The sequence below is a fragment of the Gymnogyps californianus genome, unplaced genomic scaffold, assembly GCF_018139145.2.
Source record: "Gymnogyps californianus isolate 813 unplaced genomic scaffold, ASM1813914v2 HiC_scaffold_218, whole genome shotgun sequence".
In the NCBI taxonomy this organism is placed as follows: domain Eukaryota; kingdom Metazoa; phylum Chordata; class Aves; order Accipitriformes; family Cathartidae; genus Gymnogyps; species Gymnogyps californianus.
Genome location: NW_026114099.1, coordinates 1 through 55,856, shown reverse-complemented (window position 1 = coordinate 55,856; position 55,856 = coordinate 1). Strand labels below are relative to the sequence as shown.

General features: G+C 40.4%; 1 protein-coding gene across 1 annotated transcript; it reads right to left on the bottom strand.

Annotated features, from left to right (window-relative positions):
* Window positions 1-25,922: 25,922 nt before the first annotated feature.
* LOC127028152 (solute carrier family 12 member 2-like) lies at window positions 25,923-52,890 on the bottom strand. The gene is given in 17 exon segments (XM_050913927.1): window positions 25,923-26,058; window positions 26,970-27,037; window positions 27,948-28,083; window positions 32,915-33,001; window positions 33,515-33,626; window positions 33,809-33,931; window positions 35,582-35,629; window positions 36,304-36,447; window positions 37,541-37,620; window positions 41,393-41,499; window positions 41,715-41,855; window positions 43,573-43,684; window positions 46,728-46,827; window positions 47,959-48,114; window positions 50,032-50,133; window positions 51,549-51,672; window positions 52,768-52,890. Coding segments are annotated over 17 exon segments (1,899 nt in total).
* Window positions 52,891-55,856: the final 2,966 nt, after the last annotated feature.

Here is a 55,856-nt window from a genome sequence, read left to right as displayed (position 1 = left end):
AAACAGCAGTGATAACACCAAGGTCAGAGAAGAAGGAGGGGGAGGAGGTGCTCCAGGTGCCGGAGCAGATATTCACACTGCAGTCTGTGCAAGACCCCACACTGGAGCAGTCTGATATTTCCTGAAGGACTGCAGCCCGTGGAGTCACCACACTGGCTCAGAGAAAAAGAGTGAGGAGGAAGGAGCGACAGAGAGGGACTGTTATGAACTGACCATAACCCCCCATTCCCCATCCCCCATTCCCCTCCCTGCCTCGGGGGGAGATAGAGGAGTCAGGAGTGAAGGAGTAAAATTGAGCCAGGGAAAAGGAGGTGTTGTTTTAATTTTTGTCTGTTTCTCATTACCCAAATCTATTTTAATTGGCAATAAATCCCCAACTACAAGAAGGGCTTAAAGGAGGATCCAGGAAATTATAGGCCCATCAGTCTTGCTTCAGTCCCTGGGAAAGTTATGGAACGAATCCTCCTGGGGGCTATCATCACAAGTCAAATGAAGCACATGATTGGGAAAAGCCAGCACGGATTCACCAAGGGCAAATCGTGCTTGACAAACCTGATCGCCTTCTACAACAAAGTAACCTGCTCGGTTGATGTGGGGCGAGCGGTAGACATTGTCTACCTGGATTTCTCCAAGGCTTTTGGTACGGTTTCCCACAGCCTCCTCCTAGAGAAACTGATGCGTTACCATCTAGACAAGTGGTCTGTGCGATGGGCGGGGAACTGGCTGACAGGCCGCACCCAGAGGGTGGTGGTAAATAGCTCCTTTTCAAACTGGCAGCCTGTCACAAGTGGGGTCCCCCAGGGATCGATATTGGGCCCAATGCTGTTTAATATCTTCATAAGTGATCTGGATGATGGGATCAAGCGTACCCTGATGAAGTTTGCCGATGATACCAAACTGAGTGGGGAAGTGGACGCTTCGGAAGGGAGAGCCACCCTGCAGGAAGACCTGGATAGGCTGGAAGAGTGGGCTAACAAGAACCTTATGAAGTTCAACAAAGACAGATAAATGTACAGTCTTGCACCTGGGAAAACATAATCCAGGAGTGCAGCACAGGCTGGGATCTACCCGGCTGGGGAGCAGCTCTGTGGAAAGGGACCTGGGGGTCCTGGTGGACAAGCAGCTCAATATGAGTGAACAGTGTGCTGCTGGGGCAAAGAAAGCCAACAGGATGCTGGGTTGCATCAACAAGGGCATCACCAGCAGAGATAAAGAAGTCATTATCCCACTCTACTCAGCGCTTGTCAGGCCACACCTGGAATACTGTGTTCAGTTTTGGTCCCTGCTATGCAAAAAAGATGTGGACAGGCTGGAGAGGGTCCAGAGAAGGGCCGCAAAGATGATCAAAGGACTGGGAGGCCTGCCATATGAGGAAAGGCTGAGAGAACTGGGTTTGTTCAGCCTTGAGAAAAGAAGGCTTAGGAGAGACCTTATCACCATGTTCCAGTATTTAAAGGGTGGCTACAAAGAAGATGGAGAGTCCCTTTTTACAAGGGTCACATGGAAAAGACAAGGGGTAATGGGTACAAGTTACTCCTGGGGACATTCCGATTGGACACAAGAGGAAAATTTTTCACAATGAGAACAATCAGCCATTGGAATAATCTCCCCAGGGAAGTGGTGGATTCCTCAACATTGGACACTTTTAAGATTTGGCTGGACAGGGTGCTGGGCCATCTTGTCTAGACCGTGCTTTTGCCAAGAAAGGTTGGACCAGATGATCCTTGAGGTCCCTTCCAACCTGGTATTCTATGATTCTATGATTCTATGAAATTAAATTAATTTTCCTCAAGTCAAGACTGATTTGCCCATGAAGGTAACTGGTAAGTGATCTCCCTGTCTTTATCTCGACCCACAAGTGGTGTTCCCCAGGGCTCAGTATCGGGGCCAGTTCTGTTTAATATCTTTATCAATGATCTGGATGAGGGGATCGAGTGCACCCTCAAGTAAGTTTGCAGACAACACCAAGTTGGGCGGGAGTGTTGATCTGCTTGAGGGAAGGAAGGCTTTTCAGAGGGATCTGGACAGGCTGGATCAATGGGCCGAGGCCAATTGTATGAGGTTCAACAAGGCTAAGTGCCGGGTCCTGCACTTGGGTCACAACAACCCCATGCAATGCTATAGGCTTGGGGAAGAGTGGCTGGAAAGCTGCCCGTGGAAAAGGACCTGGGGGTGTTGGTCCACAGCCAGCTGAATATGAGCCAGCAGTGTGCCCAGGTGGCCAAGAAGGCCAATGGCATCCTGGCTTGTATCAGAAATAGTGTGGCCAGCAGGACTAGGGAAGAGATTGTCCCTTTGTATTTGGCACTGGTGAGGCCGCACCTTGAATACTGTGTTCAGTTTTGGGCCCCTCACTACAAGAAAGACATTGAGGTGCTGGAGCATGTCCAAAGAAGGGCAATGAAGCTGGTGAAGGGTCTAGAGAACAAGTCCTATGAGGAGCGGCTGAGGGAACTGGGGTTGTTTAGCCTGGAGAAAAGGAGGCTCAGGGGAGACCTTATCGCTCTTATCTCCAACTACCTGAAAGGAGGTTGTAGCCAGGTGGGTGTCGGTCTCTTCTCCCAAGTAACAAGCAATAGGACAAGAGGAAATGGCCTCAAGTTGCACCAGGGGAGGTTTAGATGATTGGATCTTAGGAAAAATTTCTTCACCGAAAGGGTTGTCAAGCATTGGAACAGGCTGCCCAGGGAAGTGGTGGAGTCACCATCCCTGGAGGTATTTAAAAGACATGTAGATGTGGTGCTTAGGGACATGGTTTAGTGGTGGACTTGGTAGTGCTAGGTTAATGGTTGGACTCGATGATCTTAAGGGTCTTTTCCAACCTAAATGATTCTATGATTCTATATGAACTGTGTTATTGCACACTGTCTCTGACCACCATGAATTTTGAGAAAAAAAAGTCTAAGAAACAGCATAAATGGAGAGGTATACGGTATATTTTCCAAGCCTCTAACTCAGAAAGTTACAGATGGCCTGAGTCAAGAGAATGCATCCAGACACTGGGTTAGTAAGATAGCTGTCATAGAATCATAGAATGGTTTGGGTTGGAAGGGACCTTTAAAGATCATCTAGTCCCTCCCCCCTGCCACGGGCAGGCACATCTTTCATTTGATCAGGTTGCTCAAGCCCCAGCCAACCTGACCTTGAACACTTCCAGGGATGGGGCATCCACAACTATTTGGGGCAACCTCTTCCAGTGTCTCACCATCTTCATCATAAAGAATTTCTTCCTTATATGTAATCTAAATCTACCCTCTTTCAGTTTAAAACCGTTGCCCCTTGTCCTGTCACTGCAGGCCTTGGTAAAAAGTCACTCCATCTTTCTTATAAGCCAGTGTATTGGGGTTACGTGGCAAGTTTTTGGTAGCAGTGGGGGGGCTGCAGGGGTGGCTTCTGTGAGAAGACACCAGGAGCTGCCCCCATGTCAGACAGAGCCAGTTCCAGCCAGCTCCAAGATAGATCTGCCGCTGGCCAAAGCTGAGCCGATCAGCAACGTTGGTAACGCCTCTGTGATAACATATTTAAGAAGGGGGAAAAAACCTGCGCAACAGCAGCTGGGAGAGAGGAGTGAGAATATGTGAGAGAAAGAACTCTGCAGACACCAAGGTCAGGGAAGAAGGAGGGGGAGGAGGTGCTCCAGGCGCCGGAGCAGAGATTCCCCTGCAGCCTGTGGTGAAGCCCATGGTGAGGCAGGTTGTTCCCCTGCAGCCCATGGAGATCCACAGTGGAGCAGATATCCACTCTGCAGCCCGTGGAGGACCCCATGCCGGAGCAGGTGGATGTGCCCTGAAGGAAGCTGCAGCCTGTGGAGAGCCCACACTGGAGCAGGGTCCTGGCAGGAACTGCAGCCCATGGAGAGTAGTCCACACAGCAGCAGGTTTTCAGGCAGGCCTGTGACCCCATGGGGGACCCATGCTGGAGCAGTCCATTCCTGAAGGACTGCACCCCGTGGAAAGGACCCATGCTGGAGCAGTTCATGAAGAACTGCAACCCAATGGGAAGGACCCACATTGGAGAAGTTCATGAAGGACTGTATCCTGTGGGAGGGACCCCACACTGGAGCAGGGGAAGAGTGTAAGGAAGAAGGAGTGGCAGAGATGAAGAGTTATGAACTGACTGCAACCCCCATTCCCAATCCCCCTGCACCGCTTGGGGTGGGAGTCAGGAGTGAAGTTGAGCCTGGGAAGAAGGGAGGGGTGGGGTGAAGGTGTTTTTAGATTTGTTCTCATTTTGCATTATCCTACTCTGTTATTAATTGGCAATAAATTAAATTAATCTTCCCCAAGTCGAGTCTGTTTTGCCCATGACTGTAATTAGTGAGTGATCTTCCTTTCTCCTTGATGCTCTCCTCAAGCTCCAGAATATAAACTCCTACATGCAACTGAAAAACAGAAGACTACTGCTGTGTTAACCTGTAGAAAGCTTCCACTGTTTCCTTTTTTCTTACAGGGAGAACATCCTAAAATTAAGATGATATAACCACAAACTATATGTAAACTATTTGAACTGATCAGAATTTTTTAAATGCTGTTACAACTATAATAGAGAAGATACAATTCAAATACCATCATTTAAAACTAGCACAACATCTTATTTACATATTCTAATTCAGAAAACTTGCATCATGACACAATAATAACAATATTTTACCAAAAGATCAGAGTTAAGAGTAGCACCAAGAGATCACTGTTCTTTCCTGAGACCTCCCCTCAGATAATAGACTAAAAGGCAATGAAAGGAATTTCCCAAAATTGGAGACACTAATACAGTTTTTAAAAAGATAAATCATTGACAAACCATCCCCAAACAATTGATCACGAAGTGGTCAGACTTGGGAAATTTGAGATGAGCTGTGGCAAAGAACAACACTTCCTATATCTTCCAAACTGGCTTTTTATATCATATAACCTTCATATTTGTACTGAGTCTGGCTGGGATGGATTTAATTTTCTTCATAGGAGCCCATATGGTGCTGTGTTTTGTATTTCTGGCTAATACAGTGTTGATAACACACCATTGTTTTGGCTATTGCTGAACACCCCTTGTACAGCATCAAGGCTTTCTCTCTTTCCCACTCTGTTCTGCCCCTCACCCCCAAGGAAGTAGGCTGGGTCTGCACAAGAAGTTGGGAGGGGACACAGCCATGACAGCTGACCCCAACTGACCAAAGTAATATTCCATATGATATGATGTCATGATCAGCAATACAAGCTCAGGGAATGTAGGAAGAATGGGGGACGTTTGTGGTTATGGCGTTTGTCTTCCCAAGCAATCATTACGCATGATGAGGCCCTTCTTCCCAGGAAGTGGCTGGACATCTGCCTGCCAATGGGAAGTAGTGAATGATTCCTCTTTTTGCTTTGCTTGTGCGCACAGCTTTTGCTTTTTCTATTAAACTGTCATTATCTTGATTCACGAGTCTTCTCAATTTTGCCCCATCACAAAGTGAGTGATACATCACCACAGTGAGTGATAGTCTGGGTGGGTGTTTGGCTGTTGGCCAGGGTCAACCCACCATAGTATTATATACTTAAACTCTCAAAACCAAGAGTAAAATGTTATCACCAATCTCACTCTCAACCTTACTGACTGATGCTGCCTAATGCATACTCCCAGCCTGCTCATGCATCCTCAACGTGTTTCTGTACTTGTTTCCAGGTCTTAGTTCTATGGGCAACCACAGTCTTCAGCTTCAGAACTGAAGTTAACTCTGTAGTCCCATACCATCTGGCAGTCACAGAGTTCCTCTCTTTTCCTATCTCAATTGCTCATAAATTATGCAAATGCTAACCTAACAATTTTGGGGACATGTTTTTGGAGGCCATTATACTGTAAAATGGCTGCCACTGGTACAATATGACTGAATGCCTTAGCTTCAAGGCATTGACTTAAATAATACATAGTTGAAGAACCTAATATATTCATTCACAAGTCTGCTGTGGTCTTTATTTTTTTTCAGTATGTCTTCTCATCTTGGGACAATCCCTTTTTAAGATTGAGATAAAATCTCCAATAGATTAGGCCACTGCACACATTGAGATTACTTCTTTCAAGGAAGACTTTTTGTGAATAAAAAATTGTTCACCTGGATAGTCAAACTATGATAGCAAATCAACTAATAGATCTACAGGAAAATTCCAGCTCTATTAATAGCATCATCCTGACAACTTTATGTCAAATGCATGCTCATATAATCTTCAGTTAAATTATTGTGCTGGTTTTGGCTGGGGTAGAGTTAATTTTCTTCATAGTAGCCTGTATGGGGATAGGTTTTGGATTTGTGCTAGAAACAGTGTTGATAATACAGGGATGTTTTAGCTATTGCTGAGCAGTGCTTACACAGTCAAGGCCTTTTCTGCTTCTCACACCACCCCACCAGCGAGTAGGCTGGGGTTGCACAAGAAGTTGGGAGGGGACACAGCTGGGACAGCTGACCCCAGCTGACCAAAGGGATATTCCATACCATATGACATCATGCTCAACAATATAAAGCTGGGGGAAGAAGAAGGAAGGGGGGGATGTTTGTGGTTATGGCATTTGTCTTCCCAAGTAACTGTTATGCATGATGGAGCCCTGCTTTCCTGGAGATGGCTGATCACCTGCCTGCCGACAGGAAGTAGTGAATGAATTCCTTGTTTTGCTTTGCTTGCGTGTGCGGCTTTTGCTTTCCCTCTTAAACTGTCTTTATCTCAACCCATGAGTTTTCTCACTTGTACCCTTCTGATTCTCTCCCCCATCCCACTGGGTGGGGGGAATGAGCAAGCAGCTGTGTGGTGCTTAGTTGCCAGCTGGGGTTAAACCACAACAATTATTTGTGCCCATCTTCCTTGAAGATTTTTCTCTTTTTTAAATAAGCCTACAAAAGCCATGAAGTTTCCACTTCACAAAAAATGTGGGCACAGAGGCTAGACAAACTCTCAGCTGCCACAGAGCTTACAATATGTTCAACTGGACAAGCAGAAGCTTAGAAGAGGTTCTGGGGGCTTAGCACCACATGTCCTGTTTCAGTGTTGGGCTTAGTATTTGTGACTCAAAGGAAGAATACTTAACAACCCATGTGATGGTGAACCTAAAATATAGCTAATAACTTTAAACACTATGATTTTAATACCTTTCACGTTAACAACATTTTTGTCCATTTTACCACATTAACTGAATAAAACAATCATCTGCCCTATGACCCACATTTACTGTCTAGTGCAAAAGCCTTTTATAAAATCCCCCAGAAGTAGTGGAAGAAAGGAAAGGGGAAGTTAAAAATAAAATAAAAGAAATCACCTTCCCTTAGAACTTGCATTTTAGTAGATAGTTGCACTTCCCACAATGCTAGTTATTTCAGCTAATTGTTTCTACAATAACCTTAGGTACATTAGTATCATCAACCCTGTGTGCTGAGCTGTTCAACTTTTTTTTCTCTGTAAAAATCATTCATTCTGGCATCTGTTTTGAACTGGTTCCCTCTATGATTTCCGTGCATGTCCCTGTCTCTTAGTATTGTCTTTAGAATGAAAGTAATAACTAGGGTTTACGTCATCTATGATTACTTAAACTTATACAGTCATTCCCACATTGGAGGGGAGGGTTAATAAAGCTATTATTTTAAAATTTACCAGCTTGTATACATCACTCCTGGCATCAGCTTTTATTGCCTTTGTATCTTTATACAAGCAGTGATGAGAACAGAGCATAATTACAGTGGCGTCATTCCTACCACAATAATCAAGTCCCTGTCAACATTTCCCAAATAAAATCCTATACTCAGTCTTGTTACAAAGCTGTAATAATGCTCCAAAATGAGTGCATAAGACTGATGTGGAAGTCTATGTGTGTTTTCCCTTTTTTACTCCCAAAGGTATATTAGTTCATCAAATACCCATTGACTGCACCCATTGACTGCAAACAAAAGTAAATTAGTCTACTTAAGAATAACACATTCAGACACAGATCAATTTATAAAGAAACCAAACTAGATGATAACACAGTTAATCCAACTCCCTTTTTAAAGCAAGTTTTAGAAAAGGTATTTTTAAAATGGCCAGGAAGAATCTATTTCTGGATCAATGAACATTTTTCCAACTAATCTTCAAAAATAATTTTGGATACTGACCTAATGTAAATGCACAGCCATCTACAAAGTCAATAATGTATGATCCCACTAAAAGAATTTAATTAAATTGAAAAGGAATTGAATTCAACTTAGGTGTAAAACAACTTTTATTTTCTCTTATGAGAGACATGAGAAGATCTAAAACCTGAGAAGATCTGATGTTAGCTGTGAGACTGAAAATTCAGTTAAGGATCAAGATCCAGCTTGAAATACCTGTCATTAGATTTATCAATTGCAGCATAATCCACATAGTTTAGGCAAGACAAATTAAAAACAAAAATACAAACAAACAACTACAGTATTCTTAAGGATAAGCTCACTACCTTAGCTCTGTATCTTTCACTCTTGATCCGTAAGACTAACATCACCAGACAGTTTAGTCAAAATAGCCCCATCTCTGGAAAGCAGAATGTTTTGCTCAACAGGCCTCTGAACCTTGTAGGAAAGCACTTTTCTGAATCATCCACAGAATTCCAGCATGCATAATGTGTTTGATTTCCACATCCCTATAACTCTATGAAATGCTCACAATGTGTGCTATTGTTACACTGATCAAGTACACAGATAGTAATAAATAGATGCTCTTGAATTAGAGCTGAGCTTCCTTGGAATAGCTTCTAATGTAGCGCATATATTAGTATTACTCCATGGCAAATATCAAGTATACCAGACATCCTGTTAACAAAATGGATTAAAATTCCTTTGTCTGCTTACTATATGATGCAAAGAAATGCTATTTCTAAGTATCCCACAGAATAATAAGATTCATTCAATCTTAAACCAGATGTTTTTTGGCTAAACAGTAGCTGTCCTGGAATCCAGTTTTAAATTCAGGATGAAAGCAGAAGAGGAGCATTTGAAAGGAAATTTGATAGTTATAAGTCATTTTTCAACTGGTGAGAACACAGATGTAAATTTTATACATGTGCCTACTTCAAAATACAAGAATTTGGGGAATATGGAGCTAACCACAGATGACTTGTTTCCTTCTGAATGGAGTGAGTTACATCCACCACTCCCTCAGTCTAGCCACCTCTCCTAAGAAGGGAAGCAACACTTGCTTCATGGAACACTGAACAGAATATGATAGCATTACTCACAATCACATTATTGATGTGAATCCAACATGCTGTAAGGCACTTCATTGCCTTCCCTCCCTATCCCTTTCTTTTTAAATGGACTGAACTGGCTCTTGTGCATGTGTATTTCTATTTAATATCCTGTCTGTCTCTAGATGTTCTTCAAATTCTTTCAGTGAAAGGAAAACTAAGCTACTCTTCATCAGGATATATTCTCTTAAAGAAGGCACAGTCCAAGAAAAACCACAGTAACCAATGCTTGAATTGAGCACAAGCAAACCAAATAATTGAAAAGGTTTCATTCCCATAAACTTACATTAAAAATCCACCAAAACATTGCTGCTTGTGAGACAAAAAGCCAGTAAGAAAGAACATAAAATGGACTCCAAATATGTACATAATTTGGTGTGGTTAATAAAAAAAATAAAATAAAATAGAGCTGTGGGAAGCAGTATCTTTTTCTAAAATAATATTCTTGAAGTTTCAAGACTGACATCCACAGTATATTAGGTCATAACAATTTAGCCTCAGAACATGGAAAAATGTCAGTTACAGTGCCAGTTTTACCTTCCATATTGCTCCAACAATAATTCCCAAAACTAAACTAAAAGAAATGTCTTCTAGACATGAGAAGGAACCACTCTTAATTCTTTCAGTCCTTGATTTCTCCTCAGACTAACAAAACCATCAATTAATATAAGGTAAATTTTTGTGAAACAGCCATGAGCCTTTTAGGAAAGTGACTACTTAGTTTTGCTACCACAACCTAATTAACCATTCAGGTTTGCTTAGTATTTCATTTCTGTTATGTTTTCAGCCATCGAGTTTAAAAAAAAAAAAAAAAAGTCTCTCAGTTTCCTAGTGTCAGGACTTTTCCCATATTTTTCCCCATAATATCCAGAAGTTTCATCTCCAAAAGCATTCCATCCATCACCCAATTTCATAAATACATAGAGACTCTGCCAGATGCTACTATAGTAGCATATCAAAGAACTATGCACTCAGACGTAAAATGGACTCTACATCAAACAAGCATACATGGAGGAAAGCTGATAATGAAAGCAACCAAGAACAAATATTCTCAAGTGACCAAGCTTCTCATAACAAATAATATTTTCATTAAAAAGCAAGAGGAAGCATACTCCAGAATACAGTCCACATAATCTGTCAAAACCCACAACAGCACTTTCAGTGATGCAAGGAATGTCAAGTATTCCACAACTAAATGATCTATTATGAAGGAAAAAAAGATTAAAAACAGTAAGAAAAAATTAGCAAAATGCTATATGCCCTTCCCTAATGTAGTTGTGCTTTTTCAAAACATTTTAGCATGCACAGAGTGTGTTTGTACTCTCCACACACTAGGTCTGGTAGAAAAAGGGAAATAACAAGAAAAATCATTCAAAATGTCAGGCTGATAACCTCCACTATGAATTTTGTTCCTTCTGATGCACCTTCATTTTAATAAGATTCCACATCTATACTTCCAGATATTCTATAATCTTTGACTCCTCAAATGCCTTCTTATGTCCACTTATCTTTCCACACACAATCTTAATTTCTCTCTAAAGGGATGGGGGGGGGAAATTGACAAAATAGATGACAAAGGCATGGCCTTCCTCCTCTTCACAGGTGCAGAAGTTCCTAATTTCATCTGCACTATTCATCTATTTACCCCAATTCCATTCCATGTTCTATGAATCTTCTCAGTCTCTCCCTTGTTTTTTTTTCCTTAACCTCTGACTTCTCAATTTTCTTCTCACACCCAAAACACATGCACTCCACTGATCTTTCTAACCCCTGTTCTATCTTCTTTTCATCTTTAGGTGAACTGAATGTGCCATTTAATGGTTTCCATCTAGATTCCTATCCTCTTAAAACTCCCTGTCATCTTTGCAGTCACCTAAAACTATTTTAGCCAAAGCTTATGATGTCCTCTCCAAAACAGAACTCAAACCCATCAGTTCTCATTTACAGGCATCCATCTCCCACCAGTCAGCTTCAATACATTATTTCACAGCTACTCAAGTGGCAGACTGATCTAAATTTGCCTTTCTTCTCTGAAGTTCAGACATGGAATGCCTCTAACATTTTTGCAGGTGACCTTATATTCCTTTCTACTCTCCTAGGAGGATATGTATAAACGTCTCAAAACATACTTGAAGATAAAACAGACAACTGGAAGAAGCCACATGATCACAAGCCCTGGTACTTGCAGGGTATTTTAAACACAGCAATATCTGTTGGAGGGGCAATACGGCTGGGCAAAAGTAATCCAAGAAATTTCTTGATGTACTTGATCAAAAAGCCAACTAGGACAGACTCTCTGCTGGACCTGTTTCTCACAAGAAAGAATTGGCTTGGGATGTGAAGGCCGAAAGCAGTCTTGGCTGCAGTGACTATGACATGGAGTAAAGTTTAAAATCCTGAGAGAAGAAAGCAAGACAAATGGTCAAATTACAGTCCTGAACTTCAGGAGAGCAAACTTTGGCTTCTTTGAAGCTCTCTTTGGCAGGTTTCCATGGGAGACTGCCCTGCAGAGCAAAGGGACCCTGAAAAGCCAGTTGATCTTCAACAACAACCAAGTTGAGCAAGCACGGCAGAAGGCCAGCATGGGAGAATGAGAAACTCCTGGCTGAAATCAAACACAAGGACACAGCAGGTGGATGCAGGACAGGCTACCCCAGAGAAACACCAGTACATTGACCAAGTGTACAGGGATGAAGTTAGGAAAGCCAAAGCTCAGTTGGAATTAAAATTAGTGAGGGATGTGAAGAATAATAAAATGGGCTTAAGTACGCTTGCAGCAAAGGACTAATGAAATAAGTAAGTCCAGCAGAGAGTCACCAAGATGACTAGAGGGCTGGAGCACAGAGAGTAAAAGAGGAGGTTTAGAGAACCAGGTTTGTTCAGCCTTTAAGAAGAAAAGGCCATGGGGAGTTCTTTTTCCTGTCTTCAATAACCCAACAGGAGTGTGTTCTTCCTGGAGGTGCACGATAGGATGAGAGGCAAAAAAACAAGTTGCAACATGGGAAAATCTGATTAGAATTAGAAGTTTTCATAAGGGTAGTCAAACATTAGAACAGAGACCCAGAGACTTTGTTGAATCTACATTCTTGGATTCAAAACTCAACTCAAAAAGGCCCTGCACAATCTGATCTATCTGGACCTGCTTTGAGCAGAGGGTCGAACTACATTACTGTATTGGGTCTGGCTGGGATGGAGTTAACATTCCTCATAGCAGCCCTCATAGTGCTGTGCTTTGTATTTGTAGTTAGAAAGGTGTTGATAACACACCAATGTTTTGGCTACTGTGCACAGCATCAAGGCTGTCTCCCCAACACTCCCAACTCCCCCAAAGGCCAGTAGGCTGGGTGTGGGCAAGCTGGGACATAGTTGGGACAGCTGACCCAAACTGACCAAAGGGATATTCCATACCATATGATGTCGTGCTCAGCAATAAAAGCTAAGAGAAAGGATGGGGGGGGGGGGGGGGGCATTCGTTATTGTCGTGGTTTAACCCCAGCCAGCAACTAAGCACCACGCAGCCGCTCACTCACTCCCCCCACCCGGTGGGATGGGGAAAGAATTGGAAAAAAACCCAAAAACCTCGTGGGTTGAGATAAAGACAATTTAATAGGACAGAAAGGAAGGAAAAATAATGATAATAATAATTATAATATGACAATAATAATACTAAAAGAATTAGACTATACAAAACAAGTGATGCACAATGCAATTGCTCACCACTTGCCGACCAATGCCCAGTCAGTTCCCAAGCAGCTATCCGCCCCTCCCAGCCAACTCCCCCCAGTTTATATACTGGGCATGATGTCATATGGTATGGAATATCCCTTTGGCCAGTTTGGGTCAGCTGTCCTGGCTGTGTCCCCTCCCAACTTCTTGTGCCCCTCCAGCCTTCTTGCTGGCTGGCCATGAGAAGCTGAAAAATCCTTGACTTTTAGTATAAACTATTTAGGCTTCAGGCCTAAATATTGCACAAATCCTTTGGTTGCAGGATAAAATCAGCCAGCTCATTGTAACAGAGGAGCCTGTGGGCAGCTCCCACTTGGTGATTAGCCACCTGCGTGGCCTTGCCTTCATCTAGAAGTGCAGCAAGAAGTTCTCATGAGAACATCATTTCTGTTTGACAGTAGAAATTATGAATAGAGTTGTTTCCATGTAAGAAAAATCCTCTAATAGCTTGAATGACTGAAATGGGAGAATCTCTTCTATGGACGGGGTCTGCCCAGAGTCCTGCATGTGGATCAGAGGCCTGTTGGATGCCACACCACCTGGGGTTACCACCATCTAAAGGGATGTAAGATTATTTATGTTATTGTCTCCTTATCATGATAAATAGCATTTTGAATGATACCTTACAGAGTCTGAGTGCCTTTCTTACTGGGATCATAATGGACCGGCACCTCTTGGTGCAAAACATCTTCCAAACCAATTTATTCTACAAGTCTGAAAACTCACAAAAAAGAAAAATCAGGTATCTTAAAACCTTCTACGTGTCACTTATTCCTGGAAGAGAACATAGAGCTTTGTTTATAAACAGTTCTTTATTAAAAAAAAATATGCAAGGACAAACAATGCACATACCATTTATTCTTTAAGATCTCAGCTCTCTTATTAAAGGGAAAAAAAAAATAAAATCAAGCCAAGCCTTGTTTTGCTAGGTGCTACATACATGGCAAGAAAGTAGCTACCCCGAGACCTTGCAATCCAATTAAAATTAAGATACCACAGATAAAGAGTGCTTAGCAGGGCTTGGCATGTATTGGCCAAAACTTGATTTTTTTCCCTAATAAACCCTACCATATCTGAAATATTACTATTGCTAGTTGAAGGATACACAAAGATTTTAATAAGAACAAAGACTCTTAAAATTAACAACATTCAATTGTGTAATTAAAATTAAAATGTAATTCTAGACATGGTTAGTCAAAATCCCATGGCAAAGCCTGCACTTGAGTCTGTGGTTAGCCTTGAGTTCATATGTTATTACTGTGAACAGCTGTTGTTGATTGACTCCATAAAAAAGTCATTTCCTTTGAAGTGCAGGCTTCTGTTGGAAGGAACTGCGTTTTGACCTGCTATGATTTCTAGATTACCGGTGCTTAAATTACTATGTTTTACTACAGGCAACAATGCTTTATTTTTGTGCTTATATTTCTGCACTTTACACCTATATTTTGATTTTTTCTTTACTCCCACTGCTCATCAGAGATGAGTTACATTAAAAAGACCAACATATTTATAAAACTCATAGGCTAACATTGGATTATCAGGCACATTCCTTTGTACATACAACATCTTCCCTGCTTCATGTATATTTTTAAAATACAGTTCTAAAAGTTAATTGTCATGGTTTAACCCTGGCTGGCAACTAAACACCACACAGCCACTTGCTCACTCTCCCACAGTGGGATGGGGGGAGAATCGGAAGGGTAAAAGTGGGAAAACTCATGGGTTGAGATAAAGACAGTTTAATAATAAAAAATAATTCTAAAAAAATTGTAAGAAAAAAAAAACAAAGAGAGAGGAAAATAAAACCCAAGAAAAACAAGTGATGCAAAAGAAAAAAATTGCTCACCACCAACTGACCGATGCCCAGACAGTCCTCAAGCAACGGCAGCCACTGCCAACCTCCACCTCCCCAGGTTTATTGCTGAGCATGACGTCATATGGTATGGAATATCCCTTTGGTCAGTTGGGGTCAGCTGTCCCAGCTGTGTCCCCTCCCAACTTCTTGTGCACCCCCAGCCTACTCGCTGGTGCCACAGTGTGAGAAGGCCTTGATGCTGTGTAAGCAATTACTAAAACATCCCTGTGTTATCAACACTGTTTCCAGCACAAATCCAAAACATAGCCCCATACAGGCTACTATGAAGAAAATTAACTCTATCCCAGCCAAAACCAGTACATTAATCTATGTAATCAGTAGCAGTAGTACAAAGGAATTGTTCAAGAGACTGTATAATTCGCAATACTGTGATTAAAGCATCAGACCAGACAGACTGGTCTAAAAGAATGACCACATAGGGTTGGGAGGGGGGATGTTTTGAGGCTAAGCCCAGCTCTCCAATTATTAGTGAAAGTCTGGGGAAATCCTTTATTTCTGACTCCATTTTACCATCTGTTTATCAGAAAGAAGTTTTACTGCAGAGAGATGTTCCAAGCTTTAGTTATTAGTTGTAAAACACTTAAACAGAGTGAAAAAGTTATTCTCACGCTTATTAGGCTTGAGAATGCCAAATGCTACCCTATTCAGTCTCCTCCAATACTTTAAATAGTCAGAACCTGAATATTTTGGGATGACATCAGACAAAGCTTTTATCTTCTTGCTCCTACCTCTGTATTGGTAGAAGGTGGTGGACATTCTTTATCAATGATCTGGATGAGGGGATCGAGCGCACCCTCAAGTAAGTTTGCAGACAACACCAAGTTGGGCGGGAGTGTTGATCTGCTTGAGGGAAGGAAGGCTTTTCAGAGGGATCTGGACAGGCTAGATCAATGGGCCGAGGCCAATTGTATGAGGTTCAACAAGGCTAAGTGCCGGGTCCTGCACTTGGGTCACAACAACCCCATGCAACGCTATAGGCTTGGGGAAGAGTGGCTGGAAAGCTGCCTGGCGGAAAAGGACCTGGGGGTGTTGGACAACAGCCAGCTGAATATGAGCCAGCAGTGTGCCCAGGTGGCCAAGAAGGCCAATAGCATCCTGGCTTGTGTCAGAAATAGTGTGGCCAGCAGGACTAGGGAAGAGATTGTCCCCCTGTACTCAGCACTGGTGAGGCCGCACCTTGAATACTGTGTTCAGTTTTGGGCCCCTCACTACAAGAAAGACATTGAGGTGCTGGAGCATGTCCAAAGAAGGGCAATGAAGCTGGTGAAGGGTCTAGAGAACAAGTCCTATGAGGAGCGGCTGAGGGAACTGGGGTTGTTTAGCCTGGAGAAAAGGAGGCTCAGGGGAGACCTTATCGCTCTCTACAACTACCTGAAAGGAGGTTGTAGAGAGGTGGGTGTCGGTCTCTTCTCCCAAGTAACAAGTGATAGGACAAGAGGAAATGGCCTCAAGTTGCACCAGGGGAGGTTTAGATGATTGGATCTTAGGAAAAATTTCTTCACCGAAACACCCGGTGTTGCTATTCTAGTCTGAATTCCTGAAAAATTATCCAGAGAAAATATTTCCTATTTTGTTCACTAAAAAACAAATTTTATTAGCAGAATTTTGTAGTTATTATTACATAGGGGGACTGAGGGACTAGGAAGATGAGGTACCTGTTCCTAAAAGCTTACACACTAGAATTTGATTTTCTACAGTTTATCAGGTTCTATTACTCCCTCCATCCCCGAAGGCTGGGAAGAGCGTTGAGAGGCCTTTCTTCACTTATGTACAGATGTTATTGCTATTAGATTCCTGTTAATAGCATATTTTACAAGATTTCACTGAAGCACAACAAAAATGCATTTATAACAGAACACCACGTATAAACAAACCTCAGAACACTTTATAAAAGGACAGCTGGATGAAATTAATACTTTTACAGAGAATTACTGGTGTTAGTTGCGAGTTACTCAAAGTTTGCAGAGTCCCATCTCTAAATTTTTAGAACTAATATTAAAGTTTATTCAGCCGACAAAGAATCTAGTGTGTTAGGGAAGATTTAAGTGTTACCTTCCTCAGATGTGTTTGAGTAAATCTAGGCTTTACCTTTCCATAGCTGTTTACAACCTATTCCCTCCATTAGCAGGGAATGCAGGCTAAACACAAGGAAGACACATATGAAAGTAGCTGTTCAAACCGAGCATCTAAGGCCAGAAGTCAGAAGGGGGATTTGCACTGCAATCCAACAAGGGCAACTTCTCCTCACACCACTGCCAGGGTTGCTGCAGGGCAGGGTGCCCCACAGGGTTGTCATGGTTTAACCCCAGCTGGCAACTAAGCACCACACAGCCGCTCGCTCATTCCCCCCGGTGGGATGGGGAAGAGAATTGAAGAGTAAAAGTGAGAAAAATTGTGGGTTGAGATAAAGACAGTTTAAGAGGGAAAGGAAAAGCTGCTCACACAAGCAAAGCAAAACAAGGAATTCATTCACTACTTCCCACTGGCAGGCAGGTCTTCAGCCATCTCCAGGAAAGCAGGGCTCCATCACGCATAACGGTTACTTGGGAAGACAAATGCCATCACTCCAAACGTCCCCTGTTCTTCTTCCCCCAGCTTTTTTATTGCTGAGCGTGACATCAAATGGTATGGAATATCCCTTTGGTCAGTTGGGGTCAGCTGTCCCAGCTGTGTCCCCTCCCAACTTCTTGTGCACCCCCAGCCTACTTGCTGGTGGGGCAGTATGAGGAGCAGAAAAGGCCTTGACTCTGTGTAAGCACTGTTCAGCAATAACTAAAGCATCCCTGTGTTATCAACACTGTTTCCAGCACAAATCCAAAACATAGCCCCATACTAGCTACTATGAAGAAAATTAACTCTATCCCAGCCAAAACCAGCACATTCTTCACCCCTTATTCCATACTATTTACATCATGCTCAGGTCCCTGTCCTGGTTTCCACTTGGAGATCTGCCCCGAGGCTGAATAGTCATGGGTGGCATGGCATGTAGGAGAATATGGGCAGGTATCTAGAAAACTTCTCATCTCCAATGGTTTGGAACTTCACTCTCGAACAACAAGCCTTTGAACAGATTAAACGGGAGATAGTTCATGCAGTAGCCCTTGGGCCAGTCCGGGCAGGACCAGATGTTCAAAATGTGCTCCACACTGCAGCCAAAGAGAATGGCCCTACCTGGAGTCTCTGGCAGAAAGCACCAGGGGAGACCTGAGGTTGACCTCTAGGGTTTTGGAGTTGGGGATATTAAGGATCCGAGGCCCGCTATACTCCAACTGAAAAAGAGATATTAGCAGCATATGAAGGAGTTTGAGCTGCTTCAGAAGTGGTTGGTACTGAAACACAGCTCCTATTAGCACCCTGACTGTCGGTGCTGGGCTGGATGTTCAAAGGGAAGGTCCCCTCTACACATCATGCAACTGATGCTACATGGAGTAAGTGGATTGCACTGATCACACAACGAAGTCGAATAGGAAACCCCAGTCGCCCAGGAATTCTGGAAGTGATCACAGACTGGCCAGAAGGCAAAGATTTTGGAAAATTGCCAGAGGAGGAGGTAATGCATGCTGAAGAGGCCCCACTGTAGAATAAACTGCCAGAAAATGAGAGGCAATATGCCCTGTTCACTGATGGGTCTTGGCGTATTGTGGGAAAGCATCGGAGGTGGAAGGCTGCTGTATGGAGTCCTGTAAGAGAAGTTGCAGAAACTGCAGAAGGAGAAGGTGAATCGAGTCAGTTTGCAGAGGTGAAAGCCATCCAGCTGGCTTTAGACATTGCTGAATGAGAAAAATGGCCAATACTTTATCTCTATACTGACTCATGGATGGTGGCAAATGCTCTGTGGGGGTGGTTGCAGCAATGGAAGCGGAGTAACTGGCAACGCAGAGGTAAACCCATCTGGGCTGCTGCATTGTGGCAAGATATTGCTGCCCGGCTAGAGAACCTGGTTGTGAAAGTACGTCATGTAGATGCCCACGTACCCAAGAGCCGGGCCACTGAAGAACATCAAAACAATCAACAGGTAGACAAGGCTGCTAGGATTGAAGTGGCTCAGGTAGATCTGGATTGGCAGCATAAGGGGGAATTATTTCTGGCTCGGTGGGCCCATGACACCTCAGGCCATCAGGGAAGAGATGCAACATATAGATGGGCTCGCGATCGAGGGGTGGACCTGACCATGGACACTATCGCACAGGTCATCCATGAATGTGAAACATGCGCTGCAATTAAGCAAGCCAAGCGGTTAAAGCCTCTTTGGTATGGAGGACGATGGCTGAAATACAAATATGGGGAGGCCTGGCAGATTGACTATATCACACTCCCACAAACCTGCCAAGGTAAGCGCCATGTGCTTACAATGGTGGAAGCAACCACCGGCTGGCTGGAAACATATCCCGTGCCCCATGCCACCGCCCAGAACACTATCCTGGGCCTTGAGAAGCAAATCTTATGGCGACATGGCACCCCAGAAAGAATGGAGTCAGACAACGGGACTCATTTCCGGAACAATCTCATAGACACCTGGGCCAAAGAGCACGGCATTGAGTGGGTGTATCACATCCCCTATCATGCACCAGCCTCGGGGAAAATCGAGCGATACAATGGATTGTTAAAGACCACATCGAGAGCAATGGGTGGTGGGACTTTCAAACATTGGGATACACATCTAGCAAAGGCCACCTGGTTAGTCAACACTAGAGGATCTGCCAATCGAGCTGGCCCCACCCAATCAGAACTTTTACATACTGTAGAAGGGGATAAAGTGCCTGTAGTGCACATCATAAAAAATATGCTAGGGAAGACAGTCTGGGTTACTCCTGCCTCAGGCAAAGGCAAGCCCATTCGTGGGATTGCTTTTGCTCAAGGACCTGGGTGCACTTGGTGGGTGATGCGGAAGGATGGGGAAGTCCGATGTGTGCCTCAAGGGGATTTGATTTTAGGTGAGAAAAGCCAGTGAATTAAATTTTATGATGTTAATTGCTATATAACCCTGCCACTGTATGTCATCACTACTATAGTTGTTATATGCTATATTAATGGTATTACAGTAAGAATCACTTAGATTAATGAAGAATGAACTTTGACAAAACTGAGCAAAGTACAGTAGTGATGGAACCAGGACTGACTGCAGCATGCAACAATCCAACACTACACACCATCCTCCTGCTGCGCTCAATGTCACCTGCCCGCTGCACCGCACCAAAGCCGGATCCTGCTCTGCCGACTGAGCGGAGTTCGCACCATCCCTCCTGCCCAGACAGACTGTTATGACAGATGGAGCTCAAAGTCATGGACTGAATGAACTCAACAAACATTTTAAAGGGACATTTAAATGGACATTTTAAAGGCTTATAGATTAAGGGAATGATATCTGTGTGTATATGTATCAAAAGACAGGAAAAGTGGTGGTGATTAACTGAAAATGCATTGGAAAGTGTGGGACCTGGACATGATGTAGATGGTATAGAATAAGGGGTGGATACTGTCCTGGTTTCAGCTAGGACAGAGTTAATTTTCTTCCTAGTAGCTGGTATAGTGCTGTGTTTTGGATTTAGTAGGAAAAGAATGTTGATAACACACTGATGTTTTTAGTTGTTGCTAAGTAGTGTTTATACTAAGTCAAGGATTTTTCAGCTTCTCATGGCCAGCCAGCAAGAAGGCTGGAGGGGCACAAGAAGCTGGGAGGAGACACCGCCAGGACAGCTGACCCAAACTGGCCAAAGGGATATGCCATACCATATGACATCATGCCCAGTATGTAAACTGGGGGGAGTTGGCTGGGAGGGGCGCAGATCGCAGCTCAGGAACTAACTGGGCATCGGTCAGCGAGTGGTGAGCAATTGCATTGTGCATCACTTGTTTTGTATAGTCTAATTCTTCTAGTATTATTGTCATATTATAATTATTATTATCATTATCATTATTTTTCCTTCCTTTCTGTCCTATTAAACTGTCTTTATCTCAACCCACGAGGTTTTTTTTTCCGATTCTCTCCCCCATCCCACTGGGTGGGGGGAGTGAGTGAGCGTCTGCGTGGTGCTTAGTTGCTGGCTGGGGTTAAACCACGACAGGCTTGTTGAACCTCATGAGGTTCACATGGGCCCACTTCTCTAGCTTGTCCAGGTCCCTCTGGATGGCATCTTGTCCCTCAGGCGTGTCAAGCACACCACTCAGCTTGGTGTCATCTGCAAATTTCCTGAGGGTGCACTCGATCCCACTATGTCATTGATGAAGATATTAAATAGGACTGGTCCCAGTACGGACCCCTGAAGGACACCACTCATCACCGATCTCCATCCGGACATTGAGCCATTGACCACTACACTCTGGATGTGACCATCCAGCCAATTCCTCATCCACCAAACAGTCCACCCACCAAATCCATATCTCTCCAATTAAGAGAGAAGGATGTTGTGGGGGACCATGTTAAAGGCCTTACAGAAGTCATCCAGATAGATGACATCCTTAGCTCTTCCCTTGTCCACTGATGTAGTCACTCCATCATAGAAGGCCACTAGGTTGGTCAGGCAGGACTTGCCCTTGGTGAAGCCATGCTGGCTGTCTCCAATCACTTCCCTGTCCTCCATGTGCCTTAGCATAGCTTCTAGGAGGATCTGTTCCATGATCTGCCGAGGCACAGAGGTGAGGCTGACAGGTCGGTAGTTCCCAGGGTCCTCCTTTCTACCCTTTTTAAAAATGGCTGCAATGTTTCCCTTTTTCCAGTCTCCAGGGACTTCACGTGACTGCCATGACTTTTCAAATATCATGGAGAGTGGCTTGGCAGCTACATCAGCCAATTCCCTCAGGACTCTGGGATGCATCTCATCAGGTCCCATGGACTTGTGTATGTTCAGATTCCTCAGGTGGTCTCGAACCTGATGTTCTCTTACAGTGGGAGGGACTTTGCTCCCCCAGTCCCTGCCTTGAGGTCCATCCACTCGAGAGGTGTGGGAAGAGAGGTTGCCAGTGAAGACTGAGGCAAAAAAGTTGTTGAGTACCTCAGCCTTTTCCTCATCCGTTGTTACCAGTTTGCCAGTCTTGTTCATCGGGGGGTATACACTTTCTTTGACCTTCCTTTTCTGGCTGACATACCTATAGAAGCCCTTCTTATTATTCTTTGTGTCCCTTGCCAAGTTCAGCTCCAGCCACGCCTTGGCCTTCCTGACCCCATCCCTACACATAAGCAGTACAGCAGTACAGCAAGCAGCGAAAGCAAAAGGCAGTCACTAACAAGCACTAGACTCTAATATATCGTAAGGCAAGCAAGCCTCATGGCAAGCACAGAAGCCTGCCAATTAATAGTTAAACAGCAATAACAGGTAGAAATTTGATCTAGCATATTCCAATGAAATCTGTTGTTTTCTCGAACCCTTCAAGCCCCACGTTGGGTGCCAAAAAGGACTGTCGTGGTTTAACCCCAGCTGGCAACTAAGCACCACACAGCCGCTCGCTCACTCCCCCCACAATGGGATGGGGGAGAGAATCGGAAGAGTAAAAGTGACAAAACTCATGGGTTGAGATAAAGACAGTTTAAGAGGGAAAGCAAAAGCTGCGCACACAAGCAAAGCAAAACAAGGAATTCATTCACTACTTCCCATCAGCAGGCAGGTGTTCAGCCATCTCCAGGAAAGCAGGGCTCCATCATGCGTAAAGGTTACTTGGGAAGACAAATGCCATCACTCCAAACGTCCCCCCTTCCTTCTTCTTCCCCCAGCTTTATATGCTGAGCATGACGTCATATGGTATGGAATATCCCTTTGGTCAGCTGGGGTCAGCTGTCCCAGCTGTGTCCCCTCCCAACTTCTTGTGCAACCCCAGCCTACTCGCTGGTGGGGTGGGGTGAGAAGCAGAAAAGGCCTTGACTGTGTAAGCACTGCTCAGCAGTAGCTAAAACATCCCTGTGTTATCAACACTGTTTCCAGCACAAATCCAAAACATAGCCCCATAGAAGCTACAATAAAGAAATTTATCTCTATCCCAGCCAAAACCAGCACACAGGGGGATGGCACAAGGCTCCCCCAGCCCCCACCCCTCTTGCCCCTGTGGTCTTTGTTGCAGGGGTACCCCTCACTACTCTCATGTTCCTCTGACCCACCCCAGAGCAAAGCACATGGGTGGCCTCCAACTCCACACACCTGCCATGCCACACCACCCTCCCAGCCCTCCTTACCTCTGCTGCTTCCAACTGAGTTCCCAGTGGGCTTAACCCCAGTGCAGGGGAGAGTGGCAGGCTGAGGAAGTGCAGGTGCCACTGAGCCACCCCCCAGGAATACAGTAGGCCTAAGAAATGGGCTGCTGGGCCACTGCTTATCCCCACACAGGCCAACAGTTTAACAGCCACAGGACATGACAGAACAACCTCTCCACAACAGCTAATAAGGGTATAAGATGCCTGCAGCCGACAGGAGCATGGGGCTGCTGTTAGGGGTAGTGTCAGTGTGCGGGGTATTAGTGGCCTGCACCTGATCTGGCTGGGCAGAGGGCTGTCAGGGGCTCTTTGAGGTGGGGGTGGTAAAAAAAAAAAATTAAATTCAAGAAAACCTTGACAATTTAAAGTGATAACAATGATCTTCATTCAGTTTCCATTTTTTTAGCTTGGAAAGTGTATGTGAAGGGAAATCAATTATTTGTGAATTAAGCTAATGGAACTGTATGACTATTTAGATCAACAGGTTCTCCAGCAAATATAAGGATCTAGAAAAAACATTACATACCTCTTCCTATCCCTTTACACACTAAAACCAGATAAGAGCCAAAGACACAGAAATTTGCAGTGTGCTTTTAACAAGTGTTCCCTTTCCATTAGCCTCCAAATCTCACTTTGTCAAATCCTAAAGTTAAATACATGGAAACACTTATTTGAGAAGTATTTATTAAGTTAAGGACATAGATGAGTTCTAAAGTTATCAGGGGTTAATTTTCAAATAAAAATTCTCTCTCATCCAGCCATACTAGGAAACCCCAAAATTGATGTAAGAAGTTCTCAAGTGATTTCAAGTATCATTTTATATGAGAAGACAACTTGCCATTTCTTAAATGCTTCAACTAGTTTCTTATCATAGCTTAATGTATGATAAGGAATTTAAGGTCGAATTTGCCTTGCTTACTAGTGGCTTTGACATCAAAGGTCTGAAATTTATTTTCCCAATATATTTCCTTGTATCCCAATGGGCTACCAGTTTGAGGGGAAGAGGCATTAGTCAGTCCTTCACTATATTCAGAGGCAAAACAAATTACGTATCTATCTATCTATCTAAAAAATGCGGTTTACCAACAACCTGACTAGTGTCTATTGCACTGTGTAAAATATTTTTATCTTGAATCATAATGATTTGAAGCTATACCTTGCCACACAATGACTAATTGCTTTTTCCTTCAAAAGGAACTGTTACATTTCAATTTGATCTTGTATTTAGCATAAAAATACACATTTTCTGTGCATCCTTAAATGAAAGTCACTGAAGCACTGTTAAACTGATCCAGTAATATGTCCAATACTAACATCAAAAGGTTGTGAAATATTTTTAGGCAATCCTTTCTATCCAAAATATGCGAATTTAAAAAACATTTCATGTTATTAATCTTTGTATAAAGGCTCAAGTGAAATTTCTTGTGTAGGTGTTCATAGTAGACTAAATTATAAGGTTGCCCAGAGAAGTGGTAGATGCCCCATCCCTGGAAACATTCAAGGTCAGGTTGGATGGGGCTCTGAGCAACCTGATCTAATTGAAGATGTCCCTGCTCATTGCAGGGGGGTTGGACTAGATGACCTTTAAAGGTCCCTTCCAACCCAAACTATTCTATGATTCTATGAAGGTATCAAAACATACAATGAAAGGACACAAAATTGGCAGTTTCTTTATTAAACATAGAAAAGCTATAAAATAGGATGTATGGAATAAATCTAAATTGCTAGATAATCAAACCTGAGTATTATTTAATAAGACTAAATATATTTTCTGACAACTGAATGAACTGACCTAAAAACATCTCCCCTACTAACTAGTGGCTCTTTTAACAGTTTGTTGAAAAAATGCAAGAGAATTTTACCTTTTACATTTCATATTGCATGACCTAGCAAGATTCTACATATTGTTTACTGTTTTCTGTTAGATGACATCATATTGCTCATATTATCCTTATTCAGGCCTTAAGTTGAGTTTTGTTTCAAAATAAATTGCAAGTGACATCAAAATGTAAAAGGCCAAGAACTAGGACAGGCCTTTTTCTCTTCTTCCCATTTTTAATGAGAAAAACAGCCTCAGCCTATAACATGAATTCAGTTTCATATTAGAACTACAGACTGAAGACTGACATACTGCCCTTCACCAAAGGTAGCTAATGTCATCTGTGTATCTCAAACTAATGCCAAAGTAGTACACAATGTCAAATTTTTGAAAAGGATCCTCTCAGCTAGTACAATTAGTTTTATTTTAACTGTTACAAAATTTAGTAGTACAAAGTCTTGACAATAACATCAGGCATATGTCTTACTCCAACTGAGCTGCCCCAATCCTCACCTTTATTTTAAATATAATGGATAACAAAAAAAAAAAAGCCCACAAACTTTCTGAACAACAGAAAACATACAGTACTAAGAACTAATAGCTCAACGGAAGACTGAAAAGCAGCATTCATTTTTATTGTAATATAGAAGATACTAGAAACTAAAGGAAGTTGATCTAAACTTAGTTGAAGGCAGATTTTGACATTCTATATAAAATTAAAAAATAGAATATATGGATGAGATTTGGTTAATTTCAGAAGGCACCTCAAGGCTAAAAGGCTTTCATAAATTTATAATCCTTTCAAAAATAAATCACTTTTATTGCTGCTATTCAAATCACAAAGAAAAAGCTTGTTTTGTTCCTCAGTCTAACAAGGAATCCTCCCCCATTAAGCAAGATTAATTTAGAGAAAATATGGAATAAACCTGAAGATGTCACAACTTTATAAATACAGTGACTTTTCTTGTGTGGTTTCAAATCAGTGAAATAGTGAAAGAGTCACTTTTTGCCTCTGTGATATTAATAATCTACAGACCATCTCAGTCACTTTCCTCTGGGCACTGAAGTACCATTTTGTCATAGCTGTCCCACGTGCAGTACTCTTAAGAATAGAAGGTAAGAACACTCTGATGATTCCCACGAACAAGGAGAATTGGTGGCAGATCTTTAGAAAGAGCTTCTAACCAGGCCATGTATAGTGCACTAGAAACCGCACCTTTTCTTGCAACTGGCAAACTCCTACAAGTCACAAGAAAGAAGAAAAAAAAAAAAAGCAATGAACAGTTAGAAAAAACTCGTGGAGTACAAGTCATATCATATAAAGATGAAAATATAATTCTGCAAAGAGGTAGATATTAAGTCCAATTTCCTATACTTTTCAAGTTTAACTCATTAATTAAATTCTGAGAAAAAGTAAAGAGTTCATATCTTAAGTACCACAGGCCTTTACATCTACTTACACCTCACTTTTGGCCTTTTACCACCATTTTATATTCAGGCAGCTTCACAATGAGTTCTCCTCAGTTGGAGAAAGTTTCTTTAAAGACTCTTCAAGTCTTTAAAATAGAACTTTTACTTATGGTGCTAAGTTGTTGCAGTCTATTTATCTTTCCCACAATCCTTCCAAAACACACCGTATTGTTGTCTTTTGAAAAACTACTGGAAGTCTGCTTGCACTGCTCAAACTCCATTTGTGATACTACTTCATGGAGCTCTGAAGCAGGCTCCTAAAGAAAAACATGGTGAAGAAGCTACAATCTGCATTCTGATTGTAGTTCCATGGAAATGCATCAGCAAATAATGTTGATCAAAAGTACCTTTATCTAGAGAGATTTCCCAGAAAAAACAGAGTTGAAAGGAAGAATGTGAAAGAGGAGGGAATAGTTGGCATGCAAGAGGGGAATGAATGTGAGAATCTCAAGCTGCACTGCAGATGTGGAGGTAGTAATCTGAAGTAACATATCAAAAGCATGAAACTACATAGGCCATTTTTTATGCATCAGTAATTACTTCCAGTACTGAACTTGCTCGAGTATTTCTATGCTTTAATGTCAAGGCACAGTCTTCTTCCTAACCTGTATTTACATATATTTATAGTTCAAATTACAGTACTATATCAATTAGAATAACCATAAAAATTATTTACTTACATAACAATTATGTTAGCTGTAACTGAATGTTCTTTCAGCAACTCATTTAGCCTAATCTGACGATAAGTCTGTATTTAAAATGAAACTTGTTAGGAAGATCTTTTATTTTTATATATAAACTAGAAAAAAATAATTTAATCAAGAAACAAAAACCAGTTGTGACCAATTGGTATGTGTCATTTATAGAAAGCATATACTTCCCCCTCAGTTTGGTAACTTGTTCATTTGTCTGAGATAGATACCTATGGTTCTAAGGCTATGAGAGAAAAAAATTCGTAAGCTTAGAAACGTACAAATAAGCCAAGTACTACAAGAGCTAATTTTAAGATACTCCCTCTACTAATGATATCATCCTTCACAGCTGCTGGAAGCAAGAGCCCCCTAAACTCTCTCCAAGGTTTGTTTAACTATTTCCTGTAAGCTAGTAGCAAGCCAGTGTTACAGAAGCCCCACCTTTGTTTGGCAAGCCTCTCTCCATAATGGACCTCCTTTTTATACTACTGTATCCTTGCTTAGCATCTTAAGCAGCTCCCCACCATTCTACTACTGATGACTTCTTTCTTAAATTTGTATTCATACAGTCATTTTCAGTTTTCTCTTTCACATCAGCTATAGTGCTTGTTGCAGCAAACATTTGGAGTTAGCCATTTCTTATAGTTCTGTTGTTCTCAGGTCAGCTGAAGTCTTGTTAGCCTGCTGGCTAGTGTCTGCAGAAACAAGCTATCAGCAGACAAAAGAATGAATTGTTGCAAGTATCTCACTGAAAAGTTTTGGGGTTGTTTGTGGACATTGGGAACAGCAAGAAATTAACTAGTTCATTAACTATAAAGATGCTGCTTTCCACGAGTTATTCATAAAAGCATCTATGGAAGAGAATAACAAGAATCAGCTCATTAATTATATCCACAAATGCCAGTAGGAGGAGGGGAAAAAAAAAAATTGACAACATTTAACATAACTGTTTAAAGAATACAGCACCTTTGTTTTGGAAAGCCCAAGTTCATTATCTGTTATCCTCCAAGGTTCACTCTCCTTCATTTTATCTGCAACTTCTTGTTCTTTATCATCTTCATGAAGTCTGAACGGCTCTATCATTTCTTCAAAAGCTGCAATACTGGAACAATTAAGAGAACAGCCATATTAAAACAGAGAGGGTACTAGTCTGTACATCAGCAACAACTTTCATGCTATGGGAGAGAGGAGTGAGAATATGTGAGAGAAAGAACTCTGCAGACACCAAGGTCAGGGAAGAAGGAGGGGGAGGAGGTGCTCCAGGCGCCGGAGCAGAGATTCCCCTGCAGCCCGTGGTGAAGACTATGGTGAGGCAGGTTGTTCCCCTGCAGCCCATGGAGGTCCACAGTGGAGCAGATATCCACCCTGCAGCCTGTGGAGGACCCCACGCTGGAGCAGGCAGATGTGCCCTGAAGAAAGCTGCAGCCCATGGAGAGCCCACACTGGAGCAGTCCATTCCTGAAGGACTTCACCCCATGGAAAGGACCCATGCTGAGCAGTTCTTGAAGAACTGTCTCCCGTCGGTGGGATCCCATGCTGGAGCAGGGGAAGAGCATGAGGAGGAAGGAGCGGCAGAGACAAAACACTGTGAACTGATTGCAACCCCCATTCCCCATCCCCCTGTGCCGCTCAGGGGGAGGAGGTAGAAGAGTTGGGAGTGAAGTTGAGCCTGGGAAGAAGGTGGGGGGAAGGTGTTTTTAGTTTTGTTCTCCTTTCTCACTATTCTACTCTGTTATTAATTGGCAATAAATTAAATTAATCTTCCCCAAGTTGAGTTTGTTTTGCCCGTGACGATAATTGGTGAGTGATCTCCCTGTCCTTATCTCAACCCATAAGCTTTTCTTTGTATTTTCTCTGCCTGAGAAAGGAGGGGGAGTGATAGAGCTGCTTGGTGGGCACCTGGTGGCTAGCCAAGATCAACCCACCACACTTGAAAGTTGAAGAGTACTAGCTTAGACAGTATATAGCAACTAACAATGATTTATTCAGAATTAAGTTTGAAAGAGAAGTTTAACATGCCACATAAAAAAACCCCCAAAACCCTCCACCAGAAAAACCTAGCTATCAAGGTCTCATGTTAGTGCCGTTAAGATTTTGGCTTTGATATTTTTATTTTTTTCTTTTTAATTTTTCCAGTACAGTCTAAGAAACATGTTCAAATCCAAATAACCAGAGCCATCTTGTCTACAGTCTTCCTATTGCATTCTTTAGGATGTCAAGGGTATTCTCAAATTGCTTGGATGTTACAGCAATGACTTTGAAAGAAAAAAATAGAAGGAGAAAGAGGCATTCATTTCTCTTTCTAAGAGAAACTGATCTCACCCTAATTTCTCAACCCACATTATGATATTTGAATAGCAAATAAAGGCTGCTATGGATTAGGAAAGGTAACTCGTCTTTGAATTGCCCCAATATGCGAGATATGAGAGGTGAAAAAGTAATCAATATTAAGATTTTAGTGGAACAGACTGAAATGTATGCCTTATGTCCAATGAAATAATTAGATTTTGATGGTATTTGAATGTTTTTTATAAAGAACACAAAGTATTGCCAATCTTTTGTGGTTTCAAATGACACACGAAGATTTTTTTAAAAAAGTAAGTAAATCCTCTTAATATATATTGCAATATCAGTATATGTAACATATTACCTACCATTTAGTTAAACACTTCCCCCATGCCCATTTTCAAACTGAGGCATTCCTGTTCCTCTAGGAAACCTCCACATTATATAAAGAATATGCATTTTTTTCTACCCTTAGCCTTAACAGTGTTCTTTACTGAAGTTAGTTGATACAATGACTTCACTTTCATCAAGAGTGAAAAACACCAAATGTAATCTGTTGCTGTTTTTTGGCAGAAGAAAAAGGAGAAGTGTTAACAATATTCTATTATACAGCAAAGCAACTGTTAAAAAAAAAAGCATCTTTTATCTACTTAATTTACAGCTATTGTTAACTCCAACTAGATTTCTTAAAAAGGTTTTGGATACATTTTGGAGAATTATTCCACAGAGACTGTAAAAAATGTTCTCAGAAGAAATAACTCATGGATCACTTCCATGAAATGTGACCCATGTAATTCTACGATCTCAACTTTTTAATGCACACAAATGAGCGCTACCTATAATTTTAGGCATTTTACAGTAGCAGGCCCCTATCACAGGAGCAAAGGCATCCAAAAAGCACCAGAGTGCCAGAAGTACTCTACCATTTTAGTTACTTGATATATTCTATATGTTTAAGAAAAGATGAGTAAAAAGCAGAGTGTAAAAGAATACATATTAGCATTTATTTAAGTTGTAAACAGGTATTTCCTAATTTGCATGACAACTCAAATTATTCAGATCAGTATTTTCACTTCAACACACTAAAGATGACTTGAAGGGGAAAGATGATCCTTAGGCATCTCTTGATATTTTTAGATCTTATAGACACATTCTACTATGAAAAAAACCCACAGCCAGTACTGAAAACCATCTACAATTACTATTGTTTAAACTTGAAAAAAAAATCAGAAATATCACACGTATGACAATTCCCATGCAGCTTAAAAGTTGCAACTTAAAAGTCCAAGCTAATTTAAAAAACAAAACAAAACAAAACAAAACAAAAACCCTCACAAGAACAACACCCCGCACAATACAACAGGCTACTTAAAGACAGAACTTCATTACCTTAAGCTAAACATCCAAGTAAGATTAAGACCACTTAAAACTATTGTGAGCATTCCTCTTCTTTTTAGAGAAGATTGCTCCAGACAAATTGGATTTTTCGAACTGGATGTTTTCTAAATCTAACATTACAGTCTGTACTGGGTCTGGATGGGATGGAGTTAACTTACTTCATAGCAGTCTGTATGGTGCTGTGCTTTGCATTTGTGACCAAAACTGTTGATAGCACACCGATGTTTTGGCAACAACTGAACAGTGCTTCCACAGTGTCAAGCCCCCCACAAAAGTCAGTAGGCTGAATAGCCTGGGGGTGGGCAAGAGGTTGGGAGGGGACGTACCCGGGACAGCTGACCCAAACTGACCAAAGGGATATGCTATACCACATGACATCACACTCAGCAATAAAAGCTCGAGGAAAGGAGGAGGAAGGGGGGACGCTCATGATTATGGTGCTTGTCTTTCCAAGCAACGGTTATGCATGTTGAGGCCCTGCTTCCCAGGAAGTGGCTGGACACCTGCCTGCCAATGGGAAGTAGTGAATGAATTCCTCTTTTTGCTTTGCTTGCACACGTAGCTTTTGCTTTCCCTATTAAACTGTCATTATCTTGATCCACGACTCTTTTCCCCTTCCTTCTCTTTTCTCCCTGACTCATGGGAGAGGGGAGTGAGTGACAGGCAGGGTGAGTGTTTAGCTGCTGGTTGGGGTCCACCCACCACAGTCCTTTCTTGGTACCCAAGAGAGGGACTCCAGGAATTCTAGATAACCACAGTAATTGGGAGAGGTAATGGGAAAAACTTGGACTAGACATTGCCAGGGAGTCAAATAATTGTGGGGAATCTTTTGTTGGTGAAAAGTGGTGAAGGGATGAGAGGTGGAGTTTTATTGTGTGTGTGTAAATTGTCCACCTTTATCAGTGTTATGAGGATGTTACTTTGATTTTGGTATGGGGAATTTTTTTTCGTTGATGTAAGTGAAGTTTGTGAAGAGTATGTTATGAATGTATATTTTAATGAAAATTCTTAAGTATGTGTTTCATAGAGGCAAGGGGTGGAATGTATTGGGTGTACATAGCAAGGTTTTGGTATTGGAGGGAGGGGTGCAAGGGTGGCCCCTGTGAAAAGAGGCCAGAGGCTGCCCTGTGCTGGACACACCCAGTTCCAGCCAGCTCCACAGTGGACCCACCACTCTGGCAAAAGCTGAGCCAGTTAGAGAACCTGGTGGCACCTCTGTGAGAACATATTTAAGAAAAGGGCAAACACCACATGGCAGTGTGAGGAGGGGGAAAAAAAAAAATGTGGGGGAAAAAAAAAGTGAGAAAAACAAGTCTGTGAACACCAAGGTCAGAGAAGGAGGGGGAGGAGGTGAGGTACTCCAGGCACCGGAGCAGATATTTCCCTGCAGCCCATGGAAGAGACCACAGCGGAGCAGATATTCCCTGCAGTCCATGGAGAGGACCAAGCCAGAGCAGATATCCACGCTTCAGATATCCACACTGCAGCCTGTGGAGGACCCTATGCAGGAGTAAGTGGCTATTTCCTGAAGGAATTGCGGCCTGTGCAAAGTCCATGCAGGAGCAGGTTCTCCTGACAGGAACTGCAGCCTGTGGAGGACCCACTCTGGAGCAGGGGAAAAGTGTGAAGAGGAAGGAGCATCAGAGAGGAACTGTTATGGACTGACCCTAATTCCCCATTCACCGTCTCCCCTGCACCCCTGCAGGGGAAGAGGGAGGGGGCGCGGGGGGGTAGAGGAGTTGGGAGTGAAGGTGAGCCTGGGGGAAAAAGGGGGTGGGGAATGTGTTGTTTTAATTTTTGCCTTTGTTTCTCACTATCCAAATCTATTTTAATTGTCAATAACTTAAGTTAATTTTCCCCAAGTCAAGCCTGTTTTGCCTATGACAGTAATTGGTAAATGATCTCCCTGTCCTTATATCAACCCATGAGCTTTTTCATCTTATTTTCTCCTCCTGTCCTGTTGAGAAGGGGGAGTGAGAGCACAGCTTGGTGGGGTCTGGCTGCAGTCCAAGGTTAACCCACCACACAGTCTAAAGACCAGAGGTTAAAAAAAAAAAGTTATAAAATACAAAGTCCTAGACTCTTATAAAAAAGTTATAGCTTAGTTACTTTCCTGCATTTTTCTGAAAATCTGTATGTTATAGGACCTACTTTATCAAAATTCTTAAGAACAAAATATTCTAAATTCATGAAAGAAATGAAGACTCCACCTAACAAGCAGTTTTTTGGGGTTTTTTTTTGAGACTTACTTTTCTATCTTTGGCTTAGTATTAATATCTCCAAGGACCATGATGTCTGAGAAATCTATCCGAAATTTGCTGAGCAAAGCAGCCATCCTGCATCAGAAAAACAAGCCTTTATACAGTGAGCACATCTTTTATCATTTACAGGGTAAATAGTCAGGCACTTGGTACTAAAAACACTAGTGTGAAAACAAAAACAAACACCACCACCCCTCAAGTGTGATAGAAGTAGAGGGGAAAAAATCCCTGTTTGAACAGAACTATTATACAAACCTGGCATACTGCTATAGATCAACATACTTTGGAAAATACATTTTTAAAAGCATAAAATAAGAGAAGAGCCCTCCCTTAAAGCCAACCCCAGAAAATATTTGAGGAACAGAGAAAACATTAGTGCCAGACAACATTACAGAAAAATTAGTGTAACCTGAGGTATCTCATTCAACATAATTTGGGGGAATGGAACTATTCTGGTGGAGGGAGAACAGAGTATGATTAAACCTCTGCTAAAGAACAATTGAAAGAAGGCTACTAGTAAGAGAAAGTCATCTAGTGTATACCACGTTTCGTTAGCATTTGAAATGAAATTTTTAGAGGTAAACTTACACTCTTCTGTCATGATCAATCCTGTTTATTTTTCCACCAATGAACACTCTGATCTTACAATCTTTCCACTTTTTCTTGGTTGTAAGAAGATAAGGAATCAACAGTGTCAAACCTGCATTTTGACCAGAGTTTAGGAACGTATCAGAAAACATAGCATCTTCTAAGAAGAGAGTTTAATAGTACAACTTTGTAATCTATATATGAACTGACTGAAAGATATCTATCAACAATTAATTCAAAATCACTTCAATATTGTTTTCCAAACACTTGTTGATAAAGTGCAAAGTACATTACCTCCATCATCAAAGAGCCACCAGACATCAATATTGCTTTTGCCTTGTTTCTTCTGAAACTGGGTACTAGCATCAAGAAGTCTTTGGTCAGCCAAATTTAAAGGAGAAGATTGGCCCTTTGAGTCTGGAAAAAATATATAATGGCAGGTTATTTTTGAACTGTTTTGCTTAATAACCCCAAAATCCAAATGCAACATCATAATATCAATATTTTGTGATATCTGTAAGTTGAAATAGAAGTAGTTTTGAAATTTTCTTTTTCTAGACTTCAAATTTTAATTGAATAGATATATGCTAAGCTATATTTAGGGAGTTTGCAAACTCACAAGTTCAGTGGCTACAGATTTAAACCTCCAAGTCATCTAGCAGACATTTGACAAATAAATGATTTGCAAGATCTTTATATAGTCATTTGTCTGAACAATTTAACTAATATCACATACATACTTCAGAGCATTAGAGCATGTGCTGTTGCTACCTCTTGCACGGCAAAAATCTTACTCCCCTGAAAAACATGTAGACTCTAATTTATAAATAAGAACCACCTCCTAAGCACTGTTCTTCGTTCCTTAAATCCATTTTTCTTTAAGTATGTGGTCAAAAGAAAAGCTAGCTCTAACTGTTGGAATTCTATCTTTTGTAGAAAGTACTGTTTTGCATGTGCAAGGCTCTGAAGCACAATATAGACTAGTTTTGTGTAATCAAGACAGCTATCACATCTGCTGTATGGATACTTATTAGAACAAGACTACAATGGTATTTTCAATTAGTTTAATACATATAAATATATAAAAGAACTATAGAAAAAAACCTTACTCATTTCCCTTAGCTTAAATCTGAATTTGAACAAGAAACAAGAGTTTGATATTCATCTCAGTCCTTGCCTTATTAGGAATTTTTAAATTCAGAGTACATCTGTGACTGATTTAAATTACTATACTACTGTACTGCATACTGGGATTTCTTCCAAACTGCCATCTTGTACTTCAAGCTGAAATCTCACTTTCCATTATTAAAAAATAACAGCTTCTAGCTGTTAAAATTATGAAGTAAATGTCAGAAGAGTTGAATGTATATTTTAGTTGAGGCAAAAGTATTTGTTTGACTCTCAAAAAAAGCCTAAAATAAACCAAGAACTGCTTAATTCATCTTAATTCATCTCTATTCATACTATTTGAATGACTACTTCACATTATTTCAGACATTAATCTCACTGATTGGCTATATTATCCCTTGCTTTGTAAGCTGTTGAACAATTCCAAATACTATAGCAACAACTATGGCTTTAGAAGATCTATTGAATACTGATACAACACTTGAGAGTATACCACTAGATAATCCTTCCCTTACTCCTAAATCAAGTAGTGATCCAGTAAAATATCTGAGACCCAGAGAACTAAGTAAGCTCCTGAATACATTTCAATATCAATTATAAAGAACAAAGTTTAAAAAAACCCCCAACACATAAAAAACAAATAAACAAAAAAACCCCAAACCACCCAACATTCATATTTTGGATGCATACACAATTCTTTCTCGGTAACAACCTGTTCTGGGAACTTGCACAAACTTTCATTTTACCACAACCTAATCCTTGAAGATGAACCAACCATATTTCAACTCAAGTATAAAGAAACAAATTAACATTGTATGGTTGATGTTTTCTCTCTCTGGTACACACACACATGTGCATATACAAAAAGGAGTGTGAAAGGAAAATCGAAATTAACAATGTGAAAGAATGATTTAACACAAAATGGTGAAAAATGCCTGCCTTTTTTCAACAGTGATTGCGTTGGAGTCTTTCCATCCTCCTCATCCTCTGGAACATGTTTAAACATACAAAATGAAAAGGTTAATTTCCTTTGTGATGTTAATGAAAACACAACTATTTTATATTAAAAAATCATAGAAAATAAAGATGTAGAATGAAATGGTTTTTCATATGAAAAAACACAGTATCCTAAGAATGACTTGTACTTAAAAAGAAACAAACCCAAAAACCAAATCCAAATATTTCTCACTTAACTATGAAGTCACTTTAAGCTTTTTCCTTAAAAAGAGGAAAGTCAGTTAATGTCAAAGTATCCTGAATTATTTGTGTCTGTTAATATGCATAAAATAAAATATTCTAGTCTGAAGTAAAGAACCCTTCATAAATTTAGCAGCACTTTCAATATATAGCTTTGTGGCCTGCTTCTCATCAATCTCATTAACTATTTAAAACAAAAAAAAAACCATTGTAGTTTGTAGTCTACCAACTATTTTATTTAGAGGCCTAGAGCTCAGAGATTTATTTTATGTACTGGTAAATTCTAAAACAAAATACTTAAAAGATTAGACATCAACGGCTAGAAAAGCATGAGACACTTCTGTTCCCCAGTCAAAAAAACCCCAACCTTATCTAATTCCTTGGGGGAAGTTGGAGGAGGGAATGAAAACAGAACCAGAGAGAAAGAGTGAGAATTCAAGTTTCATTGTTAACTAGAAAGTTACCTTTATGTAGAACAGGAGGTTTTTCACTAGATGACAGAACAAAAGCTATAGAAAAAGCATCTGTCTCAGCCTTCTTGCTATAATCCACTTTTACTATGACATCCTTGGAACATGGAGATTTTTCTTGGAATGACAGTATCTCTTCTTTGAGGAAGCAAAGAAACACATTATAAACTACTTATTTGTGCCAAATTGTATCAGACAGAGATACGTGACTATACTGGCAAAGTTCACAGTTGGTTAAACTATACTACAACTGCCATGCTATGGAAAACAACAAAAACTTACATCAACTGATTCAAAGTACGAAGAGGCTCCTCCTTTGAAAATAGCTTTAGATTCCTGCTACTTCCTTCCCAGATTTTTGGTGTCTATTGCATTACCGTAGGCTAAACATAAAACAGAGCTAGCTACTACTGAGAAAGTACAAACTTCATGTTTATATTATGTGCATCTTTTAAAAATGTAAATATATCAAGACACAGTACCTCTGGCATAAATAGAATTTGAAAAAATTAAGAGCTAAACAGAAACATTGGCTAGAAATGATTCTCATTTTAGCAAAAATTTCCCTCCTTTGATCAAAAGGAAAAGCCTCTAGGGAAAAAAAAAAAAAAAAGACAGACTTTAATAGAAGAAACACTAACTACAAAAGACAACTACTGATACCAGAATAACGTTAACTAAGCATCTGTATAGAGAAAAAGTTTTTCAAGTGTTGCTAATGGAACTCTACTGCTGACAAGATGCCTTAAATATGAAGTGTGTGGTAAAGGTATCACATTCTCTGCTATTATATTAACGGAGTCACACTACTAATTCTATCTGACATTGAGACCCTGGTTTTTGTTTAAAAATATGGGTGGGGGTGGGGGTGGATTGGTGCAACATTTTCCATGCAAAAGGAGAAAAAATATAAACCCTAACCCCAAGTGGAGGATGAGCCTTACACAAGGTCCCAGCCATGGTCCAGACCACCAAGTTTTCTTCCAGGCTTGGCTTCTTTGTATTTTCTCCCCCTGTCCTGCTGAGGAGGGGGAGTGATAGAGCTGCTTGGTGGGCACCTGGCGGCTAGCCAAGGTCAACCCACCACACAGGCTTATTCATTTCAATGATTTTTATTCTATGAAAAGAGTGGTTTTGGTTTTTTGTTAAAAAAAAAAATCTTAATTTAACATCTTCAGAAAGTGGTGTTAATAGAACAGCTATTTGCCAAAGGAAACAAAATAAATCTTACCCTGTCCCTGAAGGTGAGATATGTCCAAGCCCTCTTTTAGGCAGATGACAACTACACCATACTGGATGTCAAAGGCATCACTACACAAAAGAAACAGAAATAAAACACTTTTATAACCTTTTCTTTCCCCAGAAGCCTATGTTATGCACCCTCTTTGAACAAATTTTAGAGATTAAACTCCATTTAAAACTTCCAAATCATAAGTTTGTGTTACAATTTAAGTTTCAATTCCAAACTATCAACTGCATTACTGAACTGAACAGCATGTCCTGAAAAGCAACATACATAAAGGTTATCTGTTCCCTTTTCTCTCTCTCCTGTATAAAACAGTGATTAAATAAAAGAAACATGAACAAGTCAGTCAAGTTCTGCAGAGATGATGACAAAATACACTGGGAAATCTAAATTTTGATTCGTCCCACCAAAACCAGGATTTATTTCAAGTACATCTTGATCTGCAGACTACACATTTCTGAAGTGTTCCAAAACATTTGGGGATTAAAAAAAGATATGAAATTTTAATTCAGAATCAAATTAGATACAAGTTTAATGTGCTTATTTCCATTATATGTGATGGGGGAAGGAACTCACTCCTTTAAAAAAAGAAATTAAGAGGAGAAACTTCATTATTGTAGAAACAAGCAATAAGCCTGAATAAATGAATGAGTAAAAGTCTGAGTAAAAGGAAGGACAGAAAACCCAAGATTTAAAAGATAAAAATATGAACTTAATCATATCATACAGTTTGCATTAGCCATTAATCATCAATACTTTAAATATAGATACCACATTACAAACAACTATAATTCAGAGAAATCCCATGTCCTTTCCTCAGACAGAAATCCCACAAGATTTCACTCATTAAACGCTTTTCTTTAAAAGTAATAAGACTTGATGAGAAATGTTCAAAGTATCAACATATTCTATAATAAATTGTCCTGGTTTCGGCTGGGACAGAGTTAATTTTCTTCTTAGTAGCTGGTACAGTGCTGTGTTTTGGATTTAGTGTGAGAATGATGTTGATAACACACTGATGTTTTAGTTGTTGCTAAGGAGTGCTTATCTTCAGCCAAGGACTTTTCAGTTTCCCATGCTCTGCCAGCAAGCAGGTGTGCAAGAAGCTGGGAGGGGCATAGCCGGGGCAGCTGACCTGAACTAGCCAAAGGGGTATTCCATACCATGGAATGTCATGCCCAGTATATAAACAGGGGGGGAGTTGGCCGGGCGGCGCGGATCGTGGCTCGGGAACTAACTGGGCATCGGTCAGCGGGTGGTGAGCAATTGCATTGTGCATCACTGGGGTTTTTTGTTTGTTTGTTTGTTTGTTTGTTTCCCTTCCTCCCCCTCCTTTTTTGTTATATTCCTTTTCATTACTATTATTATTATTATATTTCATTATTACTATTGTTAGTATTATATTTTACTTCAGTTATTAAACTGTTCTTATCTCAACCCACGAGTTTTACTTTTTTTTTTCCCTCTTTCCTCCTCCTCACCCCACTGGGAGGGGGAAGGGGGAAGCGGCTGCGTGGTGCTTAGTTGCCGGCTGGGGTTAAACCATGACATAAATGCAATAAAAATTGAGTATGGTGCAAGAAGAAAATGTTTTGCCCATCAGTGGACATTTTTAATACATTATTTAATTTGTTAAATCTCTACAGATGAGATGTGTTTCTATTGTGCACTTCAGAAATTTTCAAAATTCAAACTTCAAAAATATGCTTGACCTACAGTTACTACCTCCTGAGGTTTTTCTGTTGTGGATGTGGAGAGCCACAAGACTTTCTGGCCCTAAGAGTTCTTCCAGCACAAGCCATTCCAAATCAATACGGGGGTGGGGTGTGGATCCCACACCCACAAAGAAAAATCAACCAACTTTTCCCCTTATTTTTCACTGCCTTTGGTGCTCCTGCATTTTTCTTAAGGACCCGGGGTGGTGGTAGTGGTGGTGGGAGAGGGTTTGGGGTTTTTTTTTTCCCTTCTCCCCTGCCCCCCCCCCGCTTTTTTTTTTTAAATCTCTACCTGTAATCCTACTTCCCTTCTTTCTTTTAAAGGCACAGTAACCGACAAGGGTAAAGCACAAGTAAAACAGGTTAAGTAGTATATAACAACAACAAAATAATCTCTGTATAAGTGCAAATGTGAGAAGCAAGTTTTGTTTTTCTTAAATATGTTAGTAGTGAAAGTTATTCTATTAATTTTTTCAACGAGAACTGGTCAGACTTTCACAACTGACAAATTACACTGGGATTTCCTTTCCTATCTGCTTGTTGGCTACTGTATTACTTTGGGTGTCCAGTGCTGTGTATCATTTATAATAAATATTTGTGGTGGGTTGACCCTGGCTGGACACCAGGTGCCCACCAAAGCCACTCTATCACTCCCCTCCTCAGCTGGACAGGGGAGAGAAAATATAATGAAAGGCTCATGGGTCGAGATAAGGACAGAGAGAGATCACTCACCAATTACTGTCGTGGGCAAAACAGACTCGACTTGGGGAAATTAGTTTAATTTATTACCAATCAAATCAGAGCAGGATAATGAGAAATAAAAGCAAATCTTAAAACACCTTCCCCCCACCCCTCCCTTCTTCCCAGGCTTAGCTTTACTCCTGATTTTCTCTACCTCCTCCCTGCCAGCAGCGCAGGGGGATGGGGAATGGGGGTTGTGATCAGTTCATCACAAGTTGTCTCTGCCACTCCTTCCTCCTCAGGGGGAGGACTCCTCACACTCTTCCCCTGCTCCAGCATGGGGTCCCTCCCACGGGAGACAGTCCTCCACGAACTTCTCCAACGTGAGTCCTTCCCACGGGCTGCAGTTCTTGACCAACTGCACCAGCGTGGGGCCCTTCCACGGGGTGCAGTCCTTCAGGAACAGACTGCTCCAGTGTGGGTCCCCCATGGGGTCACAAGTCCTGCCAGCAAACCTGCTCCAGCATGGGCTCCTCTCTCCACGGGTCCACAGGTCCTGCCAGGAGTCTTCTCCAGCGCGGGATTCCCACGGGGTCACAGCCTCCTTCAGGTGGATTCCACCTGCTCTGGCGTGGGGTCCTCCACGGGCTGCAAGGTGGATATCTGCTCCACCGTGGACCTCCATGGGCTGCAGGGGGACAGCCTGCCTCACCACGGTCTTCACCACGGGCTGCAGGGGAATCTCTGCTCCGGTGCCTGGAGCACCTCCTCCCCCTCCTTCTTCCCTGACCTTGGTGTCTGCAGAGTTGTTTCTCTCACATATTCTCACCCCTCTCTTCCGGCTGCTGTTGTGCAGCAGTTTTTTTCCCCTTCTTAAATATGTTATCACAGAGGCGCTACCACCGTCCCTGATTGGCTCAGCCTTGGCCAGCGGCGGGTCTGTCTTGGAGTCGGCTGGCATTGACTTTATTGGACATAGGGGAAGCTTCTAGCAGCTTCTCACAGAATCCACCCCTGTAGTCCCCCCGCTACCAAAACCTTGCCATGCAAACCCAATACAATATTTTTCTTATTATAGCACAAGATTTAACTGGAAGATGAAAATTGAGCATGAGTTGATTAATTTTCTAGACTTAATCTCCAAAGACTGTAACTCTTAAATCTCAGACCACTGCCACAATGCTCTCTAGATGCAGAAAGGGTTATTAAATAGAAATTTAATCTGTTCAAACAGTAAAACAGCTGCTTATTAATTTCCATATCATAAAAAAATACTGTATTGAAGATTGTTGGATCAGCAACATGGAAAATTGGAAAGTATCTGAAAGCACTTAGAAGAAAGCTTGTGTAACTAATCTTGAGGTAAAAATTCTTTGACTTATGTTTCATTTCAGTTCATTTGGTAATAAGAGTTATCCACATTTCCGCATTTTCTACTTACTGGAATAAATTTATATAGGTCTCAACATCTCTAATGTCAGCTTGTCTCCAGTTTCTCTTAAATCCAAGAACAAGGGTGTTAGGTCTCATTCTACCCAGACCAGCAGCCTAAGGAGAACACAAATTATTTTTTAAAACTAAGTTACTGAAACAACTAAAGGGTTTCCTTTTTTTCTTTTAAGCATACAAGTATTTTTCAAAGTTTTAGGATAACTTTGCATAATGAAAATACTTCAACATGCAAAGTATAAAAGCGTTTAATTTTTTTATGTTCATCCTCACCGCTTCCATTAAAAAAAAAAAAAAAGAGGCGACAGGTGTACCTGCATTAAATACTGTCCTCCATCCCTCAAGTCCTCTGCATGCACTGGTGCATAGAAGGCCTTCATCTTGTTTTTAATAAGCCATCACTGATATTTGGCCAGATCACTTAACCGTTCCTTCACTGCTTGTCTCTGAGAACCCTTTCAATAGAAGGAAATGAAGGGAGAGAGGGAACAAGAAATATGAGTATTAGTAGTAATAAAGCACAATTTTTTAATTCACTGCTAGAATCCAAATCAAACTTGAAGAACCTCAAAACATGCTTCTCCACTATCCAAAAAACCCCCAAGCCAACAAAATATCACTCATTATCAACAGCAGTAAAGAGTGGACCACATTCTCATTTTTAGGATGAGGATTCCTCAACCTTAAACATTCTTGTTCTTGCAGAGCACAACCACTTCACCAGCTTGTGGCATAAGCTTGTCCTCCAAAGCATAACATAATTTTAAAAGAAAAGGGCTCTGTAACAAAACATACACGGATATAAGATGACTTAATATTAGGTTTTATAGGACTATTTGTTTCGAGCTGTACTAAAATTGAGTTTGCCTACATTTATACATAATCCTACTACTGCTCCCTCCTACTGCTATTTCAGAAAGCCTTCGTCACAGTAGCGTCTCTACTGGAGCTCTATGAAAACTGTTTCTTGTGAGATTCAGTACAACATATAGAAGCACAACATGAAGTCTGCATTGCTAATCCAAGATCAGACTGTGGAAGCGGGTTAGAGGAGCAAAAAGCAACAAATGCCTGAGACATTAAGACTACCACTGTGTTCTATTTACCGTCAAGGGAGATTTAGAACTGGCTCAGTCTCTTACGTTTCTTACAAAACCAGTAATTTGACTTAGTTACCTACACTTCTTCCCTGGACTTCTAGCTTCCACACAGCTATCAAACCTCCTCAAATTACCAAGATTTTAAATTGCATTACCACTTTATATTACTATTTATTTTTACATTGTTTTACCATTTTATGATCTGGGAAAATATCCAGATGAAAGATTGAGATCTGCAGCTTGATTAAGACCAGTCCCAAATATTTCTGCTTCTAGTCTGTTTCATATTCCAGTTTCAACCATTCTGTGTCTCCATGTATTGCCATGAGTCTTACAGCTTTGGAGAAAGCTACCTTTAAGATTTGACTCTGTATTTAAACTAAAGAAAAAAAGCCACAATTTACAAGTTTCTGCTGCGATTTTTGAGAGTCCAACTTTCCTCATTCATACAAAGCTAATCAAGTCTCCATGTATTTGCTTATGATAAATCCCAGCCTTTGTGGTAACTTGTCTGAGATAGGAATGCAATTCCATCTATTGCAGAAAGAAAAATGTGTTTTCTTTCAGAGAAGACTGCACTAACTTAGACAGTTAGCTGTATACTGCTGTCATTTTGACTGACTGCTCTGTCCAAAGTAAGAGAGAGCACAAGACTGAATGACACAAGGACAGAAAAAGGCCCAGACTGTATTCCAATATTCACTTTACTCCTACAAATCTTCCAAAGCATTTAAGTATCAAATGATCAAAGATATTAATTTTGCTAAATTTCCTCCCATCCCATACATATGCATATCCTAAAACACAACTCCTACTGCAAGACTTTCCTTTAAAAGTGGATAAAAAGTGACGCAAAGCACAACATCCGGATGTTTATGTTAAGTGCCATATTAGCTTCCCTAAAGGTGTAGCACACCTAACTGCAAAGGTGGAGACCCCTACATGAGTAGATCCCACCAGTAAATCTCAATTTTTGCACTTCTCAGGAAACTAACATCTTTCACTTGAAGAAAATGACAGTTTTGTAAAAAAGTCAAGGTAACTTTAAAGTAAAAAGAAAGAATACACTTACCATATGTACATGGCCACAGATCATCAAGCCCACATTTTTGGTGAAAGCATGGACAAGGTGAAGCAAAGCTGGACGTGAGTTTGGAGCACCTGTCATAATTAAGCACTGAGGTCTAGAATTGTGAAGAGAGGGGGAAAAAAGGTTAGAAGTAATTTCCTCTGGAGTTTTGTTTACTTACTTTTTACAAAGAGAGGTCTCTCCAAAATATTGGCCATGAGACTGTAATCCTCATAGGAGAGGTAATATCCTCATCTGCTTTTAGAAGATTATGTTAAATTAGGAAAAGATCATTCTTTCACAATTGCCAGCATACTTATGATTAATGATTGGTTCCAAACTCAATAATCCCACTAAGTCTGAATGTTTACACATTTTAAAAGATCAGAAACAGAATTTAGAAAAGACTAAGTCAGAGGGATAAATTTCTTCCCCCATCTTTTAAGTCACATCCTTTTGGATGTTCTGGCTTAGATTCTTCTCTGTTCAACAGAAGAATTGGAATCATATGCTTTTATCACTATCATTCAGAAGGCACAGCCAAACAATTGTAAGTGAAATAAGTTATTCATTATTAATTCATTATTCATCCATTAATTCATTATTAATTGATCTTTATAATAAATTTTAGAAGTTGAAGTATCCAGTCTCATTCATTTCAGAAGATTTTTATTTTTTTTTAAACCATAAGAAACACTAAAAGTCATTTGTCCATCTGTCTCAATCCCTATAAGAGCTGCAGTTCATTTTCCATACTAGAACCAGTTAGTTTTAGGATGTACCTCTAAAATTCAAAACATTTTTTGCCATAGGTTAGAAATCAGTGTCAGTCTAAAAAGAGTAACAAAAAAATACTCCTAAAGCCAGTGTACTTTTAACTAGCTTATGTGGAGATCTATCTCCTCTGGAAAATGATTAGAGAAGTTTACAACTCAAAAAGCTATTGTATTGGGTTCATGTGGCAAGGTTTTGGTAGCAGGAGGGGCTGCAGGGGTGGCCTTTGTGAGAAGGGAACAGAGGCTGCCCCCGTGTCGGACAGAGCCAGTTGCAGTCAGCTCCAAAACAGACCCACTGCAGCCCAAAGCTGAGCCAATGAGTGAAGCTGGTGGTGCCTCTGTGATAACACAGTTAAGAAAGGGTAAAAAACACTGCACAGCAGCTGTGAGAGAGAGGAGTGAGAAAAAATGTGAGAAACAATCCTGCAGATACCAAGGTCAATGAAGAAGGAGAGGGAGGAGGTATTCCAGGCATCAGAGCAGAGATTCTTTTTTTTCTTAAGTCAGGCTGTTTTTTCCCCCATTAACAATGTGACTGGATGTAATAGTAGGATGTTTGTAAATAATGAGGGATTTTAATGTCACATAGTCTTAGAACTTCAGAAAGAATGGTCATTTCATAATTAGACTTCAAATTTTGTAGTTTATGCCTATAACAGCCAGCTCTTCAGAAGTGGAAAGTTCATTAATACTCATATTAATACATTGGTAATTTACAGTTTTACTATAATATTCATTGAGGTTGTGCTGATACCTATCATAATTGGCTGACATCTTATTTCAACTGTCTGTATCTATGCAACACAGACATTGTGAGTACCTATCCTATACTTTTTTAAAAAAAATTTTAGTCACCTCCAAGAGAGGCTAGGGGGCAGAACTGGTGTATTTTCCCCAAATGACAGGCAACACTATCAATCTTTTCTTTGAAAAATACTTCATCACTGCCAGGTTCTGGATTCTGGACTTAACCTCGACAGCAAATGGCACCTATATCAAGAATCTCTCCTCAAACTCACTCCTTAAATTATGCTCTAAGTAGGCAAATTCCCTTTTGTAAACAACAGAAGATTTTAGTAGCTAGATTCACTTGCTAACACACTGAGCATAACTATGACAGAATAAGACATTTCTTGGAGTTGTAGATGCAAGGGATGATAGAGATTTGCTCGACTAAGTGTCAATAGTATAAACCCTATGCTGGGCATGGGCAGCATGTAAGAGGTAATTAACTGCCCAATTTGAAAAGAGATGAGTCAACAATAAAGGGTCACCAAGATTTGGAGGCTAGAGCACATGATGTACAAGGGAAGGGTGACAACTAACTTAATTCAGTCTTAAAAGAAGGCGAGTGAGGGAATTTCAATGTTGTCTTCAATTATCTAATAGGAGGCTATAGATAAGATGGAGCCAGACTCTGGAGGTGCACAGAAAAAAAAGACAAGGGGCAACTGAAGATATAACATAGGACATTCCAACATTAAGAAAAAAAAAATGAGGATGGTCTAACACTGGGAAAGATTTCCCAGAGAAGCTGCAAAATCTCCATCCTTGGAAATACTCAGAACTTGACTGGATGTGGTCCTGAACAACCTGATCTAACAAAGTTGGATCTAACTTTGCAGATGTCTCTGCACTAAGCCAATTGAGTGGATGGTTGGACAAGATCACCTGGTGAAGTCCTGTTCAATCTATGATTCTATCTATTTAGAGGAAAGTTTAAGTAATCAACACCTTCTGTTAAAATTTTTTGAAGCACCTTTCTTCTAGAATAGCTCATTCCATAAAAGCAGCATACATACTATAGGATAGGCAATTACCTACTTCAATAGGACACTTCTTGGGCAGCCATGCTGGCTAATGAAAAAATCAGTTCTCTCCTTCAGTTGTGTGAAGAATGCTAGTGTAGCCTGTTTGTCATTACTGCAGTGCAACAGAAGAATATCCCCAACGTGAATCAGCTAGTGTTGAGGACACAACATATGTATTATACATATTTCAGGGATTTTCGGTTAGATCAGTTTTAGCCTGATCACGTTGACTGAATGCCCATTAGCAGTTTGGAGCACATGTTCCAATTCAGTTTCATCAAAAAGGAATCCAATTTACATGCCCCAAGACCACCAGCCCATGATACAAACTGAAGTGCAGTAAACAGGCATCATCAACAGACTTGCTTCTGAAGTGCACTCCTGATCAGAAATAAAATGCTAATGTAGATATGCCCAGAGGCTAAGATAGTGCGATTCAAAGTTATTACAACCCATAGGAGGTGAACAGGCAATTTAATGGAAACCATGATAGGAAACATCACAACCCTACCCTACTGGCTACATAGCAGAAGTCATTTCCTATGTCCTTAATACTATCATTAACTGTTACCTGAAGTTTTTCACATGATCTTCCACTCCTGAGAGACGAATAGAATGCTGTAGTGCATTCAAGTAAGTCAAAGCTTGTGTTGAGGATCCCCAATTCACATCTGTGGGAAGATTTGAAGTTTAAATATTTTATTTAAAGCAGTTCAACATAAGACTACATGATCACAAAATGAATGTTGAACACCAACTGGCTAAAAGACCCTACAACTAAATAGGCAATTCTATTTAAAGATAACATTTCTGTAGAAGATGTCCAATAGAAGTTACAGTTTGATATTTTATAATAAAGAAGAAAAAGGAGGAAAAAGAGAAGAAAAGGAGAGGAAAAGGAGAGGGAAACGAGAGGAAAAGGAGAAGGAACTGAGTTGTTTCCAACATTTCAAAGACTGTCAACTTCAGAGTTAAAAAAATTAACATTTAGGAAAAAAGGAGATGTTTGGTTATTCTACATCACAGCAAAGGAAAAAGCAACCTTGCAAAGCATTGTCTAAACTAAGTCAAATACTTTCAATGAATAACTTTATGCAATAAAGAGGACAGACTAGATTATGCAGTTCCTTTTAGAATATTATTTTTATGAGGAAATGAAAGCTTAGTATTCTCTCTAGTTGTTCCCATATATGTTCTAATTTTGCTAGTTACAATTAATTTATCATTTAAGTACTTTATAATCTTCACAGCATAGAATTTTGCTTTTTCCTTATTGTCAACTTCAGGAACACTTTTTGGCTGAATCCTGCTCCATGTTGCACTTATAATCACATAGTGTTCTTAAAGGGAAGGAAGAAAGTGTATAAATTGTTGTTCATAGCTACAGGAATGGTTTATTGAAAAAAACCACAAACACTACACAAATCCCTTTCCAATTCAGAAGAGTACAGGAGCATCCCCTTTCATTTCCTGTCAAAACATGCTTTTCTGGTGCCTTCAGCACTGCAACCCAAGCTCTTCTCATATGCACCTTTCCCTCTAACTTTCATTCAAATGTTTATGTCTAAGGGCAAACATGTTTGATTTGAATGGATCTTGATATACTCGGAGGGGTGGGAAGACAACAGCAATGAACATACAGGCATAATTACATTTCATTACAACTGGAAAGTCTCAAACAGAAGTTTGAACTAGTCATCCAAATAGAATTAAGTTCTCATTTTTCTCTAAAAAACATGACCTTTTCCTTCCTCTACCCTCCTCTTCCCCACACCAAAAGCAGAAGAAATCCCTATACATACCTGGTTTCTTGTAAGTGACATAAATATAGAGTCCAAGGACTATGACATATGTTAGAAGTGCTGCCCACCAATTAATGACAAACATCACAATGCAGCACAGAATAGCTCCAACAAGAGAAATCCACATATTGTAGTATTTGAAAGCAGGACGCCAACCTAGTCAAAATAGGATAGGGGAGGGAAGAGGGGAAGACAATTTAATCACTGCTCCAAAGGAAGGTAAGAGCTGTTCATCTTTCTTCCTCAGTGGTCTGCATCACATTTCATAATAACGCACATCAGTTTCAGTAATGTACAAAATAAGGATTTTGACACATTTACGCTTTTAATTTTCTAACACATTTGAAATTAATTTGCATCTTTTTTAAATAGAGGGCAAAATTAGGAACATTTCCATATCTAAAAGTGTGTCTCGAGGAGAGTTTGAAGATGCTTGTGCCAGTATATCTATTAAAACAAGCTACTAGAACCTTTGGCAATAGCTTGCATTACACAGTTGATTTTTGCTTTTGAAGGTAGCATAACAGGAATTATCTTCAAGTGTCTCTATCACATACTAACTGGTTCTAGGTGTGTATTTTTAACATTTCCACATGAGTAGAAATTTTCACATTAAAAGAAAAAGGAGAGACGTATCCTAGCAGAATGCAAATATGTCGAAGTACTGGATTGACACCATTTTACAGCCTTATTTGTCACAAGTTTATCCAAGATCAGGTAAATACACTACCCCAAGATCCCCCCCCAACATACACAAGATTAACAACTGTATTAGACATATACACCTGTTATGTTGTCCTGGTTTCGGCTGGGATAGAGTTAATTTTCTTCCTAGTAGCTGGTATAGTGCAGTGTTTTGGATTTAGTAGGAAAATAATGTTGATAACACACTGATGTTTTTAGTTGTTGCTAAGTAGTGTTTATACTAAGTCAAGGATTTTTCAGCTTCTCATGCCCAGCCAGCAAGAAGGCTGGAGGGGCACAAGAAGCTGGGAGGGGACACAGCAAGGACAGCTGACCCAAACTGGCCAAAGGGATATTCCATACCATATGACATCATGCCCAGTATATAAACTGGGGGGAGTTGGCTGGGAGGTGCGGATTGCTGCTCGGGAACTGACTGGGCATCAGTCGGCGAGTGGTGAGCAATCGCATTGTGCATCACTTATTTTGTATATTCTAATTCTTTTAGTAGTATTATTGTCATATTATTATTATTATCATTATCATTATTATTATTATTTTCTTCCTTTCTGTCCTATTAAACTGTCTTTATCTCAATCCACGAGTTTTACTTTTTTTCCGATTCTCTCCCCCATCCCACTGGGTGGGGGGAGTGAGTGAGCGTCTGCGTGGTGCTTAGTTGCTGGCTGGGGTTAAACCACAACATATGTAGACACTGAGTTATGCAAATGCTCTGAAAAAAATAATGATATTTACCAGTTCAGTAGATAAGAACCTTTTAGTGACATTTCATCATGAACCAATAGAGGACTGAGCATGAAAACCATTGGTTCTACAAGTATTGTCATTTGGCTTCTTCCTTTATTCTAACTAGCCTCTCACACCAAACAAAGGCTATGAAAATATGGCAATACTACCTTGCAATTCCAATTTCCTCTGCACTGGAAGGCTAAACATATTAAGAGATAAATCCAAAGAAGAGAAAAGGATGGGTCTTGAACTCCAGATACTGAATTAGCAAGAAAGTGTTCTTGAAGTGATAGTCCTTAAAGGAACTTAATCACAGAAAGGAGATATGACGGTGGCAGATATCATCAAAGATCCATTTGAGAGTTTCTGAATAAACACTGAATTATCTTGTGTTCTCTCAGCAAAGATGACCAAAATCAGTAGCTCCCAAGCTTTACTGGGCATGGATCACTTAGTCCTCAAAATTTCAGAAGACCCAAGCATACACCATATTAAGCTTGTAATTCAGATGCACCATGAAAGTCAAATAGACATTTAATAAATAAATTAAACTAGACATTTAACTTACTACCTTATAAAATGTATTTCTGCATCTAGAAATTGCAGATTAAACTTTCACCCCAAAAATATGGTTCCTACCTGGAGATTTTGCTAGAGAAGCGTGGAATACAGAGAAGTTAATCAAGGCATATGAAGCCAAGAAGAAATTAGAGATAATTGGAGCAATGATGTTCAATTCAGCTGTAAAACCAAAAACAAAGCAAGCTGTTATGAAATATACCATCAAATGGCTTTATAAATTCCAGAGTAAAAAATCTGCTACAAACAACCTTATTTTATGATGCTCTCTACGGAGTAGTAGTTTGTCCTTTCTGTTCAACAGAGCTATTAACTTAATAGCCTTTTATTTACTGACTGTGAGCTACCTTCTAATAGACAGGAAGTGTAACTTTTAGTTTCAAAAAATAAATGTTTTTCCATGCTATCAACTGTTTTGAAGTGCTACATACTTTCTCAAAATAATTCATTCAGGAGATTTCTTTCCCTGTGTGGCTTGATCAAACAGTGCAGCAATATACTGAGTTCTGAAGAACCTCAGAAGCAGTGGACAGAGCATTAATATATACACAGTATGTCTCTAACTAGCTAAAGTCTCAATTCTCAAACAGCACAGAATAAGAGACTAATAAGATTAAGAGACAATCAAGTATGGCGAATGGTAACAGCAGACAAAGTTAGTGTGAGCAATTTGACTAAAACACCTTCATTCATTTTTATTTTAAATGAAGAGTTGAATCAACAGTACTAATGTTAGTGTACTGTTATAGACCACTACACTATGGCAACAGTGATGAGTACTCCCTCTTCAGTGAGAGATGAAAGAGCTTGATGCTCTCCTTTCCTTGAGGCAGTACGGTACAAAATATTTGTTTTTGTACTCCCACCATCACAAAGAACAGTGATCAAATTGCAGAATGTGCCATGTTAGTCTACAAATTTCTATTTCTTATAATCAAGCTTCCAATCAGCATGTTGCAGTAAAGACAGCATGGCTATACCTACCTTAAACAGAGATAGGGGAAGGATGAATGAGCAAATAGGGAAAAGAAGTTTAATAGCACTAGCATAAGGACACATGGGTGAACGCAGCACAATTAGTTTGCCATCTATTCAAAAGACCCGTATTCCTATCTAGACTAGCATTTGGCAACAGCAACATCAGCTGTCATCTCTATTGTTCATAGCTTAACAGAACACCATACTTTAAAAAATCCTGTTCATGTAAGTTTGCCATTTACCAAAGTTATGTTTATAATTATTAAAAATCTGAAATAAACTTTCACATTTACGTTGTATAACATCTCTCTACCTCAAGCTAAAGCTATATTTTCATTGACTGACAGTATCTAAGACCAGATATCTGAGATGATTAAGTAAAATGCAGTATTGCTACAGTTCAGATTTATTCTAATTCTAGATAGAGTTATATCTAGAAGACAGGAGAAAAGAATCTTCAAACTAAACAGATTTAGAATGCAGGCTTAAAATCAAACTGAGCATTAAACCTCAAGGACATTGTTATCAACTCATGAGATGGAATAGTATGCTTCATAAGGACAAAAGGATATTGAGATTTATTATAATTTAAAACTAACCAATTAATATGAATCCAAGAGCAATTAAGAATGTTAGAAGATATCCTCTCAGCGGTTCATTGTTCTTCCCATAGCCTTTAGCAAACATCAGAAATCCTGGATAAATGTTGTCCTTGCACAAAGCCTAAGAAAAAGAAAGATTCAAAAGTTAATATGCATTTTGTTCAAAAATGTATCCTTATTAATGCTTACTAATGTGGTCTTTCACTACATACATTATCTTCCAAAAAGAAGAAGGTTTATAGCCAACATGTTCTATTTGCAATTGCCTTTGCATTTTGCATTTCTTACATTCTATTCTTCAGTAATTTCTACCTATAAGGACAAGCTTCACTTTTTTGCAAGTGATTGACTATTGTACTTTACTGGCATCTTACAATAACAAAGAATCTTTCTTTAGAGACAAAACAGTGTTTCCTCAGAAACTGGAAAGTTTGCCCAATGTAAAATTAATTCTCTGCTTCAACACTTGCATTTATATTGACTCCTTACTGAACTTTTGGGGAAGGAGATCGTTAGAGGATACTAAAGTTTTACTGAATGAAAGAGAACTCATAAAACAAAATGAAATTAAAAGGTTAAAAAGAAGATAAAACAAAATACTTTCAGGAACACCAGCAAAATCAATGTAAAGTAACTTATACAAGAACTGGTACACAGTTATATTGAGTTATTTTCATAACGTATTATCTGAGGATTAAGATTCAGCAGCTACAAGTTTTACTTAATGCTGTTTCCTTCTATGATTACTTCTAGAAAGGAACTAATCTGATATGTAATCTTTGTATGTGTTCCATTGACACTAAATTTAAACATTTCTTAGTGCTGAGATAAAACAATTATTTGAATAGCTAGAGACTATGTTTTCCTTGCTCTTCAGAGTAGAAACAAGGACAGCAGCAGAGATGGACTACTATGTATAAATGTCCCAGGACATATGGCCAATAAGACAAAAGTAACCATCATTTCAGCTAATTCAATCCTTGGTCTCTGTTTTAACAAAAGTCATCTAAAGGAGTTTGTAGACTCCTGTAACATTAGTTATGCCACAACTTACCTCTAACAAACTAACCGAAAACACAAGATTTGGGATGAACTATATTCTAGCTATATTTAAGAACAGTAACGCGCTATATACCAGAGTTCTCTTCCAAAATTCTGATTCAAAACTTAATTAGAATTATTCTTTAAAAGATTATGATTTTGCTTCCATACTTACTTGGAAAATCTTAGGTGCACTCACAAGAGATGCTAATGCAGAAGAAAGGGTGGCTGAAAAAATACCTGCAGAAATCAATGGTGCAAATCCTGATACCATGCTCATCACCTGAAAGCAAGACATAAATTTTTTTAAAAGCACATGACAAAGTATACTATACAGATGGATGTCAACATTAACTACACAAACAGAAAAATAAAATACTGTGTACCCTCCAGTTAAAAGCTGTTTGAATATCATGCATTCATATCAATGCCTCTTCCAATACAAGAACGAAGGGGCAAATCAGGTGAGATAAGCAGATCCTAGTTTCAGAACAAGAGAAGGTGGCTTTTCACACAATACATAGCCCAACCACGTAATTCGCCGGTCATGTGAATCTATGGCATTAGTCTCCATAGGCTCATAAAAGGATTGGAAAAGAAGTTACAGAAGAAAAATGCATTGGAAGCTGTTACATATTTTGACTAACCTACCACTGAATAACATGGTCTCAGGAAACCCAAGTGACAAAAACACTGAAGTCAGGAAACATCTTGGGAAAGTTTGTCTTGTCTATGGATCTGTTTCTCAACGTCTCTATCACTGGAAATTAAATTTGTTTCTCATTCAAAATCACAAGGACAGGATAATTTTGCTTCCTATGCCCCCAAGGTCACATCCTAGGATGTCTTTGTAACTCCAGTGAGTGAAATATAATATGCAACTTTTGGTAGACTAGATGACTAACAAAAAGTGACAAATGCTCAGTAGGCTTAGTGTAAAGGAACAATGTTGATAAGACAAAACCCCCAAACCAAAAAAAACCAAAGCAGCTTCTGTCTGAAGACCTTATTCTACCATTATACTCCTCTGCTCCCTTACCATAGCTGCATCCAGCTTTGCATGTGTCAAGTGAATTAAGCTACAGAACTGTGTATTTAAGAACACAGTTCAATACTTAGATTAATTTTCTTTATGAAAAAAAAGCCTAGGCTGTTTGAAGACAGCCAGTGTTAAATAATTTGCTAACAACTTGAAAAGCTGATGTTTTCAGTCAATGGACCAAGCCCAACATGATGCTTGCCTTTCAAGCAGAATATAAGTGTCAGAATGAGGTTCTGCATCATTTGCGCTGAATATATACCTCTTTCATCCTAGCAACTTCTTCTAGAATAGCAGAATGGGGACTGAAAGACAGGGAGAAGAAGAATGCAGAAGGGTCTAGTTTTTAAGTTACTGCCACTTGAAATTGTAAAATCCAGCTGTTCCAAGCAATCTTATTAAGTAGGGCATGCTCCTAGGAAAAATATACAGATGACTGAGGAATTTCTATTCATATTCCTAGGGCTAAACTAATGACAAAATTTGGCATTTTTCTCCAGGTCAGACAGTCAAAGACTGCTGGGCCTCTGTCCTGGTTTCGGCTGGGACAGAGATAACTTTCTTTTTAGTAGCTGGTACAGTGCTGTGTTTTGGATTTAGTGTGAGAATACTGTTGATAACACGCTGAGGTTTTAGTTGTTGCTAAGTAGCGCTTATCTTAAGCCAAGGACTTTTCAGTTTCCCATGCTCTGCCAGCAAGCAGGTGTGCAAGAAGCTGGGAGGGAGCATAGCCGGGGCAGCTGACCTGAACTAGCCAAAGGGGTATTCCATACCATGGAATGTCATGCCCAGTATATAAACTGGGGGGAGTTGGCCGGGAGGGGGGGATCGCGGCTCGGGAACTAACTGGGCATCGGTCAGCGGGTGGTGAGCAATTGCATTGTGCATCACTGGGGGTTTTCTTTTCCTTCCCCCACTTCCTTTTTTGTTATATTCCTTTTCATTACTATTATTATTATTATATTTCATTATTACTATTGTTAGTATTATATTTTACTTTAGTTATTAAACTGTTCTTATCTCAACCCACGAGTTTTACTTTTTTTTCTCTTTCCTCCTCCTCACCCCACTGGGAAGGGGAAGGGGGAAGCGGCTGCAGGGTGCTTAGTTGCTGACTGGGGTTAAACCACGACAGCCTTTTTGGCGCCCAACATGGGGCGTAAAGGGTTGAGATAACAACAGATCTGACCAGTGCATGTTAAAATGAATTTGTTATTGGTTGTATTGTATTAGTTTAGTAGTCGCTGGTCACAATGTTGGGTTATTGGCTCTTAGAGTTGTGGCATTCGTTCTTAGAGTTGTGTTATGTATCACCTCACTTGCCGTATATAGTCCCTGTGCTGCTGCTTATCACCCATAAGGTGAGGTGGATTAAGGTTTTCGCTTTGCTTTACTATGTAACACTGGTTTATGGTACGATAAAATTATCGGTTGTGGGACTAATCCAGTATTTGTACTCAGCATTGCCGTTATCTCCATACTTCGGGAGCTATCTAGCGAAAACTATTAATAATTACACCCTTTACCTTTTCTCCTCGGAGAGCCAATCTATGGGGGAGACACCTTCCTTCACCTTCCCCTCCTCCTCCAGGCTAATTCCAGTAGTGTTTGAGAATTTTGAAAATTTTGAATATCCTTGGAATGTTGAAACTAACATGGTCCTATTGCTAGGAACTAGCTTGTTCCTGAATGTGGTTCAGGTCTTGTTCAGGGTTAAACAACTATTTAAGAGGATGACCCAGAGATCTGCCCCAAAGCTGCAGAGTTATGAGTGGCAGGGTGTGTGGGGTACCATGGGTAAATGCCTAGGATGGTGGGCACCTCCAGCGTTTTGGAACTTCACCCTTGAACAAGTGCAGAATCCTGAAAAACTAGTAGAACATTTGGAAAAAGTATGCTGTCACCCTGGCAATTCCAGAGAGACACAAATCACTGCAATGTGCTGGGGCCGGGCTCATGCCTACCGAGCTCTGTTTAACATTATTCAAGGGGAAGCGAAGGTCTCTGGATCTGACAACAAAATGACAGCCACTGCAGCCCCTACAGCCCCGGCGACAGGCACTGCAGCCACTCCGACCCCAGCAACAGATGCTGCAGCCACTCTGACCCCCGTGACAGACACTGCAGCCCCTCCGACCCCGGCAACAGGCACTATGGTTACTGCAACGCCTGTGACAGGCACTGCAGCTGAACCAGAGACCAACCCATGCTGGTATATTCAGTTG